Source organism: Artemia sp. Qi Xiang Cuo, chromosome 4 (genome assembly GCF_049724085.1).
Source record: "Artemia sp. Qi Xiang Cuo chromosome 4, ASM4972408v1, whole genome shotgun sequence".
NCBI lineage: Eukaryota > Metazoa > Arthropoda > Branchiopoda > Anostraca > Artemiidae > Artemia > Artemia sp. Qi Xiang Cuo.
Genome location: NC_142797.1, coordinates 74,959,364 through 75,031,452, shown reverse-complemented (window position 1 = coordinate 75,031,452; position 72,089 = coordinate 74,959,364). Strand labels below are relative to the sequence as shown.

The 72,089-nt window shown below is 35.4% G+C and overlaps 3 protein-coding genes across 4 annotated transcripts in view; all 3 read right to left on the bottom strand.

Moving 5' to 3' along the window:
• Positions 1 to 1,631, bottom strand: part of Hex-A (Hexokinase A) — an 83,186-nt gene extending 81,555 nt beyond the window's left edge. Inside the window, exon 1 of the mRNA XM_089088537.1 lies at positions 1,499 to 1,631. Within this exon, the coding sequence (XP_088944663.1) occupies positions 1,499 to 1,510 (12 nt within the window). The 5' untranslated portion in view covers positions 1,511 to 1,631. The remainder of the gene's footprint in view (positions 1 to 1,498) is intronic.
• A 19,454-nt stretch (positions 1,632 to 21,085) lies between these two features.
• LOC148953436 (uncharacterized) lies at positions 21,086 to 50,249 on the bottom strand. 2 transcript variants are annotated; one of them, XM_089088532.1, is made up of 3 exons: positions 50,233 to 50,249; positions 33,216 to 33,330; positions 21,086 to 24,417 (listed from the first exon to the last, which is right to left on the bottom strand). In XM_089088532.1, the coding sequence occupies exon 3, from the start codon at positions 24,296 to 24,298 to the stop codon at positions 22,013 to 22,015; it is 2,286 nt and encodes a 761-aa protein (XP_088944658.1). In that variant the 5' UTR covers positions 24,299 to 24,417; positions 33,216 to 33,330; positions 50,233 to 50,249; the 3' UTR covers positions 21,086 to 22,012. The 2 variants fall into 2 exon arrangements, with proteins under 2 accessions (XP_088944658.1, XP_088944659.1); XM_089088533.1 differs by lacking the exon at positions 50,233 to 50,249 and adding an exon at positions 38,396 to 38,418.
• A 19,736-nt stretch (positions 50,250 to 69,985) lies between these two features.
• Positions 69,986 to 72,089, bottom strand: part of LOC148953435 (uncharacterized) — a 7,401-nt gene continuing 5,297 nt past the window's right edge. Inside the window, exon 2 of the mRNA XM_089087682.1 lies at positions 69,986 to 70,328. Within this exon, the coding sequence (XP_088943808.1) occupies positions 70,080 to 70,328 (249 nt within the window). The 3' untranslated portion in view covers positions 69,986 to 70,079. The remainder of the gene's footprint in view (positions 70,329 to 72,089) is intronic.

The following is a 72,089-nucleotide window of genomic DNA, read 5'->3' as shown; positions in this document are numbered from 1 at the left end:
AAGAAAAATTCTAAATATACAAACAAAAATAAAACTGAGCAACTTATGGAGATAATTTCTAAAATTAAAGTTTCTGAGCCACAGGACCAGGGCCTGCGTACGTAGTGATTTTGCAATCTGTCTCTAACACAAGTGTTCTTAGAGTTATAGTTTAAAATCTTTGGTAGAAATTCGTTTCAAGTGCAAAGCTGTAAAAACTAGCCTTTGTTGCATGGGCACCCATAAGGGGGGGGGGGGGCAGGTGGCCCCCCCTGGCTGAATGATGCTGCCTTATTTTTATATCTTTGTTCTGAGATTTCTATTATATAGCATTAAAAGTCCCAATTAGACGAGGTTTGCCCCCCCTGGAATTCAGCTTATGGGCGCCCATGCTTTGTTGTTCATTTCCCCAAAATTTGTTCATATTTATCTTGTTTATTTGGCATTTCGTCTACCAAAACACCGTTACGCTAGGGTGCACTACTTAGGACGTGTGCCTGACGTTCTCTAAGAAAGATCTAATTAGAAAACATATATTGACCCGTGATGACCCGGCCCTGAGACACAAACAATCGAAATCCGCTAGTAAACACATCCCTTTCTGTATCTAGTAAACACGTCACTTTTCAGTAGTAAACAAAATTCCAGTGGCTCCAAATGAGCAGCTAGAATTCTATTATCCATAACTTCTCAATCTAAGCAAGACTAAGAATGTTCCTTATTCATCATGAGCCCTTCTCCTGGCCTATGCAACCCGTCCTTCACACCCGAGAAAACAAAATTCTGTATTACCTAATCCCATGCTTCATACCCCTGGGATATGGGTTTCTAAAATTCCTAACAATTCTAGTTCAAAAGCAAAAACTGATTTCGTCGGTCAAAATTCTAAAACGATCTTTATTTTTTTAACGTTGTAACTTTCCAAATCGCTCTTTTCATATTATTTAAATTACTGGAATCATCATGGCCTCAGAAAAAGCAATGGGTCCCACCAGTCCAGCTCAGGTACTAATGCATCTTCTTCTAGACGAAACACTTAAGCCGGCTTCAAACCGGACAGCAAAAAGTCTCTGGAATATCTAGTTGAATGGAGGCTTTATATATATATATATATATATATATATATATATATATATATATATATATATATATATATATATATATATATATATATATATATATATATATATATATATATATATATATATATACATATATATGTATATACTCTCACAGTTTTCAAATGGTTTATTTAATAATCACTTATGACACTTCCATTTCTCACCTACAATCGAAGTGGGAAAACAGCGCCGCAGCCATACGCTTGAAATACCACAAGCTTCAGATACCTCAGAGACTCTATTTGGGTGAGGCCCAGGGGTCTCAAGGCACAGTAGGATCTAATATTTAAAGACACCTCAAAAGTACCCCCTATGTAAATGCCAACGATAGTAAAGAGAAGACATAATTAGAAATACAATAAAATATAAACTCAAAAGTAAAAAACAAAAATTCTTGCCTTAATGATCATTACTTTTGGAAATAATTCCAAAATCCTTTAAAATCACAGAAAATATTATTTTAGTTTTACTGCTGGTACAATTTTCTAGGATTCCTTTTCCCGGGAAGAGAAAGTTCCATGCGGATAGAGCATTGAGCAAGAGACGTCATCAAAATCGATTCTGATGTCACAAGACAAAGTCATAGCGTAAAGGTCATTACGGACATTCTGTGGAAACACCAAAAAAATTCTGTTGCTGAAGCTAAGGAAGTTAACAGAAGAAGGTCATGGTTCTTGACCACATGGTAGTAACTATCATCAATTTGTTTGATAGTCAGCTGTGAAACAGCTTAATCGTCACGTGCCACATTGCCACTCACATGAGTAATAACATGTTCGAAAATCTCATTGAAGATAGTACGCGGAAAATTGTTCGTCATTTGGTCAAAACCCTAATACATAGAAAGGAGGTCAGTTCCTACCCTTTAAAAGACCAAAATATAGAAAAAGCAAACAATTTTGTAGTATTTTGGAAAAAATGACTTTGGAAAAAAACTTGCTTAAATCTTAGCCTCACCCTACTTGCATGACAATTTGGTTCAACCTCCTTGAAGAAATTTTTAGAGGCGTCCTTGAGACTACTTATGTCATATATAACATTAGTCAGCGGGTTTGGAAGACCCTATTGTTTTTCCTAGGGGGAGGGAGATTATTCGTAATTAAAAACGGGGTGTTACGGTCTTGGCAAAAAAAGGCCTCGTTTCTAGGAATTGTTTTGTTCCTGTACGAAGGAAAGGCATTTCCATCTTCGTCCTTACTTACGTCACACTTATAGTAATTTCTCGTCCTTAAGAGAAGGATTTATACCCCCTCCCCCACCAAGTCTAAAATATTATTTAACCTCGCTGTATATGAATAAAAATTCAAATCATTACATAAAAAGCAACTAGTTCAATATTGTGGCTACAATGAGAATATTATATCAACAAATATTTTGCACGCGTTGTTTTGTAGTGTCATTGTTTTTGAACGAGGCATTTGAAGTGATTAATTTAAAAGACAAAGTTTTTCTAAGCGAAGTAAAGAGCAAAGTTGAAACTTTAAACGGACAAAAATTATTACTTCACAGTCTAACATATATCGATAAAACTAGTGTGAATAGACCAACTGATAATATTTCCCTATTTTTGTATGATTATAGAAAACTAGCGTTTTACTGAAAACGCCCAAAGACCAGTATAAAAAACAATAATATTGATTTAGGAGTTAAAAGTGAGTACATAGGCACGTCATATGGAAGTGTTGGTCGTATAAACTTCAGAGGGGGCTCATTCAATTGGAAGTTCTAGTGGTCTTTTTAAGAGTCAAAAGGCATCCGAGGACAACTAGCCCCCCCCCCCCCCCAACACGCTTTTTTTTACCAAATACATCCGATAAAAATTTGAAATAGCCATCTTTTTAAAAAATAGTTCAAAGATGACATAACAAAAACTCCCGGGCTCAACATACTCAACATACCAACATCCCCCGGGCTTGGGGGTAGGCGTTGTAAGTTATGCCCTGGGGGTATATATGGTTCTTATGGAAGGGGTGCTCATATAAACTTCAGAGGGAGCTCAATTTATTAGAAATGGGATAAAAAAATATCAGATAAAAAAAAATTCCGAGGACGACACAACCCCCTAGAGCCAGGGGGAAAGTGTTTTAAGTTATGAATCTGGAACATATAAGGTTTTTATGTAAAGAATGGTCGTATAAACTTCAGATGTGGTTCATTTGATCGAAAATTGAAAGTTCTAGTTCCCTTTTTGAGAGTCAAAAGTGATCGGGTGGTAACTAGCCCCCCCCCCCCCAATCCTCTTTTCCTCAAATACGTTCGATCTAATTTTTGAGATATCATTCTTGTCCAAAGTAGACCAAAGACCATATAATAAAAACTCCGGGGTTTAAACAACCCCCCAGAATCCGGGGGCATATAATGTTTTATGGAAGGAATGGCAGTATAAATTTCTGAAGGGGCTCATTCTATTGGAAATTAAAAGTTCTAGTTCCTTTTTAAGAGTCAAAAGGGACCGGGGACAGTTATCCCTTCCCCTGTCCTCTTTACCCCAAATCCATCCGATCGAACTTTTTAGATAGTCATTTTGTTAAAATAAGTCAACAGATCAGATAATAAAACTACAGGGTCAACACAACCCCCCAGAGCACGGAGGTAACTATTGTATGTCATGCTCTGAGGGCATATAAGGTTCCCATGCGAGGGTTTTTGGTTCGGTTAAATTAATTTAGGTACTTAATATAATGCGTTCTGTGCGGTGGCCACCTACCATGATTCTTTTTTGTAGTTTTCATAATTTTCTTGCTAAAGTATTATATTTTCATCTTATTTTTTATATTTCACTAGGATTAACCTAACTTCACTTCTCGAGCGTGTACCATATAATACACAAGTGCCAATACTTCTCAATAACAGCAAAACGAGATATTTTTTAAACTTTTACTCCTCTCCTGTAACATTTATTTTGTAACATTTTACGTTTAAATTACCGAAACTTATGAAGAAAAAAAAATAGATTGAAAAGCAAAATTAACAAATGCGGTAATAAACAAATTTACCGTTTTGAATAGACTCCCAGAATAGGGTTAGTACTAACCTTTACTTGTTTTTCAGCTAAAATCAGATAATCAATAAAATCTGAAGATTATTCATCTAAATTCAAATGCAATGCGAAGATTATCAAATTAAATTAATTAAATCAAATCAAAAAAATTATGAATCAGAATATTATTAAATTAAATTCGTTTAATTAAAATTCTAATATTAACTAAAGTCCCTTTTATTCAGAGATTATCATCCTAAATTTATTTCCTCTTTCATAGTGATTACAATAATTCTTGACCTTTCAAATCTTGTGCATAAAAATGCACTTAGGCATAGATAAATTCAAAGAAGACAGGGGATTTTTGGTAAGTGATATTGCTAGGCAGGATGTTGCTAGGTAAGATGTTGCTAGGCAGGAGCTTGTCACTCCTACAAAAGAGAGCGATTTAATCTAGTTTATAGCATTTAGATTTCAGCTACTCTCGGCACATTCCAGACATTTGCAAAATATAATCCTGTATTTTCCAGACGAATCCAGGAGTTCTTTACTTGGTGCTTTTTGTGGAAAAAGGAGACGATATAATAAATGAACTAAAAATGAAATTTAGACTTTTAACCGTAAAGAAAGTTAACAACAGTGTCTAGCGCTGCAAATTCGGCAAGCATCGCTGAGCCCAATGTACTAAACTTCAAAGAGACCCTCTGACGGCAGTTTTTCTCGCCCTTTCTTCTATTAGTAAAACAGAGGCAAATTCAGTGCCATGTTGTCACACATACCTACATAAGATACAGTGGCGTAGCAAGATATTTGGCTGCCAAGTGCAGATGTTGAATATACTGCCCTATACGAAAAAAGGACACTTCTATTAATTTTTCTATTATTTTGCCATGTTTGGCCCTCTACAAATATATGAAATATATGTAAGATTATACCTAGAAAGGGGGTGGTGGTACTCTCTCCCCCAAAATTAAGAGTAGACACAAAATTTCTAGTTTTTGGGTACTTTTATAAAATGAGGAATATACCAGGACTACCAGCACATTAATGGAGCCGCGATCATTGTAATAAAAAAGAAATTGATGGGGAAAAGAACGTTTTGCATATTTGAATCCAGAAAAATCAATATGTTAACAAAAGACATTAATAAAATGTGTAAGAAAAAAACTTGGCGTGAAGGTTTTATCATCCTTATAAAAGCGTGTGTTGGAATACCGCTTTATAAATCTTGCATGGAAAAAAAAAATGGACAGATTGCATAATTTACATTCCTTGTCTCGAGGGCATGGCATCCGCGGAGGCAATCGTATAGCTATGCCACTGGGGTTGACAATACTCCCCCCATTCTCCCCAGGGTTGTAAGGTATATAAGTTGTACATAGTTAACATATACGGTTTTTTATGAGGAGAAAAGGGCATGTTTGATCCTGGGTCTTCAAAAGGCTTATGGTGTTAAGATGAAACTTTAAGAAAATGTAGAAAGAAAATTCCGATGACAACCAAAACACAATATGTGCTTGATGGTTTTCAAAGAGAATATCAGCTATATCTGAGGAACGGCTGAGGGTATTAAGTTGAAATTTCAAGGTATATGGGGAGAATGTTAGAAAGGGATCGGAGGGAAGCCAGTCTCCCTCCTTGCCCTTTTCAAGTGCCCCTTCTGCTCTCAGGATAGAAATCTTAAAAAAGAGTCATTTTATTCAAACTAGACAAAAGATCTAATAGCTAAGCCTCCAGAGATGTCATGCCTCCACGATCCCAGGCAAGGATTTTAAATTATACAATTTACCCGTTATTTAAATGCAAGATTTATCATTAGGAAAAGAGGAAATGCTTGATTCTGAGTGCATCCGAAAAGGCTAAGACCATTAACTGAAATTTAGGAGAATGTTGAGGGGTAGATTTGCAATGCTGAGGGGGAGGATCTGCAATATCTTAAGAAAGGCTGAGGGTATAAAGTTGAAACTTCCAGGACATATTGAGGAGAATGTTGAAAAGTGGTTAGAGGGCTGCCAGCCCCCTCCCATGCCCTTTTTAGCTACCCTCCCTCCAAAAACATTGATCAGAATTTCGAAATACCCATTTTCTTCGAAACAGTCTAAAGGTAACTATACCTATGGGCAAGGCCGTACCCAGGATTTTTTTTCGGAGGGGGTTTTACTCAATTTATCTTTTTTTTTTTGGGGGGGGGGGGTACACAAAAAACGTACAAAATTTGTTTATGTCCATTTTTTTACGTCTTACGAGTCAGACTAACATTTCGGGGGAGGGAGGGGGGGGGGCTTCAAACCCCCTAGACCCCCCTGGATATAGCCTTGCCTATGGGGATGACATAATACCCCACAGCTTTTGAGAGGGCTCCCGAACATTATCAAAACTCACTGTATGCATGTTGGTTGTGAAAAGGGCGTATCAGCAATATCCTAGGAACAGTCGAGGATATTAAGTTCAAACTTTGGGGATATGTTGAAGAGTGATCGCAGGGCAACCAGTCCCTTGCCCTTTTTATATGCCCCCCCCTCTTAACACTGATCCAAATTCTGAAAAAGCGTTAGTAACTATGCCTCCGGGGATGCAATGCCCCAAACAACCCACAGGGTACGGATTGTAAATATGCAATTTGCCCTATTTTACATCAGGATTTATCATAGGCAGCGCAAAAGCGCTGCCTAAGTAAAGAACGATGTTGGGACAATGTATTATTTATTTATTTATATTTTGGTTTGTTTCTTTTTGACCAAGGCACTTCGTATCGAAGGAGTTATCGTAGAAACTTCGAAAAAGGCTCATTCGATTGGAAATTGGAAGGGCTTGTGCTCTTTTTAATACCCGAAAGAGATTGAAAGGCAACTAACACCTATTCCACGCCCACCATTTCCCCAAAGACAGTCAATCCAAATTTTGAGATAATCATTTTGTTCAACGTAGTTGAAAAATCATGAAACTGTCTTTGAGGAGGACACTCCCCCCCCAACCCACAGGGCAAGGGTTGTAAGTTATTCCCTGGGGGCATATAAGGTTTTTATAGAAAGCGTTGTCGTAGAAACTTCAAAAAGGGCTTATTCGATAGAAAATTGAAAGGGCTAGTGCCCTTTTTAATAGTCAAAAGTGATTGTAGGGCAACTAACCCCCCTCTCACGCCCACCATTTTCCCAAACATATCCAATCAAAATTTTGAGATAGACATTTTGTTTAATGTAGTTAAAAGGTCCGGAAATTATGTCTTTGAGGATGACACCCCCCCCTCCACATTCCTCAGGGCAAAGGTTGTAAGTTATGACCTAGGGGCATATAAAGTTTTTATTAAAAGTATTGTCGTAGAAACTCCAAAAAGAGCTCATTTGATTGGAAATTGGTAGGAATTGAGTCTGAAAGGATGGTCATATAAAATTCGGAGGGGGTTCATTGGATTGGTAATCAGACGCACTAATGCTGTTTTTAAGAGTCAAAGTAATCGAAGGGCAACCCCCCCCCCCCACACACACGTCGTATTGTCCCGAAATGCTTCAAATTGAAATTTTGAGATAACCATTCTATTCAAAATAGCCTAAATATCACATAACAAGGATTTTGGGGTTGAAACAAACCCCAGAGATTAGGAGCAAGGGTTGTAAAATATGCCCAGGGGGTATTTAATGTTTTTATGGAAAAGATGGTTGTTTAGCTTTAGAAGAGGCTTATTTGCTTGAAAAGGGAAAGTTCTGGTTTCTTTTTAAGGGTCAAAAGTGATGGACGGCATTTGCCTCCCCCCTCTCCTGCAACCCTTCCTTACACCAAACGCATTTCATATGAGATATATTTTTTTTTAATAGTCCAAAGAACATATAATAATGTCTCAACGGACGACACAAGCCTCCAGCGCCTTGGGGACAGGTTTTAAGTTATTTTATGAGGGAATTTAAGGTTTTTACTGAATGGGCGGTTGTATAAACATCATATGGGGCTTATTTGATTGGAAATTGGACGTTATAGTGCCCATTTAAAAGTCAAAGTGATTTAGGATCAAACAGCCCCCCCCTACGCTCAGCATTTACCTTAACACCACCAATCAAAATTTGGAGATAACAATTTTATTCATCGTAGCTGAAGGTTTCGGAAATTATGTTTGTGAGGAATACAAACCCCCCTCCCCTCCCCTACAGCTCTCGGGGAAAGCGTTGTAAGTTATGCCCTAAGGGCATTCAAGGTTCTTATAAAAAGGATGGTCGTATATATTTTGGAGGGGACTCATTGGATTAGTAATCATAAGTTCTAGTGCTTTTTAAGAGTCAGAGTGATCAAAGCGTAGCTACCCCCCCCCCCCCACACACACACAAACGAACACGCACAAACACGTCGTGTTTTTCTGAGATGTGTCCAATAGATATTTTGAGACAGTCATTTTATTCAAAATAGTCCAAATATTTTATAACAAGGCTTTTGAGGTTGGCACAAACCACCAGAGCCTGAGGGCGAGGGTTGTAAGTTATGCCCCTGGGATATTTAAGGTACTTATGAAAGGGATGGTTGCATAAGCTTTAGAGGTGGCTTATTTGGTTGAAATTGGAAGTTCTGGTTCCCTTTTAAGATGCAATAGTGATGGAGGTAAAGCAGCACCCACCCACCCCAACTACCCTTATTTTCACCAAATGCATCCGATTATAATTGTGTGATGGTAATTTTCTTTAAAATAGTCCAAAGAACAAATAACAATGCTACCTGGTTTGGCACAACCCCCAGAGCCCTGAAGCAAGGGCTTTAAGTTATGCCCTGGGGGCATATAAGATTTTTATGGAATGGGTGGGGGGATTAAATTCAGATAGGTCTCATTTTATTTTAAAATTGGAAGTTATAGTGTCCTTTTTAAGAGTCAAAATTATTTGAGAAAACCCCTCCCCGCACGCCCATCATTTCTATTAACAAATATCCAAACAAAGTTTTAAAACATCAATTTTTTAAGCATTGTTGAAAGGTTCAGTAATTATGCGTAGCAATGGTTGTAGTAGCAGTAGTAGCATTAGCAGCAGTACGCAAATAGCACCTTTTTTTCAACATCCCCTTCAACACACGATGAAATTTTTAACTTAATACCATCACCGGTCCTGAAGCATTGCTGATATGTCCTCTTGACAACCTATATGGGCATAGTGTGTTTCGATTTATTTCAATACAGTTACAATATTGCCCAAAATTTTCGCCTTATTAATTTCGCCTTGGGTTTAATAGTTGTAGTAGTAGCACCAGTAAATATATTAGTTGCAGCAGGAGTACAGTTAATAGTAGTAATAGTAATAGTAGCAGTAGTTGTAGGAGTAGAAGCATTAGTCTTAGGATGCAAATACTGTCTTTTGGTTAGTTCAACATCCCCCCCAACAGGTGTTGTTAGTTTTAATTTTACACACGGAATATTTCATTTGATATTGCTGGCATGCCATTTTTGCGACCCGAGTACGAATGGCAGGTTGTTATCTATTCGAGATAAATATTCTCTGAAAATATTACCTCCATGCCTTCAGAGGCCGGTGATTTTAAGCTAGCCAGGACTCCGTATATATTCATTTTATACTACTTCTACGGTTACTGTAACTAATGATACTCATGGCATTAAATCGAAAGTTTTAGGGAACGTTTAGGAGGAGTTTCAAGTAAACAAAAAACCTATATGCATGCAGGTATTAAAAGGGAATATAAGCACTATAGAGCATATAAGGACAAAGGCAGTGATGCTCTATCATAGCCAGTAATATCATTGATACTTATAGGAGCCAATTTGATTGAAAATTAAAGTTCTGGTGCCCTCTTAAGAGTCAAAAATGATTGGAGGACAATCAGCCCTCCTCTTTAGCTCATAATTTTCCAAACACCTCCAATCAAAACTTTAATACATCCATTTTGTTCAGCATAGCTGAATGGTCTAGTAAATATATCTCTAGGGTTATTGGGTAGGTCAACCCCCCACAGTTATGTAATTTGCCCATTATGCTTTAAATGTTGCTTTAAAATTAAATCCAAACACACTATTTGTATGCTTGTTGCCAATAAGACATCTCCGCAATATACCAAGAACGACTGAGGGTATTAAGTTTAAATTTTAGGGACTACTTCTATTACTATTTAGGGACTATTACTATTTAGACAATTTAGGGACTATTACTATTACTAATTTTAGGGACTACTTCTACTCTAAAAATTTTACTAAATCAAAACAGAGTAATTGTATCCAGGCTGTAAAAGAGCATAGATATTATTTTTTGGAAATGGGATTAACTTTTACTTATCAGGTCAACTAGACTCCTATTTGTGTCATAATTTTCAAAAGAGTTTATGTTGTTTGAAAATTGCTGAAAAAGTTTCGCTGGCTTATAAATAGCAGGCCAAACTATTAAAGAAAAACCGGAAAGATTCAAACTATTATTTTCGTTTTCCCTGAAAAAGACTATGTCACTATGAAACGAACAGAAATTAATTAAAAAACTTTTTCCATAAAATAAGTTTTTCAAAAAAAAGTAAAGAACTCCATTAAACCAAAAATGAACAAAAAATGAATCAAATAATCTACCAAGTATACAACGGTACTTATGCTTTATATGCTACACACGAAAGAAGTCAAGTTTGGTCAATACTAATGAAAGGAAATAAAATAAAATAAGATGAATATATAATAGTTTAGAAACAAATTTGGGCTATATATTTGCACATTAGGGGGTGGGGGGAGGGGGGGGGTACAGCATAGCGTATATTAAATACGTAACCTAACTAACCTAGGTACCTTCCCCCCCCCTAAACCCCGGAAAACAATCGTTTAAATATTGTAAACTCGATAACAAATTACGCTTTGAAGACAATTTAGATATGAAATACCCAATTCACGGGTCTTCATGCCTGGTTTGCTTTTACAGTCTATACCGCTGTGTAGCATATATAGCATAAGTACCCATACAACTTCCACAAATCAGTATGAATAAATAAATGATACCCAAAACAAAAAGAAATTAAAGTAAATAACAGATTCAAACTCAAAGGGAGCAGAAATTAATATGAGTGGGGTTCAAAACCCCTATGCTTTCTAAAAGCCAGAATGTAATTTGCACTTCACTGAAAAAAAAAATCGAATGAATGTGCATTGTCAGTTTGATATACATATGCTGATATTTATTCCTTAAAATCTTAATCAATTTTTGATTTCTAAATGTTATAAAAGTGAAAAAATTTCAAAGAATTTTTTCACCATAGTGATGCTATGAAATATTAATGTAAAATCAACGAAAACTCTCATTGATTACTATCGTACTCATCTATAAAACATTTAATAGAAATCCAATAGTCTCGATGCGACAAAAAGAATCAGAGCCATCTATAAGGCCGACTCTTCGCTACTGCATTGCCAGCGTTGCAGATTAATTTCTATTCACACTAAACTAACATATAAAAATGTAAAGTTTCCTTTAAACTTGATATCAATAGACAGCTACAGAAAGCTTTATAGAATCGGTAATTCTATAACAGTAATGTTGCACACTGAAAATTCAAAACAGCTAAAATTCAAAGCAGATAAATATAAACCCACGCACCCATTGCAGGGAGCCACTTCTCTCCGCAGATTCGCACTTCAAGAAAAGAAAATTCATTAGCAAATAAAGTAACGAATAAACAAAGATGATGAGAAGCATACAAGAGTTGTGGCTGGATGGTATAAAGTTGGAAAAAAAACAAGTTAGTTTTAGTTCATTAAATCAAACAATAAGATGAATAGTATTACTAATTCCCAACTACGTCATCCCCCCTTCTTTACAGGCCAATGAGCCTATGGGGGGAATGATAACGTGTAATATTGTATGTGTATCCAATGAGGAATAAATCTTATCTTATCTATAAACAATCAAAATACTTAAGAGCCAAAACAGAAGTGTTTAACAGAGAGGGGAGGTGCCTCCAGGCCCATGGTTGCCAAACGTTGAAATTTCTCTTATAATTTCAAAAGTCTTGCACACATTCAACCGAAAATCATTTTATAGAGCATATTCCCATTACTTCATTTTCTTGAAAAAGCTTCCTATCTTTCTGAGCTTAGTTTTATCAATCCTATAAGAGAGCTGAATATATATTTATTAACATATATTTGTTAAAATATAAGTCAAACCTTAAAGCTATTAATAAACTTTAGGACTTAAAAAGAACAATCAGTTTAACTAACAAAATAGATTTTTTTTTTTTAATGAACATTTTTTTTCATGGAAATAAAACTCATCTTGACTTATTGATCATAATTATGAATCTTTTTAATTAAGACCATAACTCCTCAGCATTCCGCATTTCAAAGTTAAAGCTGGCTATAAAAAAAAACAAATAGAAATATATTTTGTGTTTAATCTTTCCGTAAACTTTAAAAGTGCTCGGTATTAAAATAAAGTTAGTAATAAAACAAGATAAATTTCATATAAAATTAATCGGAGGGATGGTTTTACATATATGATTTCATTTGCCGATATTTTATCATCGTCTGTGGTTTAACGTGGGGTCAAGGGTTATTAATCCAATACGGGCTCAAACAATGGCCCATACAGTGGAGGAGGGCGTGGATGTCAAAACGCACAATCTATTCAACATGAGAACAAGAATCCTATTACCCCAGATCAGTCGAAAGGTCGGATAATCGAACAACAAAATGTAATTTTGTATGTTGTAAATATACGCCATCTATCTTATGATGACGCTGATAATCTGAGTTAGTTAAAGATAGAAGGGTTTTAGAGAAAAAAGAAAAGAAAACCTGGTCTTTAGTAAGGTTTTGGTGTGGGCTGAATCTTGGCCTTAGCAAAATCTCATTAATAGTAACTAGTGCGATTTCCACCAGCGCACATTCCTCCCTCTTTATACTCTCCCAATCAGTTCCGATTTCCTTTAAATCCCTTCTTATATCCTCTTCCTAGCCCATTTGGGAACGATCTATTTTACATTTGACCCCAAAATGGCTTGACAAAAAGAACAATCTTTGACAATCTGTCATCCTTCATCCACAAAACATGTCCTAGCCATCTCAACCTTTTTCTCATTATACCCACAGAAAGCGGAATAGATTCACATTTTTCGCACAGCTTACTGTTTAAAATATGGTCAGTCAGGGTACACAAAAGAATCCGTAAATAATTTTTTAGCAAAACATCTAACAAATCCTCCTCCGTCTTTAGTAGCACCCGCATTTCAGAACGATAGTTGACCACTGCCATCACTGTAGCTTCCAATATGCTTATATTGGTTCACAGACTTATCTCCCTATTCTTCCAAAATTTTCAAAGATACCTATCTGTTACAGCGCCGACCACTCAAGAAGTGAAGTTAGGTTAATCCTAATGAAATATACCTAAGTATGATAAAAATATAACGCGTTAGAAACACATTTGGCTATATATATGTACATTAAGAAGGAGAGGGAGGGGGTGCCAATATATAACTCAAATTATATATTTCCCATGTATTCTGTCACTTCTCTTTGTCTCATCTCACGCTAAACTGAGAGAAACTAACGAAAGAGACGTGTTCTACAATGCGTCAATGGATGAGTAACGTGAGTGGTCAGCATTATAACAGACAAGTACCTCTTTAAATTTAAAAAACGACCCTGGGCCTCGGCTTTTCCACTTTTCAAGCATTAGTTTTCGATTTTCCAGTCTAAACGACCTAGTCTTCTTAACATTAATTTTCAAGCCTGTTTTTGCACCGGAACTCTCAAAACCTCCGAAAAATCTTTCATTTTGCAAACATTTTCATCTAGGACACTCAAACCATCAGCATGATCTAAGTCTAGGAGAGTTTTACTTTCCCATTCGATTCTATGCACTCTAATAGCCTTTGCCATGTTTCTTCTTTTGAACCCATTACTTTGCATGGTAGAAATCTGCGGACCATTGAGGATGAATTCAGCTGAGTTCCAAAGGAAAGAAAAGGGTGTATACACAATAATTTAGACAGCATCACTTTTTATGGTATACTTAACTAGCATCTTTATATTTACCATATTTATAATTTATTTCAACATACCATACACAATCGCCTGAACCGTCAGCAACATTTCAATCCTTAGCGAAATAGCTTTTATTCTTGATTTTTTACGTTATCAGTCACGTTTGTAGTACTAGATCGAAAAACCTCTTGTTCCAAAGTTCTTTTTCACCACCCCATTACCTGCTAGTAGACTAAGTTCAACCCGTTATTTACTAGTAACGACGTTTGAATTTATCGTCCGAACCGTATAAAACAGTGAAATCGTTAAATATTAGCATAAATCGTTATTAGTGCAATCCGTTAAATCGTTTGAATTTGTATAACAGTATTAGGACGATTTTAATACTGTATCACAGGTGTAAACAAGAGGTTACAAGGAAAAGGGCAACCAAATTAATTAGAATGTCGTTCCATAAATTAAAAAAAAATTGAGTAATCGTTAACAACGTCTTGGCTTTTTCTTTATCAGTCTAAGTAGAATCCTGGCAATACTCATGCAGCGTTTTGTGAAATCTCTTCTTTGATAGCGTAAATTTCCAGCTTTGGATAGTTCAGCTCTCCCATTAAAAATGCATTCCCTGCAAAATAGTTGCCAGAGATAAACCATTCTCACACAGTTTGGACCATTTCCTGATACGGAATAAATACTCGGGAAACACAGTGAAACGATTAATTCACTGACATGATTACTCTATGTTCTTTCTAGAGGGACATTCGAATAAAGGAAAATCTAGCTGTGCATAATACATTTGAAATTAGGTTAGATCCGAAAAGGGATATATAATAGCTTGAAAGACTTCAGCACGACTCAGCTGGGGCAATAAGAATTCATAGTTTGCTTAACTGAAAAGCTTAAAACAAATTACACAGAATGCCTTATGAAATGGGGTAGCTAATTACAAATCTAGAAGTTTAATGTTGAACCATGTTTGCATGGCGGGATGCCAAGACCTCTTCTTATCCCTAAAGCCTATTCCTCAAGCCCGTTGTACCTCCAACAATTGCCTTGATTTATGCTTACGACTGAAGCAGATTTAAAGTCATTTATCCAGGCAGCGTAACTAAATCTGCAAAAACCTCAAAGCACAAGAAATGCGAATTCGTGCGTCTCATGCCCAAAAAAGGAAAAGGATAAAATTGCATTCCTTGAATTCTTTAAAATTATACTGAAGCAAAAGAAGTGAATTTAATGCCTTCTACACAACACAAAAAATTGTCATTACATTAGTTATAATAACAAGGAACAAACAGTCAACTAACTAACAAGATGGAAAAAACGCAGATCGATCATAAATAGAGGACTCGAATCAAAACAGCTAATTAGATACAACTAAATTTACAATCAAATATACATTAACATTAAGTTAGCATCGTCTGGGGAAGGAACCTCCCATGCTAGCGATTTTTTGCAAAAAAAAAAAAAAACGACCAACAAGGTTGAAGCTCTTCCCTTCAAATAAAGAATATTGAAATTAAAAAAAAAATAAAAATACAGCAGAAGACCGGCCGGGGTACCCGTCACGGCATGAATTTTCACCCTACGGCTCAGAGATTGCTGATGCTTTAGTCCATGTATATTTCATTAAAGGCATCTGTTAATTCCTCAAACCGAAGATTCAACGGATACATAAAACCTGGGGATTGAATTGGATATAGAACTAGCAGCATTTCAGACACTCATGACTGGGCTGATTCCACAAAACAGGTTAAAATATAACTTTAGATGTAGGCCTATAACCTCTTAGAGGGGTAGTGGTATGGGCGTCTATGGAAATGATATCGTATAAGAGTTCCGTTTGTTGTATGTCTGTTCTGTCCCTATTTTTATTTTTTTTATTATTACTGATGATTATTAATTATATATATATATATATATATATATATATATATATATATATATATATATATATATATATATATATATATATATATATATATATATATATATTTATATTGTAGTTTAAGAAACTGCCTAGTTTTTTTATATAAATGCAGGGTTTGTAAATAGCAAAAATCCTTTGTTTATGAATAAAGAAACCTAGACAGAACGTTTACTTGTGGAAAATCCTAGACCTCAGAAACCTTTCGTTGTTTGACAATTATAAAATGTCAAGCTTGACATTTTATATACGAGTACTAATCAGCTGAAATTTGACTTTTCACTCAATTAACTGACTTAAAATTCCACGCAGAAACTAGAAGAATGGGGCTTGATGTTTTAAAGGAGGGGGTTGTCTTTCAATCCAGAAAAAGAAATTGGCTTACAGAAGAGCTTCACAGACGAAAACGAATGAAATTAAACCACTTTTTTTTACCACGAAACAATAGGAAATTAATTTCTCTTTATCCAGATATGATATTATTTTAAAAACCAAAAGTGCACTAATTTCAACTACCCCAGCAATGGCCTTTGTTATAATTGTCGTCTACTGCACGCTACATTTATTTCGTAAGGGCAGGGGGTCATCAAAACCTAGAAAAGAGCAAATCGCAAACCAATTTTTCTAAAATCCAAAAAACCTGAAAACACCATAGACATCATAATATTCACTTTCAACTCTGAACCCATCTAAATCCAATTCATACCTGGAAACCACTATTTTTAGAATCTTCCTTTGGGCTGTTTTCAAAATTATGAAGTTTTTAGGGCAAGATCCCATTTTCGTCAGTGTTGCCACGCTGAACTATGAATATGAATAAGTGTCATGTGTTTTAGCTTATTATTCACCCACATTTTTTTCTTTTAATTTTTAACCACTACCACCAAAGTGCGCGAGAGCACAGGATGGCTGGCCCCCAATTCCCATTGAACTTCCTGGCAGAAGGGTCACGAAACGGAGATCAGCACCGTCGGTTTGGACCTTAAGAGTCTAATGCCGTTATACTTACTTTTACTTACTTACTTACTACCACCAAAGACTGCACAACTGCATATGCCCTAGTCTTTTACATTAAGAATAAAATTCTCGGTTTCTGCTAATTTTTAAGATATATATGGTGTTTAATTTCCCAATTAGGTAATTTAAAGAGTCAGATTCACAGTTTAAATGTCCTTGGGTCGACAACACAAAGACTATACGCAACAGGATATTTTCAAACGCTACAGAATTCTTATCGATCGATATCGGTAAAAAGCCAATAATATCGAACTTAGTCGATCATTGGCAGAAAAATTAGAATTGACTCTGAGAAATATATTTAAGGTCGTTCGATACCTTCAAGGCATTAAGTTTGATACCTTAAATGCATCAAGGGGAGTGAAAATAAAATTGAATTGTTTGAATTGGGTTCAATCTTACATATCTTGATAAACTGGGAAAAAAAGAAAATTCAATATTTAATGAAATTAAATAAAAACAAGTTTTTTCAGCCAAGAGTAAGGAGCAACAAGACTACACAACCGCATATAGTTTTTTCATAAAAAAAAAAAAATTCTCGGTTTCTCCAAAGTTTTTATGACATTTATGGTTGTGCAAGCTCCCAGTTAGCTACTTTAAACAATGGAAATTCAGTTTAAATGTCCTTGGTTCTACAACACAAAGATTATATGCAATAGGATTGTTAAGTGGATTCAAAAGTCTAAAAAACAGCATTATCTACCATCTAACATTATTTTTCCTAAATGGATCAGTGCAACAGTAAACTAGGCAAAATAGAAAGGAACATTAATAAGTTAAAGTAAAGACATTAGTAGATAAGGGCACTTTTACAATCCATTACTTTCTTCCAAAATTATTCTTCCGTAAGTCTTAATCCCCAAGTTTTACGATCAAACCGCGTGTTTGCTGTGGCTGTTTCCAAATATGCCCCATAAAAAATGCATAAATTTTGGGGAAGCTTAAACACTATGTGGCAATATTTCCGATTCGCAGTTACCCTATAGATACTTATTAAATCCATTTGAATATCAGAAAATTGTCATTATGTATCACTAGCAACTTGTTTTCTAACATTAGGACATAGATACTTGGACATCGTGTTGCATGTAATCTTTGACTATATATTTTCGTGAGTGGAAGGGGGCCATCTCCCTAATTGGTCTGAGCAACACTCAATCCGGCCATAAAATTTATCAAGGCCAAAAATAGTTTGCTTTTAATCCACCTTAAAGGCCCGTAAAGTAGTTTGAGAACTGGTAACAATTGAAACTAGGGTCTAACTAAATTAACAGCGTCAATTAACTTTTTATGAAAACATACATATGTTATGACTAAAAAAGTTCATTCTTTTTACTTGCTGAAAATTAAAAAGAAGCAACCCCCTTTTGCGTTTGTTCTACTGGCTCAAAATTTGACACAGCAACAACAAGTAAATACAACAAAGGGTAAAAATATGTGGGACTAGTTGGCCGCTCCCTCTGATATACCCTTATAAAATAATATGATTGGCTAAAATTTAAAAAAAAGTAACGGTTGAGGTCCCAAAAATAAACCAACGGAATCAAAGCACACATTTCAACAGAGAAATATCGGATGGTAATCTTTCTCTTCCTTGTTAGTTCAACTGGGTAGCACTATACTCTTATTTAAAGTAGAAGTTTTTAATTTTTATTCAATCCCAAGATAATATAGGATGCGTTCAATGTAACTTTCCGCTGAATAACAATCGATAGTAAATACTAACAAATTATTCATACGAGGCTTCAACTTTGCTAATGCCAGATCAAAATTTGTCTTAAACAGTTCTGTATAACTGGTTAAATGACCAAAATATAATTTAAAATTATAAAAATATGACTTTTAAGCAGTTTTTTTAACACAAGAAAAGTCAAAAGCATTACCAGTCTATTATTAACATCTTCAAAATGTATGAGAATTGAGTAAAAACAAACACAGTAAAATATGCCAATATGATCAAATAACACAACTGATTCATAACAATATCAATGACACAATCATGACCGAATAACACAAACACACTTTCTTTGTCTAATTTTTATTTGATTGGAATAGATAATAACGGGGAGTAACAACAACCTTGCGTCACAGCAGTCAAGTTGACAGGAATCGAAGTTTGCTTCTACAGCCATCCTATGAAAAAAAAAAAAAAAAAAAAAATGTCTTCATGCGAGCGAAAATTCAAATCTCTCGTAATTCGGATCATAGTTGACAAGTCTATTTCTCTGGCGGCAAAATTGTATTCTTTTAAAATGTGGGCGAAATGCGATTCGATTTCGGATCATAGGTGAAAAACTCGTTTCTCCTGGTGACAAGATTGTGTTTAAAACAAATAAATAAAAAAAAACAATTTTTTTAACTGAAAGTAAGGAGCGGCATTAAAACTTAAAAAGAACGGAAATTATTCCGTATATAAAAAGGGCTGTCCCCTCCTCAACGTCTCGCTCTTTACGCTAAAGTTTGACTCTTTCTCACAATTCTATTTTTTTAAACAATGAAAAAACTTAGCGTAAAGAGCTAGACGTTGAGGAAGGGACAGCCCCTTTCATATACGGAATAACTTCTGTTAGTTTTAAGTTTTAATGTCGCTCCTTACTTCCAGTTAAAAAAAACTTGTTTTTTTAATTTAATTTTTTGAATTAATGCAGGTTTTGATTTTGGCTCACCGTAGATGAATAATTAAAACAAAATTTGCACATTAATTTTACTTCTATTTGGTTAAATGAATTTCTCAAAAATTGTTTAATTTTATTTACGAACGTTTTTATTAGTAATAAATATACGTAACTTACGAATTAGCATACGTAACGAGCTTCTATATTCATAGATTTTTAATACGTATGTTGTTGAAAAACTTTTTTTATTATTTAATTTCTGATCGTTTTTTAAATTATGCTGGGAAATCCGGTACCCCCTTCATAGCAATGTCCCTTCCCCCATGGAAAGATCCTTCCAATAGCCCCCGACCGACACCCGTCCCACTACCAGAAAAAATCCTCCTGAAAACGTCTGCATACTTCCCAATAACCAATACTATATGAAAACATTGGGTAAAGTTCATAACTTTCAGCCCTCCCCCCGGGGACTTTGAGGGATTAAGTTATCCTAAAAAACATAGTTATTATATTTTCGACCATGCCGAACAAAATGGCTATCTCAAAATTTTGATCAGGTGACTTAGAAAAAAAAATGAGCAAGGGAGGGAGCCTAGTTGCCCTCCATTTTTGTGCTCACTTAAAAAGGACACTAGAACATTTAATTTCCGTTCGAATGAGCCCTCCCACGATATTCTAAGACCACAGGGTCATTAAAATTCTATAACTTTTAGGGGGTGTTTCGCTTTTTTTGCGAAAATGAGGAAAATTTTCTCAGATTTTTTCGCGTAACTTTTAATGGGTAGGACTAAACTTCATGAAAATTGTATATTTGAAATCAGCATTAAAATCTGATTCTTTTGATGTATCTATTGGTATCAAAATTCCGTTTTTTAGAATTTCGGTTACTATTGAGTCGGGTCGCTCCTTACTAACTGTTCGTTACCACGAACTGTTTGATAAAGGTTGAAGTTTTATACACTCGTAAATATGTAGAGAAAAAAGTAGGTCAGACCCATTAGATGAATAGTCTCTAAGTATAAAAAATAAAAAGTCAGCTGACAGTAAAATTAGGAAGAAAGCAAGCAAGATATGACCAACAAACAAAATTACAAATAAATAGTATAAAAATAGTATTTTTATAAAAATATGTAAAAAAATAGCATTTATTTAAACAGTGAAAAACGGGTAAAAAAGTCTAGGTATTTCGATCACATATACAGCGATCGTCATCAGTTGAAATATTAAAGCATTAAAATTGAAACTAATTATTTTGTTTTGTATAAATATACAAAATAAATTTAAATATGATTTTGAATTGAAGTTATCAAGTATTTTGCAATAGTTTGCATCAAGACGCTGGGTAATTGTAGACAGAGAAAAGCCAAGACAGATAGTCCAAGTATTTCTAAATATTTCTAAATTATACTTTAGTATTTCTACTGATGACGATCGCTGCATATGTGATTGAAATACCTAGACTTTTTACCCGTTTGAACGGATTTAAAATGGATTTATCCCCATTTGAACGTTTACTTGTTCATAAGTGTGGCATGATGTTGAGTGCAAATTGGGCGAGGATCTTTATCCCCGTCGAATTCCTGCTTTCAGCAAAGTGAAAATCCTGAAAAATGAGCAGACGAAAAAGAAAAAAATAAGCAGAATTCTAACGCCATAAACAGATATGTCAATGGTGAACTTCGAACTGTGCAATGACTGAGACCTGATAATAATAATTTATATTGAAAAACTGTCAAAATGCTACCTTAAAATGTACATTTCAGTAATAATTATTCTTGCTTAACAGCGAGAATAATTCTTGCTTAACAGATTCGTCTGGAAGTCAGAAGCACTACAACCCTTCTGAAAAAGCTAGTTTTATTTTAATAATTTTAGATACACTGATAATGGCTAAAAAAGGGGTTTCAACATTGATCCAAAACAGAAGCAAATCCATATGGGAACTTTTTTTTTATATGGGAACGCCATGAAATCTGGCAGCTACAAATAAAATTCGTCACCTTTCAAAGCTTAGATTTATATTGACCACATTTCTACTGGTAGCAATTTTGAGAGACGCTCCAATTTGTTTTAGGATGAAGTGAAAGTGGTTGTTTTCTTTGGACAAATCTCCTTTATTAAATTAAAACAATGCTCATATATAAATAATTTATAGAGATATAATAGTTTGTATTAAAAAAAAACACAAATTTTCTACTTTAAAGTTATGTAAATTTTGGCTACCGATTCGCATGTAAGTCAGTAGCATCCCCACCCCTTCCAAAAAGTGTTTATTTGTATTTTATTTATATTAAATATAACAGTGTCAACCAGAGAAAATCAGAACGTTCCAACATTGACCGAAAAAAGTAATAAATCCATACGGAAAAATTTTCACTCGTAAGACGACGTGAAATGTGGCTGTAAATGCGAAATTTGTCTCCTGTCAAGAGTCTAGCTTTATATCGACCCCATTTGCAATGGCAGCAATTCAGAGAGGTGCTTCTTTTTGAGAGGATGAAGTGGAAGTGGCTGGCTATATGCTTTGGGGAGATCTGCTATTTTGACTATACAGCTGTGTTGAGATAATATTAGCCAGTCGTCATCAAAATCTAAAACATAACCAATCTTTCCATCAAGATAAATTAAACTTTTTATATTTTGTGGTTCTATAATTTCCCCACCGGTTTCCTGATTGAAAAGATCAAACTTCACTGGCGATTCAAAATTAATAAAAAAAGAAAAGTCCAAGATTTTGCACTTATAGCGCTGATGTGGCCTCAGTTCTTCAATTTGGCAAACTAATTCAAATAAGGTAAATAAATCTTGATTGCGGAGTTTTTTATCAATCGCTAAATGTATGAAATCACATTCGGTTTGGGCATGCCCTGCTTCAAGATACTTTTGATAAATCACAACACCTGTTTCGTTACTGAGGAGTAGCAACGCATTGGAGAGCGCACTGTTCTTATTCTGGAAGGCACATCCATTCGACCAGATGATAATCACTCTTAAACCCTTTTCAATCTCTGCTCTCAGGAATTCGATCAATACACTTGTGCATTCATTAGCGCCAAAATTTCCTTGCGTTTCATTCCACAAAAAGCAGTAAGCATCCTTGGATTTGAGGTCACAAATTGTGAAATTGTGAATATTTAGTTTATTTTTATGAAAAGACATGCCATTTTGAGTTCGGGGCAACTGTAATAATGGCTGCTGTTCAACAGAATAAATACCCATCACATCAGTGGCAGATTCTTCGTCTAATTTTTTTCTTTTTATAGCTTTGTCTTTCAACGACTGATGTCTAAGCCAGTCCTCTTCAGAAATATTTTTCTTTTCATAGGCAGCACATACATCACATACATCTTTCTTTGGCTTGTAAATCGCAATATTCAACGTATCAAGATATTGATCAAACAACCTCATTGATAAGCACTTTCTTTCTTTTTCCTCACATGATATCTTGTACAGAGAGTAGACATCCACTTTGGTTTTGAACTGAGGTTCAAGATAGAGCTTATTTACGAGTGGCATACTGTAGAAACCGGGTAGTTTGGGCAAGTCTTTTAAGAATTTGTATAAATGATCTCTGTCTTTGTCTGTGACTCTGCCTTTACCTCCATTTTTCCCTCTCGGTTTCGCCTTTTTCAAAGAAAATGCTCCATGATTATCACGCATTTCTCTCAACCAAGAAAGGACACGTCCTTCGCGAAGTCCTAAGGTACTCAAAAACATCTTTTTGCATACTCGTTTTTCAGTTCCACTATCGTCTTTTAAGTGATAAAAAAGAGTAATCATTCTTCGTGATTTGACATCATCAGTTATCAAAGTTTCAGTTTGTTTAGTTGTATCTGATTCAGTTTCGTTTACTTCTGTTTTATTAGTTGAGTTTAGTTGTGTCTGATTCGCTGTGTTTAGCTGGATCACATTAGTTGTGTTAAGTACTGTCTGATAATTAGTTGTGTTTAATTGTATCTGATTATTTGTGTTCACCTGTGACTGATTAATTGTGTTGATGTGTTTGTGATTAGTTGTGTTTTGTTGTGCATGATTAATTGTGTTAACTTGTGTCTGATTAGCTGTGTTTAGTTGTGTCTTATTAATTGTGTTTCGTTGTGTCTTATTAGCTGTGTTTCGTTGCGTTTTATTAGTTGTACGCTTACGCTTGGTCTGACGCCTGGTCTCAGTGCACCTAACCAATTCACAAACATAAATAGACTTTTGGCGGCCATCCATTTTCCAGAATGACTCAAATATTGCCATTCGATCCTGCTGAGTGAAATTTTTGCAAGAAAACAAGGCACTTTTCTCACACTTGCTCGAATTACATGGAGCACTCATTACAACAGCAGGTCGCTCAACTAGCTCCCATTTGCCATTAACTTTTTTATAGGCCATATAAGCTTTGCCTTGATCTTTCAACAGTTTATTTTTCTTTTTGATCCAGCTTTGAGTGACTTTGCCACTTTGGTCAAAGTCTGCTTCTACTCCTGTAAACGCACTCGAACTATTTTCAAAACTAGTCTCATTTTTAACCTCTTTATAAGCTTCAGTGACTGAATAATTCTCCAAATCCATGCTTATAGCAGTATCTAGCACACACTCGATTAAATCCTCAGGAATCGGTCCCATACTATTTGATAGTTCCTTAGCACAAGTTCTAACAGCACTTTTTACAGTTTCACTTTCCAGTTCAATCTCGTCGTCAGATATAGATCCATTGCTTTCAGAGTCACTACTCATGTCTGGGTATTTTAAGAACGTTAGACTTGATACCTCGTCTTCTTCTCTTTAAAGGGTTTGATTTACAACGTCAACTGCAGAAGAAAGATCGCTTCGTGCCGATTGCCTCGTCGATTCTTCTAAAAGAGACAGTATTATGCTTCATCAGCAACAATAATTCTTACTAAGGGCTCATTTACAAAACCCACTTTATCTTCATCGTTTCACTTCGAAACTAAGATTTCTTCAAAGCAATGTTATTCATTTCACCAAGGATTTAAGTTTATTAGCACCGACGGATCCCTCCTCGTGTATGTGACAGAGCTGAAGTACACCAACTATTCATAGCAAATAGAGCATTACAGCGAGTGCAAGTAAGTTGGGGAATATAAAGCATCTGCCTCCCAAATTAAGATCTTTGGGGCTCTTTACTGTGTTGGCGTAGCTTCGTTCTCAGGAAACATTGATATGTCAGTTATGTTTATTTATCCGATTTTTTTTGTACTTGGCAACACTAGTGTATTTCATTAGTATACTTTAGACAAAGAACTGTCACAACATAGGTAGTTAGTGGGTTAAGTAAATGAACCCTAAGAAAGGTAGGCCAATTATTTTAGATAGGTAAGATACCATCTTCATTATCTAAAAATTAAAAGATACTGAAACCTGGGATAGCCGAAACCATATTAAAATCTCCTACTAAGGTCTTTCATTGTATTTAATTCCTCAGAGAGAGGGTGCAAAACCAAAGAGGAGGGGGGAGAGGTGAAGAAAGAAAGGGGAAGATCAAGAAAGAGAGAAAAGAGAGTAAGCGAGAGAGAGAGAAAGAGACAGGAAGTAAGAGAAAGCTGGAGAGAGAGCAGAACCAGAGGCTGAGAAAGAATAGACGAACACACAAACAATTACTTGCATCAATGTTATGTGTTATCAGCAGTGCGACAGGGGGATTGCCCAATTTTCAGCCCCATCCTAAGGCAAAACACACTTAGAGCGCTAAAAACATATGAAAAATTTACATTCGATTTATTGATTAGTACATGAATGATGCATTAATGGTAAACATTAAAACCTCCGAGACATAAAATAATACAAAAATTCATTTAAATGACAACACAGTTTTACAGAGTAAAAAAAGATCGAAAACTACAAGTAAAAAAATACCCAACAAAATTGGGAGAGCCAAATATGCTTTATTTATTTTTTCTTTTATCATCAAAAATCACTACAATCCCCCAAAAATCAGAATATTCCCCACGAATTACGGACCTAATTCCTCGCTACGTCTTAACTATTGCCCCTTCCTCCCTCAAAGACAACCAAATTTCTAGTTAAATAGTATACTCATTTTTGTTTTCTTTTTGTAACATATTTCAGCACGCCAGGTTTATCATGAGTGTCCGATGTACCACTACTCGATTTAACCACTAGATTTTTTTTATATCAGTTGAACCTTCGCTTGAAAGAATTAGTAAAAAGCTATGATGGGATACGCCCCCATCCCCCAGGGAAACAGTTCCGGATGGATGACCAATGCCGACCGAGGCTGTTTTCCCAAAACTCGTTCCTCCACATCTTCTCCACCGGGTAATAAGAACAGAATTTCTTCCTGCTTCTTGTCATCTTCACAGCTGCTGGCAGGAGAGAAGATCCTCAGAAGGAGGTGAGTATGTGCAATTATAAAGTCATTGACGTCCCACCAAATTTTACCTTGTTTAAAAGTAATCTGGGTTTGCAAAATATAGATACGCTGAACCAAACTCGATATTTATTCTTGTTTCGTTTTTTTTTACTAAAAAATCTGTTTCGCAACAACTGTATGACACACCAAAATTTATTTGAGAGGCATCATTTCTATGGTTTTTAAGCGAAATTCTGCAAAAAAAATCTTTATCGCGCGGAAGTCCCCCATGGACACCAGTAGGGGGAGCAAGGGGGCAATGTCCCCCACGCCACAAAAGAAGAAGACATTAAAAATGTATCAATTCAGGGCAGCTATTGCCCTGCAGTGAAGTTAGAAATTTGGGGCTACAAGCACCCTTTTTGAAGTTTTAGGCACCCCTCTCACCTCAACCACAAAAAAAAATCCCCTTACCTTCCTCAGTAATAGCTGATGCGCAATTATACACCAGGGTACATAATTCTATTAGGTCTAGAAAATTCAACTTAATTACATGAAGCTATAAAATACTTTTTATTTAAACCGTTTATTTTATATGAATTAACTGCATCTTTAGGAACGAATGCACTGCCACGTGGCATAATGGCCTCGGAAACTGGGAAGCTCTACATATATTTTTTTTCTTTTTTTTTGATAATTTTAAACCAATTTTCTATGTCAGAATTTTCACCCGGTAGCATTTTGCCCGTCTCTGGGTCGAAATTATTGCTCAGTGCCACAAAATAGATACCACCAATTAGCTGGCGGTTCAATCTCTTTCGCTATAAAAATAGGGCACTAGAACTTCCAATTTCCGTTCGATGGAGCCTTCTTTCGATATTTTAGGATCATTAGTTCAATACGATCACCCCTAGAAAAAAGAACAAACACCCACATATCCGTATAGAGCTCGATCAGAATCCGCAAATCGTCGCTTGTTTTTCCGCTGCGGCAGGCCTTCACAGGACCCTGGCACCGTATGTCTATTTTTTCAAAACCATTGTTCATATCTAATTTTTTTTTATCTCTAATTCAGGTGCATAACCTTAATTTGATTAGTTTCACGATTGAAAGGGCTTGGTACACACGAAGCTAATAAGTTTAAGGTTATAGACCTGACCTGGAAATGGAAAATGAATATTGTCATTTATGTTTTGCCAACTGTAAAAAAAGAAAGAAAAAAAAACTCTTGAAAAACAGCCTTAATATCATTATTTTATGTAACTGAGGTGGGGGGGGGGTTACAGGATGCACCTGGATTAGTACATATCTTCAGGGCCGTTCCTAGGGTTGGTGGTGCCCGGCTGACAATTAATTACACCCCCCATCCCAACTCAAATATAAGCAAATAAAGCTGAATCAAAGTGAAAAATTGGTCAAAGCAAAGTGGGGTAACCCCCAGCCGCAGTACCCCCAGCTGCAGCGGCCAGGGCAGCTGACCCGGTCCCCCCCCCCCAGGAACGGCTCTGCCTACTTTCAACTGGAAATTGAAAGACGGCTTTTAATATGTCAATGATCGTTAAGCGGGATGAAAACTAGAAATTATTTTTTGTCACACCACGAAATAATTTTTTAACCAAACTTGACAAACTACAGAAATATACTTAAACTTATTCTTCATATCAAAACACATAGGTAATGTGGGATGATTATCTGGCCCAATATAATAGATACGCCTTGGCTTCGTGTTGAGATTCTTAATTTGCACTAAGAAATATCACTGAAGCACCACCCAAGATCTTGATGGGGGTAAAGGAAGCCCATTTCGTAACCCCATGGAAGATCCAAAGAAGCTGATAAAAAAAATCCAAAAATGAGAAATTGAAAAGGTATTATTATTTTTTTTTTTCTATCGCACTTCTTTCGAAAATATATTAACACCCCCTGGCAGGATCAAACCATCATAACCTACATCTATATGATACCCCTTATGGGTTCAAGCTTCATTTATCCATCTATGAATACACCAAGGCTATTTAAAATCAGGGAGATCTTTGGAAGTTTTATTAGGGGGACAGTAGAAGAATGCAACTGTGAACAGGCTTCTGTTGATGTTTCTGGTAACAAAGAGAGTTAAACTGGGTTTCTGTATGTGTACAAAGATTTCTAAACACAGAACAGGGGGCACCCCCTCCTTTTCGTTTTGTATGACTCTCTTTTGATACTAATGTTAGAAACGAATTCAATAATACATCATATCCACGGTTCAAACCTTGTAAAATCGTATTAAAAGTATACAAACCTCATAGACAAAAAGAATTCTGTTTGCCCTCATAGAACAGTTATCATATGGAAAATAGGAAAAATAAAAGAATAATAGTTGAAAAAAAACAAGCTGAAAGAAAGCGAGAACATTTCAATCGCATTTTATTTTTATTGCAGTTTTAAACATTGGAAATTATTAAGAATCAAAGGTCCGAAAAGCAACAATAAATAATTAGTAGAACCTTGGTAATTATTATGCTAATAAAAATCAGTTTTAAATATTTGGGGATCACTTGACGTGTGACCAAACAAGAATCTTTGAATAGGATGGGACGGAGGAGTTCTAACCTGTGTGTAACCTCCGGTGGCTTTACGTTGTAGCGAGTTTGTAGTGGTAGTAGCCATGCCAACAAATGGCCATAAAATGGCCATGCCATTTTTAACAGCCATGCCACCAAAAATAAATAATTTTTTTTAAACATTCAATTTAGCCCTCTATGGGAATATTGTACAATGTGACAAAAGTAAAAACTGAGGAATATGCAAGGAAAGTACTTTTGGCACCCTCAGTCAAGGCCTTCATGTTTCAATTTCTTGTGATATAGTCTAATTAGGAATGGAAAATGTGGAAGGACAGCGTATTTGAATTCTAAAAGTTATATCGCATTATTCTAGAATTTGCAAAAATTAATAGTAGATACTGTTGTGGTTTATCTAAAAGTTATAACTGACAAACACAGGAAATAAATTTTTAGATTTTGCACATATGTTATGGCATAAGGCCCCTAAAAACTTAGGACACAATATACAACTAGTAAACCTTTAACCTAGCTTTTTTCTCTTAAGTAGTGACAACTGAATTTCCTTTTTAAAGGAAACAACAAAGGCGTTTCCACAGATACCTCCCTCGGAAGACCACTCCTAATGGAGGTTGCAGCATCTTACAAAGCTGTTTTTCAAGTAGTTTGTGGGGGGGAGGGGGGGGGGTCCTCTTATACATAATTAGACCATTCCGTATTTCTATATTTTTTCCATGTTAGCTTGGCGAAGAGTGGTACAAGTCGAAACGGCTCGTCGACGGTCATGTGGTGAACATAATGGTAGAAAATAGTCTTTGGTGCAAGATTAATACCACCCAATTAAAGGTTGTCATGGTGCCCGAATAGTGCTAAAACCCACCCTGGATGCTCAATTTTGGGGCCTCTAGAAAAAAGAAAAAACATTCCAGAGAAACTTGAGAAAATTTGCCTATAGGAACTGTAGATAACACAAGTACTTTCGTCACAAGCCTTCTTGGGTCGATTATACGAGAAAATGATATTTTACATAAATGTATATAGAAAAATATAAATGTATATAGAAAATATAGTAAAATGACTATAGGCAAATAGTACTGTGAAACTACTCACAGTAAAATGATATTTTACTGTTTTTAGGTAAAACGACTAATATTTGGCAATATGTACTATTTGGCATATACTGTGTATAATAAAATATTGCAAAACGTGCAAAAAAATCTCTACTTGCCATAAATCCACTCTCAGAGCGTATTATTACCGCCCGCTCTAAGGGTTCCATTGCTAATATTTCCATCATCGAAGTTTATGCCCCCGACTCTTCCCGGAGTGACCAAGATGCAGAAGACTTTTACGCCCAGCTCCAACACACCATAGACCAGGTGCCCAAGAACGATTTTCCTTTCGTCCTTGGGGACTTTAACGCTATCGTCGGACAATCAAATGCAGGATTCGAAGATGCAATGGACAAGTTCGGACATGGGCGACAAAACCTTAGGGGGGAAATGCTCATACATTTCTGTGGTGATAACGAGCTTTTCATTAGCAACACAATGTTTCGACACAGAGAATGCAGAAAGGTAACATGGTGATCTCCAGATGGCCTAACCTCAAATATTATTGACCTCATACTGGTCCTCAAGCGTTGGAAGTCGTCAGTGCTGAATACAGTATCTTTGGCTGGTGGTGGTTTTGACGCAGACCATGTTCTAGTCATGTCAGAACTCCTTATGCGCCCCCAAAAACCCTAACCACCCAAGAAAAGCAACCCAAAATACCGTGCCGATTTCCTAAAAAACATTGAAACAAGAAACAAATATAAAACCTCTCTCTCGAATAAGCTGTCAATCCCAACCACTGAGGAAGTCGACCGTCTGGTTGATGAAAGCACCTCAATCATCAGAGAAACGGCTAATGAAATCTTAGGAGTACAGTCCCGCTCTGATAAACCTTGGATCACACACGAAATCATCGATATATGTGCTGAAAAACGTAATCACGCCAACAAACAAGACCAACAAAGACAGGATGCGTGAATACAAGAGGTTAAAACGTCTAGTGCAACCCTGTTAGATAAACATGGACAACTTATCACAGATTCTGAGGAGAGGCGGGAACGCTATAAGGAACACTTTTGCCAGAAACTGAACCCCACAATAACCCCTAACCCTTTTAACTACCGGAGTACCCAGTAGATCCAAGTCCACCACCATTACGAGAAGAGGTAGTTGCTGCTATAGAATCCCTGGAAACAAATAAAGCTCCCGGCCCAGATGGCATACAGTAAGAGCTACTTAAGTCGAGCCCAGAAGAATTGGTAGACATCTATCATAAAGTCACGGTAGGCATCTGGGAAACAGGCCACTTCCTCAGATCTTGGGCAAAAGCCATGATTGTCCCCCTTTACAAAAAGGGTGAAAAAGGCGACTCTAATGACTGCAGACCAAATAGCATGACAAGCCAACCGGCAAAGATTCTCATGAAAATCCTACTTGACTGACTAAAATCCCTGACATACCTAACTTTAGAGGAATATCAGGCCGGCTTCCAAAGTGATCGATCTACTATAGATCATGTTTTTCCACCTGGCAACTGATAGAGAATAATATAGAAATTGCGAAAGAACTGCTCTTACTTTTTGTTGACTTTAAACTGGCCTTCGATTTAATATGGCACAACGGGCTTTGGCACATACTTCTGCATTGTCGAATCCCCAAAAACATGGTAACGTTGATTGAAGATATGTATTTGAACTTCTGTAGCCAGGTTCAGACGCCTGAGGAATTGACAGAAGAGTTCCAGACGTCAGCAGGTGTTCTTCAGGGTTGTCTCCTATCCCCTCATCTATTTAATCTGTCTTTAAATGCAGCTTTATCACTTGCTAAAACCACAGACGGTGCATCCATTGGAGGGAAACTTGTCGACAAATTAGCATACGCTGACGACGTCGTGAAAATTAACAGGCATGAACATCTCTAAACAGACACAAACGAGATAGTGTCAGCAACCGAAGCCCTTTGGATGGTTGTCAACACAACAAAAACAAAAGTCATGCAGGTATTCAGAGACTCTGCATCCAGAGCCATACAGCTAACCATAAAAGGAGAGCAAGTTGAAAATGCAGAATCTTTTATCTACTCCGACAGTCTTTTAACCTCTAACAACGATTGCTCAAAATCAATTAAGTAGACTGGGCCTTGCAACCAGCAGCTTCAAGAGTCTATCATCAATTTGGAAAAGTAAATTACTATCAAAATCATTGAAGGCCTGGCTCTTCAACTCTCTCATTATCCCCATTACTATGTTTGTAAGTGAAACGCGGTCAATTAAAGCTGATGACAAAGGTGAATCTCTGTATTTGAAACAAAATGTCTCCATCGCATAGCAGGGACCACCTACATCGACCGAGTATCCAATGAAGACCTCCGTAAACTCCTCCACTGCTCATACACTATCATGGACCGAATTAGAAGTCACCAACTCCGCTGGCTTGGTCATATCCAACGAATGTCGTCAAATCAACTCCCCAAAATCACGTTTGAAGGATGGGTACATGGCACATGACCTCGGGGCCGACCTCAGAAGATATGGTACGACAACTTCAATTGCAAGAGCGTCCCCCAACTCCTGCTTTTTGCACCAGATAGAACCGAATAACGTCGACATATTCAACAACTAGTGAGAAGAGAAGAAGCCCCAATACAGCCACAAAGGCTGGATGGGATATATGTCAAGTAAGTCAAGATTATAAAATAACTTCATATTTCCTACCAGCCTGCATTCCTGAAATGAAATCTTATGATGCTATATAACTTAAGAATGGGTAAAAGGGTATTGGAGGAGGAGATTAACGTCGCCCATATACCAATATGTATGGAGTCCTGGTGAATTAAATGTTTCCAGCACAAAACTCCTGAAACTACTCTCAAATAAGTTTCAATATGACATCCCAAGGGTTATCTCTGCCAAAGGTTATGTAACAAAATAATATGTTTTTATCATCAAAAAACAATAATTGTATTCCTAAAAATAATTAACCTTGCCTGTCTTTAGCTGTTTTGCAGATATTTTATGGGTTTTCCCCTGATATTAGGCAATTGTGCTGAGGTATGCCCTTATTCAAGTACATGTTTATAGTGGTATCAACAAAGAAGCCCTGTTTGTATTCTCCTCTTGCTAAAACATTTTTTGTCTATTTAACAATCTGATTTTTTCTTTTCTTGCTTTCCTTTCATTGTCAAACCTTGACAATCACTTTCTTGAAAGGTCACAAAACTCAGAAGGTAAATATCACAAACATAACTAGCAACTCACCTCAGCCTGCGAAATGCTGTACTGGCTGTATTCAGGACCACCAAGAACAAGAATTAGTAACAATATTAAAGATTTGAATTCAAAATGGTAGCACTTGTAGAATCACGTTTACCTTTAAGGAAGGGGAAACTGGCCATGACTGGGACATAAAATGCTCTAGTACCTTAGCTCAGACACACAGTTCTCAATAGGAAGGGCTTTCAAGTATATTCCCCTCCATTATCCAAATCTTGACAATACAATCCATGATTCTTTTGTTTTTTCATATAATTTGACTTTTTTAAACATTTTTTTTAATGTGTCCCCAAATGTTGTAAGTATATTATAGAAAATTAAAGTTATATACCTGTCTGCCCAGAGGTGAGATTACCCCAAGCCCCTCCCCCAACCCATCTCTTTCAAAATTTGAAAACCGCAAACTCTTTTTTGCATTTAATGACGTTTCCTAAATGTAATTAGAACTTACCTCAGCATACGAAATAATGCACTGGCTATTTTCAGGATTGGCAGGGGCAACCATTGGTCACAAACTGGACAGTTATAGCTCGATCTTAGTAACAAAAACTACCCTTTTTGAGACCCTGAAATTAATTATAAATGTGATTCAGCATGAAAAGCATTTCAAAGATCAATTAAGACTCAAGTTTTTGCATACCTCCTAACAGAGAAACCCTAGCCTCCAAAACAATCTGACAATCCTATACTAAGGAAAATTCAGAAAGAGAAAGTAAAATGCATAAAAATCTAGATTATTGCTATAAAAACAAAAAACTTAAAGCAGCTGTTGGATCATGGACACACAGGGCACGTAAGGCATGCATGACAGGGAGCACATACAACATATGGAGTGATGAGGCCCATACCTTCAGACTGGTTCAAACGACTTTCCATTCTCTCTCTAAAAAACACAGCTCTTAGGTTTTCAACACCTCACTCTTAATTTCCTAACCCTATCGCTAACCTGACCAAGACTTTCAGACCAAGGTCACAAAATAATATTATTATAATCAATTGTTCATAAAACAATCTTCCAAATTGAAAATTTGGTACTTGTATGATTTACCCCCTTCAGCTCAAGTTGTTCATGCATTGAAACACTGTAAACCAGTTTCTTTCCCTAGTTTCTTTCAATTTAGCGTGAGAAAAGACAAAGAGACGTGACAGAATAGATGGGAAATGTATAATCTGGGCTATATATTTGCAAATTCGGGGGGGTGGGGCTAAAGTATTTACACAGTGTGAAGTCAAAAACAATTCTTACTTCATAATATCAGAATTATTGTAGCTCACCCATTTTGTATGTAAACCCGCTGTACTTTAACCCCCACCCCCTCCTTATGTGCATAATATATAGCCCAAATGTGTTTCCAAAGTATTATATGTTCATCATACTTAGGTATATTTTATTAGGATTAACCTAACTTCACTTCTTGAGTGGAAGGGGGTATACCATACAAGTACCAATCTTTATGAAAATGCATGATTTTTTCTATAGGGAGTAACCAAACTTTGAACTCTAGTTACCATATCATTGGACATATGTCTACTATATATGCACAAATAGGGTGATACAAATGGAACGACTCACCCCCTCCAAGATTTGTCTAAAGCACTCCTCTCCCCTTAGGGGGGGGGAGGGGGGGCAGTTAATGTTTTACCCACATTTCTATATGTAGGATATCCCTTATAGGGTGAACCAGGGTAATTCCGGACACTTTGACCTTTTTTTTCTATTCAAAAATTCCTCCTGCCAGCAGACTTAAAATCTCGTCGTAAAATCGGATTCGTATGAAAGTTCAGACTGTTAGCTTTCATACAAGAGCTAGAAACTTCCGAAATGAGAACTATAAAGGGGGTTGGTGACCTGATTTGAAATTTTCCCACGGTGTCTGGAATTAGCCACCAATAAATGGGTAATTCCGGACGAGGTCAATATCTTTGTACCTGAAGGAGTAAAAAATCTTAGCTTTGGTTGGTGATATAAGCACCCGAGAATCTATATTTCTTCCAAATTTCATGCACGTACCTTCCGAACTAGCTATTCAGCTTTGCAGTCGTGATTTTGTTTTTCTGATAATCAAATCTCATTTTTCCAATGTGTCAAACCATGGATTCTCACGATAATTTGATAATAAAGTGATTATACCACCACGAGCCAGCATTTAAATAGTCTTCTGAAGGCTGGGGGACCTGAAGGCCTGGGCCTTCATCTCCTGTAACTACAGAATCCATCTGCTAACTTCCTTGAAATTCGTATATTAAAAATAAGGTAAAAATAATAAACAAGACGACTTCAAATACTGATAAAAGCAAGTTTAAAAGCAAAACACAGAAGAACTAGGTGATCGCTACTTTTTTCCATAGCTTTTCTTCCTTTCCTTGTGGCGTTTCACCATTTCGCGATGCTCGCTTATACTGAAGGGTCCAGTACCCTTCAGAATGAGGGGCCCTCCCAAGATAACCTCTTCTGCGACGTCTGTGATGTCATCGTTCTTCGGCCAATTAAACTCGTACGTCGCTGCTGATTCAAGCTTTGAGAGCTTTATCCTAACGACCCCTTCATCAACAAATTCAACAATTTTGCCAAAATAAGGTGAGTCGTCGTAATACACAGCATAATAATGGTTAGGATTCGTTTCGATCTTTTTCTTGCTAGGGCCAGGCTGATCGAGGTAATCAAGAACACACGTCTCTTCAAGAGAAATGTCATCATCGGTGTAAGCGTACGGTATCTCGGACTCGCTTTCGGTGTCAGAAAAGGGAACTGGGGAGGTCGCTTCTCGTGAGAGATTCATCTTTTGCTTTTGGTACCAGAAGTCTGGGTATCACCGGTTTCTTTCCTACACCCTTTTTCCTGTCTGCCTTTTCCTTTTCCTCCTGCTGCTTCTTAAGTTGCTCTAAATACACCTTAGAAGTGATCACTTCAGCAGCTTTCTGAGTGATCTTTTTCCTCTGCCCTGGTTCACTTCTCGGCTCTCTTCTGACACTCTCTAACAGGAGCTCTTCAAAGGTCTTCTTCATTGGAGTTGGTGGTTTCTTCTCAGGGGAAGAAATGTTAACGTTGACGGTCAGATTGTCACTTTCTCTCTGGACTCTAACACTAATCCTATCCGCTGTTGACTTCTCTGCTTGTTTCTTTGCTTGTTCTCTTTCCTTTTCTTCAAGAAAGTCATCGTAAGCCCTGAGTTTCTGCGGGTCAAACTGCTCTCTGTTGATTTTCGCATGGTTGGCTCTCTCTGGTACACTAGGATCATAAACTCCAGTTGATGCAAGGGCTTTCTGAATTAGAACTGGATCTGCTTGTTTCCAAATTTCACTTATCACCTTGACAAAATCTGCTTTCTGTAGCTTCTCTCCAACATTTTTCCTTGCCCATTTGGTTAGCCTTTGGTCATACGTGGTTTTGAAATCCTTGAAAACGCCAACGTCTAAAGCTTGAAGCATGTGTGTTGTATGGGGTGGCAGCTTCAAAATCGTGATGTTTTCGTTCATTGCAAGCTGCACAACTTACAGCGACAAATGAGAGCCATGACCGTCAACAAGAAGCAGAACTGGACGTTCTTGCCCAACGCTAGGAATGAACTGGCCTTTGAACCAGTTGTAGAACACGCCCAACGCTTGTAGAACACGTCAGCCATCATCCAACCCCTTTCTGTGGCAGCATATGAAGTGTCATGCAAAGCGTCATCGGATCTCAAAGTGGACCAAACAAATTTGCCTTTGAATGTGATCAGGGGGGGGGGGGAAGAATTGCCCCAGCAGTATTGATGCAACCAAGAACTGTTGTGTTTTCTCTCCCTGTTCCAGCAGTTTGCTGAAACCTTGGAAAGTTCTTCTGTCCCACAACTTTGGTTCTCGAAGGATCAGTACAGAAGCTCGTCTCGTCCAGGTTGTACACAAAGTGGGGCTTATCGAGGAGTTCAAGTTCATTCAACGTCTCTGAGAGAAAATAAAAAAATCCGTAGATCAAGAACAGATTTTCGGCTTTGTATCTTAAATTCTCTTTGGTTTCAGGCTTCTTGTTTGAAGTATTTCTACCAGTCCCAACAAAGAAAACCATCTTTGAAAGTGGTTTTCATATTATTCACCTTCACATAGTCACCTACAAGAGTGACTATATTGGTTTGGGATATTCCAACAACCCATTTGTCCGTGGTTTTGATGCACTTTGAAAGAGTCACTTTTTCATCTAAATCCAGTTGTGTAGGTCTACTTGCTCCCACTTTCGACCACGTCGCAGTCAAATGGTCCGAAATCGTCGACTTTGGAATCCCATACTTTGCTGCTGCAAGTTTGATTGTCAGCCAACCCATTTTCACCTCTGCTAACACCTTGTCCAGATCTTCTGGGCTGTACTGTGTCCTCGGCATCTGAAAATTAAAGCAAGGGTAAGTAAAAGGTATAAGAAGAAAAGTTGTTTGCACTGAAAGAAACAAAAACTAATTAAAGTTGCAGATAATCAGCCCTAAAAAAACTATTTTTCCTGAAAATAGTTCAGTAAACTCATGCTACATTGTTAGAAACTCGAGAATCTCTGATAGAACACAGCTCAAGGAGGCAGAGGTCAAAATTCAATGAAAAGGAATTGATTGCATCACATTTTCCCGTGTCCGGAAATACCCCTCTGTGTCCGGAATCATGCCTCACCATCTGTCCGGAATTACCCTGTTTGGGGTCAGAAAATGGGTAATTCCGGACACCTAACCTACGGCTAAACCGTTAGAGATAAAAATCTGGAAAAAATCACACTAATGCCCTAATTAAAACCCTTTTGAATGGTAAAACAACAAAATCCGTAAGTTACACCGTTCACCAGCACATACAAAAAAACTGACACCATACGTACTTTTTCATCAAAGTTTCTCCGACCGACTCCGGTTCAAGACTGACTGTCTCCCCCACGCGCTGGCTGTTGTCAATCCGTTATAGTGAGTCATAAACCAGAGCCTTGGCACTACCTCAGTTACTTTTTCAAAACAAATCTAACAAGGGGTTGGCAAGATAAAAGGGGGTGTCTGGAATTACCCACTGTCCGGAATTACCCTGGTTCACCCTATTAGATTTTTTTTTTTTTTTTGGCTAATCAATTGGCCAAGATCTTCTGTCTCTTGGCACAAAGCAATTTTTGAAGAAAACATGAAAATCAAAGTTCATTGTGCTCTGATCACTGGTCTAAGGAATTTCACAATAATATTATCAAGGTCCTCTCTTCAATGTTCTATTGGGTATAAAACGTGAATTTAAGCACTTTTGACTGAGATCAACCAGCTCTTTCACATTATGCTGTAGAACCTGTCACACAAGCATAACTTGAGACTATATGCTATGTTATACAACCTTACCTCAGCAATATTTCAAACAAGGAACAAAGGATTCTCTTTCAGTCATCTAACCACTGCTGTTAGGCAAATGTATCTATCCTTATTTAAAGCTAGCCAAATAGTTAACTAGACTACTGAGTAAAGAGTGACAGTTGAGAATTAGGAATAATTTTAGCACATATCCTACTCTATCTTTTTCCTAAAATTGTAGACTAGGCCTATTGAAAAGTACTTGAGTGGGCCTATTTGAGAAACATGAGATGAGCTAGGTTAGGCCCTGACCTAACTAATTGTTATTAACAATTTTTTATGATAAAATTCATACTTAGATTAAATAAGAGATACACAGGAAGAAATCTTTAGATTGCTCCAAGTTGCAATTCAAGGTAAGAGATGGAAAAACCTTCTAAATAAATTCTAAAACAGAAATATTTTCTTCTTTATTGACTACTTGACTAGAGCAATAGAAATGACATCTTATATTCGGCCAGTTTTTAGCTTTTCAATGTGCTCTCTGATATGCTGAATGTGTTAAAAGGATTATTGTTAAGATCACCCGTTTTGCAAAGAAAGAAGATCACCTTTTTTGCAAAGCAATTATAGAAGATCTTCAATCTCTTGCAAAAAAACTATAGGAGATGCAAAAAGATCGCTTACTGTGATTCAAATTTATACCTTGTCTTCAAGGAAGGACAGTGTTGGTTTTCTCTAGACATTAAATAAAAAAAAAAACAAGTTTTTTTTTTAACTGAAAGTAAGGAGAGACATTAAAACATAAAACGAACAGAAATTATTCTGTATATGAAAGGGGCTGTCCCCTCCTCAATGCCTCACTCTTTAGGCTAAAGTGTTTTATTGTTTTAAGAAACAGAGTTGTGAGAAAGAGTCAAACTTTAGCATAAAGAGCAAGGCGTTGAGGAGGGAACAGTCCCTTTCATATATGGAATAATTTCTCTTCATTTTAAGTTTTAATATTGCTCCTTACTTTCAGTTGAAAAAACTTGTTTTTTTTTTCATTTAATTTCTGAATGTTTTTGAATTAATGCAAGTATTCCTAAGGTTTGGCTGTAGGCTATGGGCTTGTAAGAATCCTCCAAACTCATGATCCATTTATGCCGTAGGACTAGGCCTAGGCTAGACCTATATATTATAGCCTATATTAACAGAGTATATATCCCTATTTCCCTAATGTGCAAATATATACCCAGAATTGCATCCTGAATCCAAGTGTAACATTTGACAGGTAAAAGAAGGTTAAAGGAACACACTCAGAGCCTAAAATAGCCCATTGGAAGGTGATTTCAAATTCTTATCTCTATTTGCTCTGTAATCTATTTTAAGGCTTCGGAAACTGCATAAAGACAAGTCAAAATCTGTTTTAAGCCAGGGAAAAAATTAACTTTTCCATTATTTTAGGTCACTAGTCATTTTCTTTAACTCTAGGTTTTGAATATAACAGATTAAGATTAAAGAACATAATATTACACAATAAATTCATACAACTAATCTCTTTCCAAGAAATCCTTACCATTTAAAATTTTGTTTCATTTTGTATGCAAAAATTAAGTAGCCTACTTTTTTAGAAGGTTTTTTCTCTTGCTGATTTTTGGAATAGGAAAGCAGGGAAGTTGCTGTTGAAATATCAATCAGAAAAAATCAGTCAAGTCTAAGAAATTCATTTTACACCTACTTGCCATTTCTTTTCCTAGAAAAAGTTTTTAATAGAGATCCAAAAAGAAAAATTTGGACAGGTTTGAGGAAAATTTGAGAAATTTTTGCACTATGAATTAGGTCTGTGAGGCATTTGTACCCTTGCTGTGAAAAGCTTTTAAATTTTAAAAGTCAGATAAATGTGCATCTATAGCTAGATAACAGGAAAATGTATATACTGTTGAAGAATGTAGACTTCATTACTTTAAATTGTAGCTTAGAGCAAATTTAAGAATTTTCATTCTTGTAGTGCTCCATTATGACTTCTGTGGGTTGTTTGCTAAATTTGGGTTGAGGACTCAGCAGCTTCCCAGTTGTACAGGAACTCTTGCTGTAGCCATTCTTTGTCAAGATTTTGCTTGAATGCACCTGTTGAATTGGCAGCCACAGTATCTTCAGAGAGTTGATTCCACAAGTTTGTTACTCATTGACTGAAAAAGTGGCTTCTTTCTTGGATTAGGGAGCATTTCTTGAAGATTTTCTTGGAATGCCCTCTAGTCACAGAATGCTCTGGGGGGGGGATGGATAAGAAGACTAGGGAGAACATTTTTGGAAATAATTTTGTGTGTCATTATCATGTCACTAGTTTTCCTCCAGCATGCAAGTGTAGGAAGCTTCAAGTTACATAAACACTCATTGTTTGGCATTTGTTTGAGGCCTTTGACCATTTTGGTTGCTTTTTGTTGGACTCTTTCTAGTATTTCTTTGTCCTTCTTGAAATAGGGTGATGCCAGGGACATTATAAACTCTAGGCACAGGCAAACTAGTGCCTTGTAGAGCTTTATAAACACACTTGGGTGTCTGCTAGAGATATGCCTTTTGATCATTCCAAGAGATTGGAGGGGAGACGACAATACAGATTTTGCATGGGTGCTGAACTTATGTTGATGATCAATAATGACTCCAAGATCTCTTTTTTCAGAGACTGCAAACAGGGGGTTACCTTGGAGATGGTACTTCTGATGTGTGTTATGATTGCCAACAAATATTGAATTTTCAGCATAAAGAATGAGGAGGTTAGAGAGAAGATTGGGTGCATCATTTATATATAAGTTGGCAAATAAAGTTGAGGGCCCAAGAATGGTCCCCTGGGGAATGCTGCTTAAAACAGTTGTAGACAAGGAGAAATGAGGGACACCTTGAGAGTCATGAACTATTACAACTTTTGTTCTTTCTTAAAGGAAACTATATCCACTACAGAAATCAACTATGCTGAACAAAAGGGCTATCTCAAAATTTTGATGTAATGTGTTGGGGTTAAGGATGGACGTGGGGGGGGGGGCTAGTGGCCCACCAATCACTTTCGATAATTAAAAAGGGAACTTGCCCTTATCATTTACAATCAAATGAGCCCCTTTTGAAGTTTCAATGAAAATACCTTCTATAAAAAACATATAAACCCCAGGATATAACTCAAAACCCTTGCCCTGAGGGTTGTTGGGGAGTGTCCTAATCAAAAAAGCGTATTTTCTATCTGGAAATCAACTATGCTGAACAAAATGGTTATATCAAAATTTTAATTGGATGTATTTGGGGGAATGATGGGCAGGGGGGGGGGGGCTAGTTGTCCTCCAATCACTTTCAACTAGTAAAAAGGGTACTAGCCCTTTGAATTACAACTCGAATGAGCCTTTTTTGAAGTTTCTATGACAACTCCTTATATGAAAACCTTGTATGCCCCGAGGGCATAACTTAAAACACTTGCCCTGAGGGTTTTGGGGGAGTATCCTCCTCAAAAATATATTTTCTATCTTGAAATCAACTACGCTGAACAAAATAGTTATCTCGAAATTTTGATTGGATGTATTTGGGGGAATGATGGGCATGGGGGGGGGACTTGTTAACCTCCAATCACTTTCAACTATTAAAAAGGGCACTAGCCACTCCAATTTCCAATCAAATAAGCCCTTTTCGAAGTTTATATGACAACTCCTTTGATACGAAGTGCCTGGGTATGGAGAAAAAAAACCCAAAAAACAACACATTGTGCCCAAATTGTTCTTTACTAAGGCAGTGCTAGCACACTGCCTATGAAAAGGTGGGCGTGAGAGGGGAGTAAGTTACCATCCAATCTCTTTCAACTATTAAAAAGGGCACTATCCCTTTGAATTTCCAATCAAATGAGCCTTTTTTGAAGTTTCTATGACAACGCCTTCTATAAAAACATTATATGCCCCCAGGGCATAACTTAAAACCCTTGCCCTGAGGGTTGTGGGGGATGTTGTCCTCAAAAACATATTTTCTATCTGGAAAACAAATATGCTGAACAAAATGGCTATCTCAAAATTCTGATTGGATGTGTTTGGGAGAATGATGGGCATGAGGGGGGAGGCTAGTTGCCCTCCAATCACTTTTGACTATTAAAAAGGGCACTAGCCCTTTGAATTTCCAATCAAATGAGCATTTTTTGACGTTTCTATGACAACACCTTATATAATAGGGCATAACTTAAAACCCTTGCCCTGAGGGTTGTGGGAGAGTGTCCTCCTCAAAAAGATATTTTCTATCTGGAAATCAACTATGCTGAACAATATGGCTATCTCAAAATTTTGATTGGAAATGTTTGGGGGAATGATGGACGTAGGGGGGGGGGGGGGTAGTTGCCCTCCAATCACTTTCAACTATTAAAAAGGGCGCTAGCCACTCAAATTTGCAATTCAATGAGCCCTTTTCAAACTTTCTAGGACAACTCCTTCAATATGAAGTGCCCAGGTATGGAGAAAAAAAACGAAAAACAACACATTGTGCCCACATCATTATTTACTTATAGGTATAATAGGCAGCGCACTAGCGCTGCCTATTATACTGTCAGCCAAAGGGGCACCCAAAACAATCCATACACTTCTTCTGGAAAATGTTGAACAAGTCCTCTTCCATTTTCCAAACAACCCATGCTTTGGAACCATTCTCAACCCCCATCATCACTCTAGCTTCCAATATCCTAATCTTGGTTTGCTGATTCTTCCAATTTTTTTCAACTGTGAAAAAAACCTGGGTCTTGATTATTTGAGTCTACCTTTCAAATTTTAACTGCTTCTAAAAAGTCCATCAAAATGACCCATATGAATAGGGATAAAATGCAACCCAGCCTATTTCCTGATTTAATACAAAACCCCTTACTAGCCTAATTTCCTAACTTAAATGCAACAATTTTATTCTCCTATATAGCAATAAAACTTGAATGTATTTGTCTGATATACTATACAAGGATACAACCTTTTTTGAAGCTCTATTATCAGCTGAATTAAATGCTTTTTCATAACCTTAAACTTTAAAACTGAGGACTAAATGGGTCTGATGACTCAGGTGCTTTTCATTTATTGATCTAGGAGTGAAAACTTGTTTAATACATCCTCTCCTTCCTAAAACAATACTATTTTTCCTTTAAAACTATATCTAGAGTATCTCTAAGTCTAAAATGTATCACCATACTAAGTAATTTGTTTCCTACAGAAACCAAGCTTACAGCCCTATAATTACCATACTCACACTTAAACCTTTCTGATAAAGGGGTTTAATTAAAGTTTTCTTAAAATTGCTAGGTACTTCCCCTTTTAAAAAATCATATTCCCAATCTTCAGTAATCTATCTCTAACTTCACAACCACTATATTTCCAAATGTCATTTATCACACTAACTCCTAAGGGTTTATAGTTCTTATCCTTTTAGCACTGTCTCTAAGTCTTCCTTGCAAAATAAATCTTCCTGCACTTTTAAGTTGTTACACTTTTCATTCTTTTCTATTTCATTTCCTGTAAATTTATCACAGTATAGTATATTCCCAGAATGTTATGGACATCTTCTTTTAAAACTTTTCTTGTGACTAATTGAGGTCTTAGTCATATCTTTAACTGGGCCAGGTCCAGATTGACTACTCCCTTTCAATTTTTTTCCATGTTAATCCAATACTTTCGGGTGAAAATATTGATTGAGTCCTTAAAGATTAAACTGTCGTAAATTGGGCTTAATGAAATATCTCCAGTATCTCTATTTATTGCTAAATTTTGGTTCATATATGTTTTTATCTCAATTACCTCTTTAAAAGTTTGTGGTATGCCATTTACAGTTGATCTTGAAGGACTCAATCAATATTTTCACCCAAAAAAACTTAAAAGAACCTATTTGCATATCTAATGAAAACCGAAATTGTAGACCAGCTAAAACTATTGCAAGACAAAAGATCCTTGTCCAATCATCTTGGTAAATTCATTTTCATTGATTCCTGCCTGGTTTTTATTCAGTGTCTGTTCTGTCTTTGTATAGTAAACTTTGAAAGGTTAGATTTTCGTTTTTTTTTTCTGTTTAGCACTGAGGACGACTTAGCAGAGGTCCTTGTCGAAATATTTGCTTATATTTTGTCATCTTCATGGTTCGCTGGCTGACAAAATCCTCGTTTTTTCACCCTTTTTGATTTTATTTTTCATTTTGTTAGTTTCTCTCCTCTCTCAGTTTCGTTTGTCATGTATAGTCAGTGTGGTCCAGAAATATATCTGCATCAAGCATACGGGTAGCATTGAACCAATATTGGTTTATATTTTGTAAATTGTGTTAAGAAACATTCAAATCAAATTTGTTAGTTTAATTTATTAGAAAATAGTAAAAAACATTGGATTCTTCCACCTTCTGTACGTTTCAACCTATATATAGTCACACTATACGTAGGCCATTTTTTCAGAAATTGTTTTTCGCTTCTTTAACCCATAACTTAAAAGAATAGCGATAAGAAAGATTCGTCCTACGCCACAAATCCACAAATTGCAGATACTGATGGTAATAATAATCTGTACCCTCATTGTGCTCGTCTGCTTTTAAAACTTTCGCGTAATGCTTGAGTACATGTTTTTCATTCAGCAAAAACTCGTTTATCGGAAAAATTCTCAAAACTGGAATTTCAACAGTTTCAACAAACACGGATTTTCCTTCTTAGATTTTGTCCTGGTTCTCCCTTGAGAAATTCATCCTCTAAGGTTTTTACATCCAAGGAACTAAGTAGTCTATCAAAACGATCTAAATTTGAAATGGCTCAGACACACGTAAATACTTTAGAAATTATTACTGGTGTGGATTCTGCTCTTTCGAGCTCCCATGGTGAGGTTGAAAATCCAGACCTACTCAGAGGAGAAACTGTAAAGAGTATTCTTAATTATAAGCCCTCTTCGTCACTTTTAACTCAATCAAAGGAAGAAATTAAAATCCTCCAAAATTTAAAAAAAGACAAAAACACAGTGATTACGAAAGAGGACAAGGGAAACACAGTTGTAATTATGAATTCTGCAGATTATGAATTAAAAGTAAACACTCTTTTAATGGATAAAAATATTTACAAAGAAAATAAAATTTGATCCCACGGATAAATACACACAGAAGTTGAGAAATGAACTAGGAATTTTAAAAGATACTAGACTAATTACCCCTCAAATGTACAGAAAATTTTATCCCAAAGGTTGTTCAGCCCCTAAGTTTTATGGTCTGCCTAAAATCCATAAGAAAGATATTCCGTTACGTCCAATTGTAGCATGTTATAGGTCTCCAGCTACGGGTATAGGAAGCTTCTTAGCCACCACAAAAAAAAAAAAAATAGAAAAATATCTAAAAAAAAAAAAAACAAACGAGACTGTGTCCAGTGGAGAGAAAAGGAAACAACAGAAACAAAAAACGCGGATATTTTGCCTGTATACAAACGAGGTATATTCAGCACGAAAGAAAGACAGCAAGAACAAGATAAAAAAAAAACGAGATAAAACAAAACAACAATAAAACCACCACCAAAAATAACCAAACCACAAAAAAAAAAAAACAAAAAATGTAAAAAAGGCGAAAAATGAACCACGTAGGGAAAAGATGCAAATAAATATTTACTTCAGTTAGGACACCAGAGTAACAGAGGAAAAATAAAAAAACTGTAAATTACTTTAATTATTCAGTTGCAAAATAATCCTTTTGTTAGCTATTACTGAAGCAAATCGTTTTGGTCTAGCAGGTAAAATAGTCCCCTGGTGATTATTTAAAATCTTTACTCCCTTATTGACTGTTGATTCACTCTTTAGAAGGTTATCATAAATTGGGTCAATATTTAAATTACCCGTGTCCCTATTTATGGAAAGGTTAGCAAACATATGTTTTTTAATTTCTATGGCTTCCCTGGCCATGGCCACCATAGCATCATTCTTAGCCACCATTTTTAAGCCTCTTTTAAGCACACAGAAATCCTATATTAAAAACTCCATAGATCTTGTTGAGAAGTTAAAAAATCAAAGTACAACAGAAAATACCGTCTTATCTAGTTTTGATGCAGTTTCTATGTACACTTCATGCGATGTCCATAAATGTGAGCAGGCTTTACAAAGAAATTTAGAGGATAATTCAGCTTGGTTGGATTACAAAACTTTGGAAATTGATACAATAATGACCCTTGTTTGCCTTTGCAACAAGTTCTTGTCTTATTTTAAATTCCAAAACAAATTTTTTCTTCCAATGATGGGCTTATCCATGGGCACTGTCTTGTCTCCTTATTTGGTAAATTTTTACATGGATTTCACAGAACAGTATGCTTTGAATAGGTTCCACTTAAAACACCCTATCTGGTTTCGTTTCGTTGATGATATCCTTTCTGTTTGGGAACATGGACAAGACTCTCTAAGAGATTTTTTGGCACATTTGAACTCTTTTGATTCAAATCTCCAGTTCACAATGGAACTCGAAGATTCAGGTAACCTGCCTTTCTTGGATGTTTTAATTATAAAAACAACTCCTAGCCATTAATTCTCTAAACATAAAAAGCTAAATCATAATTATTATTATCTACATTCCTCTTCTAATCACCCTCCTTCTTAGAAAAGAGGGGTAATACTCTTTTTCGTTAACAGAGTTTAAAAAATTTGTTCCCATAGTCAAATACATTCTGAATTAATTTATGTAAAGGTTATTCTTTCCTACAACGGCTACCCAATCAATCTCATTGAAAATATAATAGATAGACGATTAAAAAAGATAAAAGAACAAAATAGGGAGCTTGTCCCCCTTGATTCAGTTATACCGACAATTGAAAAAAAACTTTCATCGTTTTACCATACATCCCAAAACTTTGCGATAAACTTGGAAAAATTTTAAAAAAACATAATCTCTCTGTTTCTTTCAAAACCGAACAAAAAGCTGAACACTTTTTCCACTCAGGTAAGGATAAAACGGACCCGGTACTGGGTAGTGGTGTCTACAGAATCCCGTGTTCTTGTGGAAAATTTTACATTGGTAGGACCCATCAACAACTAGGTGAACGTTTGCATGAGCACAAAATTTCAATAGATAAGTCCCTGAGATTAAAGAATAGCAATGAAAACTTTGATTCAGCATTGGCTTCGCATATTTTTGTAAATCCAACCCATCTAGTTCTGTTTGATGAGGCAACCTTAATATCAACTGTAAATGGCCTATCACAAACTTTTAAAGAGGTAATTGCGATAAAAAAGTACATAAACCAAAATTTAGCAATAAAGAGAGATACTGGAGATATTTCATTAAGCCCAATTTACAACAGTTTAATTTTGAAGGACTCAATCAATATTTTCACCCGAAAAAACTTAAAAGAACCTATTTGCATATCTAATGAAAACCAAAATTGTAGACCAGCTAAAATTATTGCAAGACGAAAGATCCTTGCACAATCATCTTGGTAAATTCATTTTCATTGATTCCTGCCTGGTTTTTATTCAGTGTCTGTTCTGTCTTTGTATAGTAAACTTCAAAAGGTTAGATTTTCGTTTTTTTTTCTTATTTGTTTAGCACTGAGGACCACTTGGCGGAGGTCCTTGTCAAAATATTTTCTTATATTTTGTCATCTTCATGGTTTGCTGGCTGACAAAATCCTCGTTTTTTCACCCTTTTTTGATTTTATTTTTCATTTTGTTACTTTCTCTCCTCTCTGAGTTTCATTTGTTAAATTAACTCTACATACAGCTAGGTGACAAATCCTTATTTTTAACATTAATAACACTGCTCCTACACACCCTAGTATCCTGAATGTCAGTAATGTCCTGAGGAAGCTTATGATATTGTTGCAAACAAAAGGAAATTAAACTTAGAAGCACTGAGTAGGCTACATGACAAATAGTTTTAAACTCAGCTGTTCACCTCACAAATAGAAACTATAAACTTTTTGTGAAAGTACTGGATATGAATGAATTTGGATACTGAAGTTCAGAACTTCAGCTGCAACAGGGAAATTTGTTATCCCTAATAACTAAATGCATAATATAGACCATTCACATTAAGAGGAAAGGCATTGGAGATAGAACAACTACCTGAAGAATTTAATAGAAGTAAATACATATTCTATAGGCAGGTTGCATCAACATTCAGAACATTGATTTATGGAACATTTCTTCCAATTTTGAGAAGTGAAAGGTACCATTCAGCACTACTTTTCCAAAACAAGAACATCATCAGAGTGATAGTTCTACTCAGTTTTTTTTTCACATTTTAAAAAGGAAGCTTCCCCCAATCTCTCCCCTGGTAAGGCTATTAACACCATTCAATCTTGTTCAACTATCCCTGCAGCACCATCAAACTTAATATGTCATCCAATGCAAAAATTATCAATTACCAAAGATATGGTCTTAAATAGCCTAGAAAAACTTGATGTTAATAAATCCAAAGGATCAGATGGGATACACCCAAGGCTTCTCAAGGAATGCTGAATTGTTCTCAGTTCTCCCTTGTGTAGACTCTTCCAGTTGTCCCTACAAAATGGAGAACTATGTTAGATTTGAAAACATCCTATATAACATCAATCCACAAAAAAAGGCCCCAAAGATCATGCAGAAAATTACCATCCTATAAGCATCACTTCTGCAGTTGTAAAGGTGCTTGAGAGATTTGTCATTAAAGCTCAAATTCAGCACTTGGAAATTAACAACATTCTCACTTCCACTCAACATAGCTTCAGATCTTTAAGATTTGTTGATACTATATACAAGTATGTTACATCATTGTTAGATAATGAATTGCTTGTTGATATGGTGCTCTTGGACCTCTCAAATGCATTTAACAGAGTTTGCCATGAATTCCTCATCACTAAACTAAAAGCAGCAGCTGTTGATGATGTTATTTTCCAGTGGATATAGTTTCCTTTAAGAAAGAACAAAAGTTGTAATAGTTCATGACTCTCAAGGTGTCCCTCATTTCTCCTTATCTACAACTGTTTTAAGCAGCATTCCCCAGGGGACCATTCTTGGGCCCTCAACTTTATTTGCCAACTTATATATAAATGATGCAGCCAATCTTCTCTCTAACCTCCTCATTCTTTATGCTGAAAATTCAATATTTGTTGGTAAAGCAGCCACAACCTCTGACCTGCAATCTATCCAAAAGGACCTTGATATTCTTGGGACTTTGGCTGATACATAGCTCCTCTCTTTCGATGCTGACAAATACCATGTAATCCACTTTGGCAATCATAACACACATCAGAAGTACCATCTCCAAGGTAACCCCCTGTTTGCAGTCTCTGAAGAAAGAGATCTTGGAGTCATTATTGATCATCAACTTAAGTTCAGCACCCTTGCAAAATCTGTATTATTGTCTACCCTCCAATCTCTTAGAATGATCAAAAGGCATATCTCTAGCAGACACCCAAGTGTGTTTATGAAGCTCTACAAGGCACTAGTTTGCCTGTGCCTAGAGTTTATAATGTCCCTGGCATCACCCTATTTCAAGAAGGACAAAGAAATACTAGAAAGAGTTCAACAAAAAGCAACCAAAATGGTCAAAGGCCTCAAACAATGAGTGTTTATGTCACTTGAAGCTTCCTACACTTGCATACTGGAGGAAACCTAGTGACATGATAATAGCCCACAAAATTATTTCCAAAAATGTTCTCCCTAGTCTCCTTATCCATCTCCCCCCCCCAGAACATTCTGTGACTAGAGGGCATTCCAAGAAAATCTTCAAGAAATGCTCCCTAATCCACATGTTACACTTGGATTCAGGACGCAAATTCTGGGTATACACTTGCACATTAGGGGAATAGCAATATATACTCTGTTAAAATAGGCTATAATATATCTAGGCCTAGTCCTACAGCATAAATGGATCATGAGTTAGGAGGATTTTTAGAAGCCCATAACCTATAGCCAAACCTTAGGAATACTTACTTCAGCAATATTTCAGACAAGGAACAAAGGATTCTCTTTCAGTCATCTAACCACTGCTGTTAGGCAAATGTATCTATCCTTATTTAAAGCTAGCCAAATAGTTAACTAGACTACTGAGTAAAGAGTGACAGTTGAGAATTAGGAATAATTTTAGCACATATCCTACTCTGTCTTTTTCCTAAAATTGTAGCCTAGGCCTATTGAAAAGTGCTTGAGTGGGCCTATTTGAGAAACATGAGATGAGCTAGGTTAGGCCCTGACCTAACTAATTGTTATTAACATTTCTTTATAATAAAATTCATACTTAGATTAAATAAGAGATACACAGGCAGAAATCTTTAGATTGCTCCAAGTTGCAATTCAAGGTAGGAGATGGAAAAACCTTCTAAATAAATTCTAAAACAAAAATCTTTTCTTCTCTATTGACTACTTGACTAGAGCGATAGAAATGACATCTTATATTCGGCCAGTTTTTAGCTTTTCAATGTGCTCTCTGATATGCTGAATGTGTTAAAAGGATTATCGTTAAGATCGCCCGTTTTGCAAAGAAAGAAGATCACCTTTTTTGCAAAGCAATTATAGAAGATCTTCAGTCTCTTGCAAAAGACTAAAGGAGATGCAAAAAGATCGCTTACTATGATTCAAATTTATACCTTGTCTTCAAGGAAGGACAGCGTTGGTTTTCTCTAGAGATTAAATAAAAAAAACAAGTTTTTTTTTTTAACTGAAAGCAAGGAGCGACATTAAAACAAAACGAACAGAAATTATTCCGTATATGAAAGGGGTGTCCCCTCCTCGACGCCTCGCTTTTTAGGCTAAAGTGTTTTATTGTTTTAAGAAATAGAGTTGTGAGAAAGAGTCAAACTTTAGCGTAAAGAGCAAGGCGTTGAGGCGGGGACAATCTTTTTCATATACGAAATAATTTCTGTTCGTTTTAAGTTTTAATATCGCTCCTTACTTTCAGTTGAAAAAACTTTGTTTTTTCTCATTTAATTTCTGAATGTTTTTGAATTAATGCAGGTTTTTGATTTTGGTTCACCGTACATGAGTAATTAAAACGAAATTTGCATATTAATTTTACTTTTTTTTGCTAAATGACTTTCTCGAAAGTTGTTTAATTTTATTTACTAACGTTTTTATTAGTATAAATATACTTAAATTACGAATTAACTTATGTAACGAACTTCTTCTATATTCGTATATTTTTATTACGTATATTAGGGGGCTCGTCCCCTAGTCAATACCTCGCTCTTTATGCTAAAGTTCAAATTTTTTCGAATTTTTTACCTATACCCCTTAATCACAAAGACCGTTAATCAGAATAAATAGCTCTTACGAAAGTACTAAAAAAAACTTTAGCGTAAAGAGCGAGGTATTGACTAAGGGGTGAGCCCAATCATATGCGTAACAGTTTTTGTTCGTCTTAAGTTTTGATGTTGAAAAGTTTTCAGTTGAAAAGTTTTTCAGTTGTTTTTTTTATTTTAATTCTAGTTTTTTTTAATAACGCTGGGAAATCCGGCGCCCATTCAAAGCTATGTCCCTTCCCCCATGAAAACTTCCTCCATGGAAAGATGCTCCCACGTAACCTCCAACCCATCCCCAACCCACTACCAGAGAAAAATTCCCCCTGAAAACGTCTGTATACTTCCCAATAACCACTACTATATGGTATGTAAACATTGGGTAAAGTTCATAACTTGCAATCCTTCCCCTGGGGACTGTGGGAGATTAAGTCATCCTCAAGACATAGTTATTATAATTTTCGACCATGCTGAACAAAATGGCTATCTCAAAATTTTGATTGGGTGACTTTGGGATAAAAGGAGTGTGGGAGGGGGCCTAGTTGCCCTCCATTTTTTGGTAACTTAGAAAGGACACTAGAACTTTTAATTTCCGTTTGAATGAGCCCTCCCGCGATATTTTAGGACCACTGGGTCGATACGATTACCCAGAAAATTAGCTTACAATTGAACTTTTTTTGTAATATTCAATTTTTGGAAAAAAAAATATGGAAGATAAAAAATGAATTTCTTTAATTTGAATATATACCATTGATTCAGGGAACAACAGCTCTGGTTTTCTGTACAGATTTCACTGCTTAGAAAAGGACTTTTTTTTACAAAAAGTTCGTAAAACCAGCTTCTAGGTGAATATTTCTTTGTAATCTCCGATTTTTTTGCAAAGAAATTACAGAAGATCTCTATTTTTTTTTGCGAAGAAACTATAGAAAATGCGAAAAAATGGATTCCTATTATTCAAATTCATACCATTTGTAGAGGTAAGGACAATGCTGATTTTCTATATAGATTTTGTTGCTAAAAAAAGACCTATTTCAATGAAAACTTCAGAAAACTAGCTTCTAATTGAACACTTCATTGTAATCTCCATTTTGTTTTGCCAAAAAAAAGTATAGAAGAAGTGAAAAATGGATTTCTAAGATACAAATTTATACTGTTCAATGAGGAATTGGACGGCTTTGGTTTTCTCTATAACTTTTGTTACTAAGAAAAAACCTATTTCCATGAAAATTCAGAAAACTAGCTTGTTGCTTGCTAGCTAGCTTGTTGGATTTCATTATTTTGATTTTACACCATGGATTCAGGGAAGGACATATGTGGTTGTCTCTATAGACTTCAGTGTTAAGAAAAGACCTATTATCCAACAAAAGGTTCATAAAACCAGCTTCTAAGTGAACATTTCATTATAATCTTCTATTTTTTGCAAATAAATTATAGAAGTTGAGATTTTTTTCACATGTCGTTACTAAATTTTACACTTTGTACCGACACAAAACCTAAAATATTTATATTTCACAATAAATACAAAATGCTTATCATAATAGTTTTGTGAAGGGGCATATTTTTTCAGGGACGATAATTTCTCGCAGAATTGTTTTACGAATAGTAAATTTATACTATTCATTCAGGGAAGGTCAGCTTTGGTTTTGTCTATAGATTTTATTGCTAAGAAAAGACATATTTTCATGAAAATTCAGGAAAATAGCTTCTAATTGAATATTTCATAGTAATCTATATTTTTACTAAAGATACTATACAATATGCAAAAAAATGGACTTCTATGATTCCAGATTATACCATTCAATCGGGAAAGTACAGTATCTCCATAACAAATTCAGAAAACTAGCATCAAATTGAACTTTTCATTTAATCTCCATTTTATTCAAAGAAACTATAAAAGATGCAAAAAAATGGTTTTCTATAATTGAAATTTATACCATCTATTCTAAGAAGGGCAGCTGTGGTTTTCGCTATAGTTTTTGTTGCTAAGAAAAGACTTATTCCTGTGAAAAATTCAGAATACTAGCTTCTAATTGAACACTTTATTATTATCTCCAATTTTTGCAAGGAAACTATAGAAAATGCAAAAAATGAATTTCTATGACTTGAATTTTAAACATTTATTCGGGGAAGAACAGATCTGGTTTTTTCTATACATTTTGTTTATAACAAATGTCTTATTTCTACGAAAAAATCATAAGACCAGCTTCTAAGAGAACCTCCTATTGTAATCTCCAACTTTCTGCAAACAAATTATAGAACATGGAAAAAAAAGAATTTCTATGATTCAACATTATGCCATTGAATCAGGGAAGTATTTTTCTGGATTTCTCTATAGATTTGGTCGCCAAGAAAAGACCTGTTTTCTTGAAGAATTTAATAAACTAGCTTCTAATTGAACATTTCATTGTAATCTCCAATTTTTTCGGAAAGAAACTATAGAAGATGCGAAAAAATGGACTTCTTTGATTGGAACTATCCCATCAGGGAAGGACAGCTCTGATTTACTCTACAGATTTTATTGCTAAGAAAAGACCTAATTCTAGAAGAGGTTCATAAAACCAGCTTCTAAGTGAGCATTTCATTATAATCTCCTATTTTCACAAAGAAGATGGGATTATTTTCACATGTCGTTGCTAAATTTCAGACTTTGTACCAACAAAAAACCTAAAATATTTGTAATTTACAATAAAGGCAAAATGTTTATCATTATAAACGGGTGAAGGGGCATATTTTTCAGGGATGACAATTGTTCTCAAAATTGTTTTACGAATGATAAAACACATCATTTTTACCCTACCCGCTCCTTTTTTTGGAAATGGCCAAAATTATGTATTTTTAAGTGTTTTTCTGTTTCTTGATTTCGTCACCTTTGATTCAATTTATGAGTGGGTACACGATGAATGCAAGCATGACACATGGCAAAATACGCGGGACATTAGGGGGCTGGCAGTGAAGTACTTCGGAAGTTAAAGTTTTTCCTAAAAAATTGTTTAGTTAGTCTAAAGCTTAAAGCTTTTCCCCAAAAAATTATTTAGTTGGTCTAACTTCGACCAATTTCCATAGTCGAAAGATCAAATAACCGTGTCTTTCATGATGACTAGACCCGCCACAGCCCCCAGAAGAAGAGATAGAAGCTAACAACTTTGCCAATTGTTTAGATGGTTCTAGGTATCTATGTCCCGGAAAATATCCCTTCCCCGTGGAAAATTCCACCCCGGAAACATCCCCCTGGAATTACTCCCCCACGGAAATACTCCATCAAAAAATACTCCCCATGGAAAATACATCCCTGCTGAAAGAAAATTATTCCCAAATGTTTTATCCCAACTAAAAATTCCCCCAGACAAGTCCACCCCCCTGCTGAAAACTCCCCCGCGAAAAATATTCATTTGTTTCCCAGTAACAAATGCTATCTGTAAGCAATGGACACATTGACAATATTAAAAAGGCACTTCAACTTCTGAAATAGGGTTTTTTGAGTATTTTGAGGTTAGGGGGAGGGAAGGAGATATCTTAAAGGATGCATTTTAATGTCAAAACATCCCAGTTCTCATTGAGCCTTCAGGTAAATACAGAATTAGTTCTAAGGGAGAGAACGAGGGAAGGATGGAGGTGGAAATTAACGTATAGTACCCAAGGCCATAGCCAGAATTTATTTTTGGGGAGGGGGTGGGAGTTTGGGTGGGGGGGGGACAAAAGCTTTAAAAAAGCATCAGAAATATGAAATTATATCTTCTCCCTTATGATTTTTTGGAACATTTCTGGTTTGCGCTGTTATTATGTAAGTAAAGAGTAATATTGAACCCCAAAATGAGCAAAATTTATTCGGTATAGGAGGTGGAATGCCCCTTCCTCATCAACACTTCCACCTCATGGTCACAGAAACTTCGGGGGGTACTCATTAGATCAGAAATTGTGAGTTCTAGTCCTTTTTATAAGTCAACAGTGAATAGAGACCAACTAGGTGAGGGGGGGTTATTTTCTGGGAAGTATTTTCCTGGGGGTATTTTCGGGGGGGGGGGGGCTTTTCCAGGTAACGTGTTTTCTGGAGGACTATTGTCTTGGTTACTTGAAAGCATAAATATATTTTTAAGCGGGATATTCCGTGGGGGAGAGGTATTTTATAGAGGTATTATATAGTATTGGTTACTTGAAAACATATAGATATTTTTAGGCGGGGTATTCCGTGGGGGAGAGGTATTTTCTACAGGGAGAATTTTAAGCTGAGAGGGAAATTTTTTTGGGGGAAAAATTCCCCACGGAAATTTTACAAGCAGGAAATTTGCCTGAAATCACATATAAAAATTTACGTATTTGAGTCATAAGAAATTATGGTAGGCGTTTAGAATCCGGTAAGGACGCGAGAATTGAATTTTGGTTAATGCCAATGAAAAAAAACAAAGTGTAATAAAGATATAATAGCTCAGAAACAAATTTGGCCAATGTTTAGGCACATTAGGGGGGGGGGGGGGTAAACCATAGCATATATTAAATACGTAACCAAATCTAACCTAACCTAGGTACCTTTTAGTCCCCCTAAACCCCAAAAAACTAAAGTTTTAATATAGTTCTAAGAGTGAGAAACCCTTTGTTTATACATCGTCTCATACGAAATACCGGGTATCTTCGCACTACAATTCACGCATACTTACCAGATTCTAAACAAATAATGGAATTATCCATGAAACCTGGTCACCAGAAATAAATCTCTAGAAACTTTCCACGTGAGACAATTCCCATTGGAGAGGTGGGAGGCGTGGGAAAAATTTTCAACATAGGGGTGATATTTGGTATGAATTAAAATACGGCCGGAAATTAAGTAAAAACAAGTAATTTTTCCAATAAGATTTTGCTAAGAAGAATTTTTCATACGGAATCTTGAACAAAAAATTTTATGGGGGGGGGGAATTTGCAGCGAGAAAGGAATTTTACAGGGGAAAATACAAAGGGGAAGTCTTTTACAACAGTTTGGAACTTTCCGTGGAGGAGTTTTTCTTTGGGGGAATTTCCATTGGCCATGAGGTTTGTAGTCCCGGCATTATTTGAAAACGATCAGAAATAAAATTTTTAGGAAAACAAGGTTTTTTCAACTGAAAGTAAGGAACAACATTGAAACTTAAAACAAAGAGAAATTATTCCATATATGGGCTTCCCCCTCCTCAATACCCAGCTCTTTGTGCTGAAGTTAGAGCTTTCTTCGAAATTATTAAAGAGCGACTCCGGAAACACAAGGACCGAGTAATTAGAATAATTAACATTTTTAAAAGTGCCTTAAAGTTTAGCGTGAAGGCAGCCCATGTTCGAAAAAATCTCTGTGTGTTTTGAGTTTTAATGTTACCCCTTACTTTCAGTTGACAAAAAAGGTTTCTTTTTAAGTTTAATTATAATAGTTTAATATAACTATAATATAAGTTTAATTATAAGTTTAATATAAGTTTAATTATATTAAGTTTTATATAACTTCTTGAAAAAACATTTCTATGCTCCTTTCGAAATACCAAGGGTATAATACCAAGGGAAATACCAAGGGTATAAACCAAGGGTATCAAATATCTGAAAAAAAGTGTATGACCAGTGCAAGTACCATAAAAATTCCTGATTTTCAGGGTAAGTTTATTTAAATTTTGAAATAAAAACTACTTTTTTGGCCCATCCTCTAGTTTTAGAAAAAATATTTTTTTATAGAAACTAAACTTTTTGGTATTTTCATTGGAAAAAAGAGACAGCGAAAAATATCCCCCGCTCGAATTTCTATAAATTAGTGCTACTGGTCATTAGTTTTCACTACAAAGAAGATATATCAAAACCTGGTTTATTGGATAATCTGCAGTATCTGCAAAATATGTATTTAGACTTGCGAATGTTTGACGCATCAAAATTAGACTTCTATCACTCAAACATCAGAGATTCACCTGTCATATGTCATCTTCTATTCGGAGAACTTACTGCATATCTTGTAATCAGTAGACCCATATATTTGAGGGATAAGTCTTTATATCCTTGCCAATAGGCAAAACTAGAAATATTCAGGGTTACACCTTCATTCTCATAAAACCAAAGCAAGTTTTGTGAAGTATGCTCAAATCATGTTAAATCATGCCAATCTTCATATTAGCTGATGAAACAAAACAAGTTTTGTGATGTACGCCGTAAGTGCCCTTTTTGTAAGAATTTCATATGGCCAAAATAAACCTATTTCTAACATACCACAAACTGCTTGCTCCCGTTTTTGATTCCAATTAAATAAAAAAAACAAGTTTTTTTTAACTGAAAGTAAGGAGCGACATTAAAACTTAAAACGAACCGAAATTATTCCGTATATGAAAGGGCGTGTGCCCGCCGCAACGCCACGCTAGTTACGCTAAAGTTTTTTATTGTTTAAAAAAAATAGAGTTGTGAGAAAGTAAAAATTTAGCGTGAAGAGCAAGGTGTTGAGGAGAGGACAGCCCCTTTCATATGCGGAATAATTTCTTTTCGTTTTAAGTTTTAATGTCACTCCTTACTTTCAGTTAAAAAAAAACTTGTTTTTTAATTTAATTTTTGAAAATTTTTGAATAAATGCAGGTTTTGATCCTGGCTCGCAGTACATGAATAATTAAAACAAAATTTTCATATTAATTTACTTTTATTTAGTTAAATGGCTTTCTCGAAACTTGTTTCATTTTATTTACGAACGTTTTTTATTAGTAATAAATATACGTAATTCACGAATTAACTTACGTAACGAACTTCTATATTCATATATTTTTAATACGTATATTAGGGGGTTCGCCCCCTTGTCAATACCTTGCTCTTTAAGCGAAAGTTCGAATTTTGTTCCAATTCTTTAAAAATGAACGCTTAATCACAAAGGCCGTTAATTAGAATAAATAGCTTTTATGAAAGCACTAAAAAATCTCTGGCTTAATGAGTGAGGTATTGACTAGGGGGTGAACCCAATCATATATGTAATATTTTATGTTCGTTTAAAGTTTTGATGTTGCTGCTGTTGCAATTGAAAAACTTGTTTTTTTTATATTGAATTTCCGACCTTTTTTTAAATAATGTTGGGAAATCCGGCGTCTCCTTCATAGCAATGTCCCTTCCCCCATGAAAACTTACTTCATGGAAAGATCCTCCCACATAACCCCCGACCCCCCCCCCCGACTACCAGGTAAAATCTCCCCTGAAAACGTCTGTATACTTCCAAATAACCAATACTATATGTTAACATTGGGTAAAGTTCATAACTTTCAGCCCTCCCCCCGGGAACTTCGGGGGATTAAGTCATCCTAAAAGACATACTTATAATATTTTCGAACATGCTGAACAAAATGGCTATCTCAAAATTTTGATCAAGTGACGTTGGGAAAAAAATGAGCGTGGGAGGGGGCCTAGTTGCCCTCCATTTTTTGGTCACTAAAAAATGGCACTAGAACTTTCAATTTCCATTCCAATGAGCCCTCCCATGATATTCTAGGACAACTGGGTCGATACGATCACCCCTGGGAAAAAAGAGCAAATAAACACGCACCCGTGATCATTCTTCTGGTAAAAAATTCAAAATCCCCCATTTTTGTATATAGGAACTTGAAACCTCTACAGTAGGATTCTTTAATACGCTGAATATGACGGTGTCATTTCCATTAAGATTCTATGACTTTTAGGCGGTCTTTACCCCCTTTTTTCGAAAATCAGCCAAATTTTCTCAGGCGCGTAACTTTTGATGGGTAGAATTAAACTTGATGAAAATTATATATTTGAAATCATCATTAAAATCTAATTCTTTTGATGTATCTATTTGTATCAAAATACCGTTTTCTAGTGTTTCGGTTACCATTGAGCCGGGTCGCTCCTTACTTACAGTTCGTTACCACGAACTGTTTGACATTGGGTAAAGTTCATAACTTTCAGCCCTCCTCCCGGGAGGTTCGGGGGATTAAGTCATCCTAAAAGACATACTTATAATATTTTCGAACATGCTGAACAAAATGGCTATCTCAAAATTTTGATCAGATGGCTTTGGGAAAAAAATGAGCGTGGGAGGGGGCCTAGTTGCCCTCCATTTTTTTGGTCACTTAAAAATGGCACTAGAACTTTCAATTTACATTCCAATGAGCCCTCCCACGATATTCTAGGATCACTGGGTCGATACGATCACTCCTAGGGAAAAAAAAACAAATAAACACGCACCCGTGATCTTTCTTCTGGTAAAAACTGCAAAATTCCAAATTTTTGTAGATAGGAGCTTGAAACCCGTACAGTAGGGTTCTCTGATACGCGGAATATGATGGTGTGATTTTCATTAAGATTCTATAATTTTTAGGGGGTCTTTCCCCCTTTTTTCGAAAATCAGCCAAATTTTCTCAGGTACGTAGCTTGTGATAAGAAAGATTAAACTTAATGAAATTTACATAATTGAAATCAGCGTTCAAATCAGATCCCTTTGATCCATGTATTTATACCAACATCCTAATTTTTAGAGTTTCGGTTACCACTGAGCCGGGTCCTAATAACCATGGTGTATTTTAGCATTGGGTAAAGTTCACAAATTTCAGCCCTTCTCTTGGGGGCTTCGAGTTTTTAAGTTATTCCAAAAGACATATTTGTAACATTTTCGATCATGCTGAACAAAATGGCTATCTCGAAATTTTGATCGGGTGACTTTGGGAAAAAAATGAGCGTGGGAGGGGGCCTAGTTGCACTCCATTTTTTTTGCTCACTTAAAAAGGGCACTAGAAATTTTAATTTACATTCCAATGAGCCCTTCCACGATATTCTAGGACCACTGGGTCGATACGATCACCCCTGGGGAAAAGAAAAAAAAACAAACAAATAAACACGCATCCGTGATCTTTCTTCTGGCAAAAAATGGAAAATTCCACATTTTTGTAGATAGGAGCTTGAAACCTCTACAGTAGGGTTCTCTGATACGCTAAATATGATGGTGTGATTTTCATTAAGGTTCAATAGTGTTTAGGGGGTCTTTCCCCCTTTTTTTGAAAATCAGCCAAATTTTCTCAGGCGCGTAACTTTTGATGGGTAAGACTAAACTTGATAAAACTTATATATTTGAAATCAGAATTAAAATCTGATTTTTTTTGATGTATCTGTTGGTATTAAAATTCCTATTTTTAGAGTTTCGGTTACCATTGAGCCGGGTCGCTACTTACTTACAGGTCGTTACCACGAACTGTTTGATTTGAGTTCGACATTTTGGGGATTATAATGGTATACCTCGAATCCGTATCAAAACTGCCAATTCTTGTATTTGGTTTAATCGAAACTTGCTTTACCTTAGAAACGAAATTGGCGGAAATTTTAATCTAGGATTTTTGAGCCTGAATTAGTTTGCGAAATACAACTGATAAGAATTTCCCTATTTGTGCTGTAGGAAAATTAAATGAGGAACCAATTGGTCATAGGGGATTACCTGGCTTGTGAATTTTAGGGAGGCCACCAAAACAAGGAGACATGCACCCGAGAGGATAAAACCTTTTGTACAATTGATTTGTAATCTCACGTTTTCCTTTTAGATAATAACTCTGTTTTTGGACTTCTTAGAAAAGTTTTTGCATAGGATGGTAGCTAATTGTTCATATGTGTTAGAATCATTTAAAATCTCGTTGACTTTTTGTCATAATCATCTGAATCTTATAAAACAACAACTTTGCCTTTTTCTGCTTTAGTAATAATCTTGGAATGATTATAAAGATTACGAATTAAATATGATATTTTTATTTGTGTTTGTGTTTTTATTTATTTTATGATATTTTTTATTTGTGTTTGAGTTTGGGGTCTATAGAAAATCTATACACGGCGACCCAAACTTGAATTATTCTTCTAATAATGCTCTTGAAGTGAAATGAGGGGTGGTCACTTGTCTAGTTGATAGAGTATTGCAGGTTTGTTCTCCATGTTTCCTGGATTTCCTGGATTCATGTTTCCTGTTCAACCATATTAGAAATGTTTTGTCTGGGAATGGTTATCCCATTTGTTAATAAATTTTGTGATTGGAAAACGTATTAAAAAATTATTAATAGTGACACAGAAAACACAGATCAAAAGGAAAATTCAGTTTATCTTGGTCTCCCTTACGTAAAAGGGGTTTCAGACCACATATCCAAAGATCTAAGGAAAAATATTATTTTTACATAATATAGACCCGGTAAAATCATCGGTTTTGAAATTTACCAAGGTAAAGACCCTATCCCAAAGCGTGAAAAATCCGGTGTTTACAGAATTCCAGGCTCTTGTTATCTTTTGCACGCCGAAAGAACGGATCAACGGCTTACATATAGAATAAATCAACACTTTACTTCAATTGATAACATCCTTAAAAACGAAAAAAGGACATTTTGACTCTGCCTTTTCAGAACACATTTAGGATCACCCAGACAATTCTATTTTATTTAACAAAACTAGCTTAATTTCCCACGACCAAGGTATAGCCCAGCCCTATTGGCTAATTTTTTTTTTTTAATTGACTCTCCGCGTTTTTTTTTTTTATCTTTGTCCTTTTTCTGTTTTTTCCTTGAATAGTTTTTGCTTGCGCTGAAGAAGAGAGAGGGTTATCCCTTCAAAATATTCGTATTGTTTATTCAGTATGTTTGTTTGGCCTTAAAAAAATACCATTTTTGATTATTTCATCTTTATATTATGGCAGGCCTATGTGGTTCAAGAAATGATCCTTTTTTACCACAATTATTGCTATTATGCAAGCTAAGAGCGTTAAGGTAAAGCTTTCAAGGAATATTCACGTGGATGTTGAACTAAATGAAAAAGTTATATTGCCCTTTTTAAGAGTCAAAAGCAAATATCTTGAGATAGGCATTTTGTTCAGCATAGTACGACAGTCCAGTAGCAATGTCTCTATGGATATTGGGTAAGTCAACCCCCTACAGTTATGTAAGTGACTCCGCATGCTTTAAAACTAAATGTTGCTTTAAAACTAAATCAAAGGCACTGTGTGCACGGTTTCCATAAAGATACCTCAGTAGTATATCGCGAACGATTTGGGTATTAAGTTGAAACTTTCGGTGCAACTGCTATTACTACTTCTGCTCTTAAAATTTTAATAAATCTAAAGAGTGTAAGTGTTTCCAAGTTTTCAAAGAGCATAGACAGATTTTTTGGGAATGATAACATACTTTATTTTTCAAGTCAGATTAACGAGGTATGAAATTAAATTAAACCATACTTTTTATGTTAGGATTAAATTTTGGTGAAGAAGTTTCACCAACATACAAATAGTAAGCCAAAATATATATTCCCATAGAAAAACTGTAAAAATATAAATTGTTTTTCCACAAAAAATACTATATAAAAAAAACATGTTTTTCAAGAAAAAGTATAGACTAGAGAGTTCCATTAAATCAAAAATGAGCAGAGATAAGGACAAATAATCTTCCAAGTGTAAAACCACCAAAAATTACCATCAACAAGCAAGTAAAACTTAAAAAAACAGGAATTACAATAAATGACCGAGTTAAACTTAAAACGAGCAAAAATTAGTATAAGTGAGGCTGACAACCCCATTCATTCTCAAGACCAGAACATAATTTGCGCTTTACTAAAATAACAAACAAATGACCATTGATAGTCATTTTAATATACACATACTGATATTTATTTCTTAAAGTTTTAACAATCTTTTAACCATTTTGTTATTTATTTAAGTCAAAAAAGTGAAAACATTTAAAATGCATTTTGTTTTCAGTATAATACAAATCTTGTTGTTTATCAGCCCAACTCATGCCAATTTTTGCTCATTTTGAGTTTTAATCAGTTATTTATTGCAATTTCTTTTTGTTTTGGGTTTTGTTTATTTATTGATAGTGATTTGTGGTAGGTTTATGCTTGGAAAAATTATTTGACTTCATTTCTGCTCATTTTTAGTTTAGTGGAAGTCTTTCATTTTCTTTGAAACAATTGATTTTTTTAATTGAGACGTTTAAGGGAATTTGCTTCCTAGCCAGAAAGTAAATATGTAATCATGACCTGTTACAGCATAGCTGTGTTTAATGTGTAAAACTGGCTAGATAACTGTTAAAGCAAGCAAAGATTTTGGGTGAACGGGGTCTCGAAGTTTCAGAGAGAAAGAGAGGAATAAGAAAAAGCAAGCAGTAGGCAAATTACATGACAAATGCATAAACTGCTCCCTCTCTATCCGTCTGGAGGATGTATGAAGAGGGAACAGTCATCCGTTATTTTTAAGTCAAAAAAGTGAATTTTGTGAATTCCCTTGACTCATCATCCGTTAGTCTTTTAATATCGTATTATAATGTAAGTATCTCTTTTATATTTTCATTTTTGTTATGGTGAGAACGGTCCTTGGATATAGGGTACAAATACTCATTTAAAGTTTGGAATTCCACTGTCTTACGAAAGAAATCCGTCGTCATCCGTCTTCATCCGTCATCCGGAGAATCTAGACAATAATTCTTAATTAAATATCTGACTAGTGTTTAAAAAATAGAAAAGAAAAAGATTATTAGTGATCTAACATTAGATATAGGAAGACTTACCCCACTTTATCTGTCAGTCCTAGTTGAACTTCGTTGAAGTAAGGATACTGGAACTGTTTTATTTATTTATTTTTGCTTTTAATGTTATTAGTCTTTTAATATAATATTATAATGTAAGTGTCTCTTTTATATTTTAATTTTTGTTATGATGAGAACTGCCCTTGGATGTAGGGTAGAAATAGTCATTTAAAGTTTGAAATGCCACTGTCTTACGAAAAAAATCCGTTATCATCCGTCCTCATCCGTCATCCGGAGAATATATACAATAATTCTCAATTAGATGTGTAACTAGTGTTTAAGAAAATATAAAAGAAAAACATTATTAGTGATCTAACATTCGATGTAGGAAGACTCACCTCACTTTATCTGTCAGTCCTAGTTGAACTTCGTTGAAGTAAGGATACTGGGACTGTTTTAGTGATTTATTTTTGGTTTTTAATGTTATTAGTCTTTTAATATCATATTATAATGCAAGTATCTCTTTTATATTTTAATTTTTGTTATGGTGAGAACGGCCCTTGTATATAGGGTAGAAATACTCATTTAAAGTTTGGAATTCCACTGTCTTACGAAAAAAATCCGTTGTCATCCGTCTTCATCCGTCATCCGGAGAATAACTAGTGTTTAAGAAAATATAAAAGAAAAATATTATTAGTGATCTAACATTAGATATAGGAAGACTCACCTCACTTTATCTGTCAGTCCTAGTTGAACTTCGTCGAAGTAAGGATACTCGGACTGTTTTATTTATTTATTTTTGGTTTTTAATGTTATTAGTCTTTTAATATCATATTATAATGTAAGTATCTCTTTTATATTTTAATTTTTGTTATGGTGAGAACTACCCTTGGATATAGGGTAGAAATACTCATTTAAAGTTTGGAATGCCACTGTCTTACGAAAAAAAATCCGTTGTCATCCGTCTTCATCCGTCATCCGGAGAATAAATGCAATAATTCTTACTTAGATATGTAACTAGTGTTTAAGAAAATATAAAAGAAAAACATTATTAGTGATCTAACATTAGATGTAGGAAGACTCACCTCACTTTATCTGTCAGTCCTAGTTGAACTTCGTTGAAGTAAGGATACTGGGACTGTTTTATTTATTTATTTTTGGTTTTTAATGTTATTAGTCTTTTAATATCATATTATAATGTAAGTGTCTCTTTTAAATTTTAATTTTTGTTATGGTGAGAACGGCCCTTGTATGTAGGGTAGAAATACTCATTTAAAGTTTGGAATGCCACTGTCTTACGAAAAAAAATCCGTTGTCATCCGTCTTCATCCGTCATCCGGAGAATATATGCAATAATTCGTAATTAGTTATGTAACTAGTGTTTAAAAAAATATAAAAGAAAAACATTATTAGTGATCTAACATTAGATGTAGGAAGACTCACCTCACTTTATCTGTCAGTCCTAGTTGAACTTCGTCGAAGTAAGGATACTGGAACTGTTTTATTTATTTATTTTTGGTTTTTAATGTTATTAGTCTTTTAATATCATATTATAATGCAAGTATCTCTTTTATATTTTAATTTTTGTTATGGTGAGAACGGCCCTTGGATGTAGGGTAGAAATACTCATTTAAAGTTTGAAATGCCACTGTCTTACGAAAAATATCCGTTATCATCCGTCCTCATCCGTCATCCGGAGAATAAATGCAATAATTCGCAATTAGTTGTGTAACTAGTGTTTCAAAAAATATAAAAGAAAAACATTATTAATGATCTAACATTCGATGTAGGAAGAATCACCTCAATTTATCAGTCAATCCTAGTTGAACTTCGTCGAAGTAAGGATACTCGGACTGTTTTATTTGCTTATTTTAGGTTTTAATGTTATTAGTCTTTTAATATCATATTATAATGTAAGTATCTCTTTTATATTTTAATTTTTGTTATGGTGAGAACGGCCCTTGAATATAGGGTAGAAATACTCATTTAAAGTTTGGAATTCCACTTTTTTACGAAACAAATCCGTCGTCATCCGTGTTTATCCGTCATATCTAACTAGTGTTTAAAAAAATAGAAAAGAAAAATATTGTTAGTGATCTAACATTAGATGTAGGAAGACCCACCTCACCTTTATCTGTCAGTCCTAGTTGAACTTCGTCGAAGTAAGGATACTGGGACTGTTTTATTTATTTATTTTTGGTTTTTAATGTTATTAGTCTTTTAATATCATATTATAATGCAAGTATCTCTTTTATATTTTAATTTTTGTCATGGTGAGAACGGCCCTTGGATATAGGGTAGAAATACTCATTTAAAGTTTGGAATTCCACTGTTTTACGAAACAAATCCGTCGTCATCCGTGTTTATACGTCATATCTAACTAGTGTTTAAAAAAATAGAAAAGAAAAATATCGTTAGTGATCTAACATTAGATGTAGGGAGACCCACCTCACCTTTATCTGTCAGTCCTAGTTGAACTTCGTCGAAGTAAGGGTACTGGGACTGTTTTATTTAATTATTTTAGGTTTTTAATGTTACTAGTCTTTTAATATCGTATTATAATGTAAGTATCTCTTATATATTTCTATAACATATATTTATATATATATGTATATATATATTTTATATATTTTTATATTATTTTGCCTGAAATGGACTTGGGGAAAAGGTAAACTGTCTGGGTAAAGAGATATACAGATTAATGCTCACTTTTCCTTTTCCATTGTTGTGCTTTTTCTAGTTCAGGCAGAGTGCTTAAACAGCTTGGCAAGATGCTCGAACAAAGAAGAGTTTGTTTAGAGCTTACCCTAGTCAAAGAATCTAAACTTAATCTTATTTAAGCTACTTCGTCTATTTCCCTGCATGAACTAAGTCGTTAGCTCTGTTAGCTCTGTAGTCACAAACGCGAAAAAAATTAAATAATTCCCTGGATCTGCGAAACTTCAGAAACTTCAGGGTATATTTTTTGAACGTTAAACAAAATCAAAAGACAATGTATGTATTGAATTTTATTCAAAGGACATGTCTGTAGCATCTCAGGAACGGCCAAGGATATTAAGTTAAAATTAACGGGGCGGTGTTGAGTGGAAACCTGAGCTAACCTAAAATGCACATTGTCCAATCAGAGTTGTCGAAATGGCTCATCTGCGATTTCTTAGGAAAGGCTAAAGGAATTAAGTTGAAACTTTCAATGTGTTTTGAGGGGGGTAGGTTGGTTGATATTTGTCTATATTTGAGATTTGTAACATGATGGGGGCCATTGAACTAAATCAAAAGAGTTTAAGTGCATCCAGTTTGTCAAAATGACATGTATACAATATCCCAGAATGTAATAGGGCATTGAGTCAAAACTTTCAGGGAAAGTTGAGGGATACAAGAGATCATGATACAGGAAAAGGTTCAAGACATTATTTTAAATATCTTCTGTGTCTATTATTAAGTCTTCTTTGTCAAGTACACAAATATCACGCTTCTATATTATTTGTTAACTTGGTGTACTTGTTGACTCAAATTTAAGTTAGAAGCTATATATTAGTAGTGCGAGATTGAAACTTGGAAGGAACATGGGTATTATGCACTGTAGGAAATTAAATAAAAAAACAAGTTTTTTAAACTGAAAGTAAGGAGTGACATTAAAACTTAAAACGAACAGAAATTATTCCGTATATGAAAGGGGCTGTCTCCTCCTCAACGCCTTTCTCTTTCGGCCAAAGTTTTTTATTGTTTTAAAAAACAAAGTTGTGAGACAGAGTCAAACTTTAGCATAAAAAGCAAGGCGTTGAGGAGGGGACAGCCCCTTTCATATACGGAAAAATTTTTGTTTGTTTTAAGTTTTGATGTTGCTCCTTACTTTCAGTTGAAAAAACTTGTTTTTTTTATTTAATTTCTGATCTTTTTTTAGTTAATGCAGCTTTTATTTTGGTTCACCGTCATTGAATAAGTAAACAAGATTTTGTTCCAATTCTTTAAAAATGACCCCTTAATCACAAAGGCCGTTAATTAGAATAAATAGCTCTTATGAAAGTACTAAAAAATCTTTGGCTTAAAGAGAGAGTCATTGACTAGAATGTTAACACAATCATATATATAATATTTTTTTGTTCGTTTTAAGTTTTGATGTTGCTCCTTACTTTCAGTTGAAAAACTTTTTTTTTTATATTTAATTTCTGATTTTTTTAAAATAATTATGGAATATAAGGCGCCCCCTTCATAGCAATGCCTCTTCCCTCATGAAAACTTCTTTCATGAAAAGATCCTCCCATATAACCCCCGACCCACCCCCACCCCCCACTACCAGAAAAAATTACCTCTGAAAACGTCTGTATACTTCCCAATCACCAATACTATATGTTAACATTGGGTAAAGTTCATAACTTTCAGCCCCCCCCCTGGGGGCATCGAGGGATTAAGTCATCCTAAAAGACATAGTTATAATATTTTCGACCATGTTGAACAAAATGGCTCTCAAAATTTCGATCGGGTGACTTTGGGGAAAAAATAAGCGTGGGAGGGGGCCTAGTTGCCCTCCATTTTTTTCGGTCACTTAAAAAGGGCACTAGAACTTTTAATTTCCGTTCCAATGAGCCCTTCCACGATATTCTAGGACCACTGGGTCTATACGATCACCCCTGGGGAAATTAAATAAAAAAAAAAAAAAAAAAAAAAAAAAAACAAATAAACACGCGTCCCTGATCTTTCTTCTGGCAAAAAATACAAAATTCCACATTTTTGTAGATAGGAGCTTGAAAACTCTACAGTAGGGTTCTCTGATACGCTAAATATGATAGTTTGATTTTCATTAAGGTTCTATAACTTTTAGGGGGTCTTTCCCCCTTTTATTCGAAAATCAGCCAAATTTTCTCAGGCGCGTAACTTTTTATAGGTAAGATTAAACTTGATGAAGCTTATATATTTGAAATCAGAATTAAAATATGATTCTTTTGATGCATCTATTGGTATCAAAATTCCGTTTTTTAGAGTTTCGGTTACCATTGAGCCGGGTCGCTCCTTACTTACAGTTCGTTCCCACGAACTGTTTGATTCATTTTGCCTCTGATAGCTATGCGCTCTTTTTGTTTTACTCTTGTTAATTCTTACCTCAATTACTGTCCACTTATTTACTTGAATACTTTTGGATCCCATTTTATTCCGCTCTAAAGATAAAAAAGAAGGTATTTCGTGTTTTAAAAAGTTTTCTTCCTTCTCCAGTGTCATTTCCAAGTAAGTCATCTACAAAGAGATTATAATGTTAATTGAATATTCTTCCTGTTGAACTGGCAGTTACTTTTAATTTTTTATTATTCAAATTTAAATATACTTTCCTGAAACTGCCTAGCTATTTCTTTTCTTTTGATTTGTTTCATGTTGCTGTGCCATCTTCACAATTAACTCGCAATATTCAATAGGCCTGTTTTTTCACTCATCAATGTGCTAAGATCTTACATCTTTAGTCAGAAAACGCTTAAAAGTGAAATCTTTGAACTAAGATCTTACATCTTTGGTCGTTTTTATGCAAACGTCTTTCATAATTCTGGTCTGATCAGCGATCTGAGAACAATGATGAGTAGATCATCAAAGTTCTCTCATCATTGTTCTATATGGCATAAAGATGGCGTCTTTCACGCTTTTTGCTAACATCAGTGAGCTGTAAGATCTTAGAACAAAGATGAGTTGAAAAAACGATAATCTTTGCAGAAAGATGCAAGATCTTAGATGTAAGATCTTAGTGCTAAAAAACGGGCCTAATAAACTACACCATTGATAGTTCAGATAGGTTCCGCTTTTCTCTAACAAATAGTGTGGTTACTGCATCGAACCAATATGAGTCTGCTTTCTATTTTAATTTGTCGGTTGGAATTTCAAAAAATAAGTTAAAATCCTTCCTTTTGGATAGTTAGTGATTTTTTAAATTATATATCTATTTTTTTTAGTTTTGTTTGTTTTTGGGTCTTTTTCTCGGGTCTTGATTTCTCTCTTGTTGCCCAATTCCTGGTTGAGATTTTTTTTGTATATCGTCGGTTGTGATGCCTGCTGCGGCGTGATGAACAGTTCATATTATATCTATTATTGTTTTTTCTTTCTTCTTTGTCATGACTTTCTTTGATTGATTATCCATTTATTTACACATTTATTTCTTTAGTTGTTTTTATCTCTGAAAAACGAGCTTGGCTCTCTGTCAGATATTTTTTCTATTTAGTATTTTACAAATATATGACTGAAAAATAAATGAACCTGAACGTATATTCATCTGTAGGTGAGCCACAAACATTCGGTATGGATAACTGCTTAGAAACATTGTATGATAAATACTGTATTAAAAAAAAATTGTCATTTAAGTTGAAAATGCATAGTTTTTTATAGTCAGAATATCCATAAGTCAGCATTAATCATCTTCCAAATCCAGGTCTGTAGCCACCTCCAAATCCAGGTCTATATCCACCTCCAAATCCAGGTCTATATCCACCTCCAAAACCAGGTCTGTATCCACCCCCGAATCCAGGTCTGTAGCCACCTCCAAATCCAGGTCTGTAGCCACCTCCAAACCCTGGTCTATAGCCTCCTCCAAGGCCACCAAGCAGACCTCCTAAGCCAAACTGAGCTGTAGTAACACTTATAATAGCGGCAAAAAAAAGTACCTGTAAAACAGATAAGGTTACTCGTTTGTTCAACTGTTCCCTCTCTAAAAAAAAAATAATAAAAAAAAATGGGATTTTCATGATATATTTTTTTTCAAGTATGGCTAATACTTGCAGGCAAAGGGAACATCTTTGGAAGGCTGTGTCTATGAACTGCTGTAATAAGAGATTATTAAGCAAAAGGTGTTTAGTAATAACTTACAATTATAAATATTTAAAATAAATTTATAAGCATATTAATAACTAATACAGTTATTTGTTACTATATATATATATATATATATATATATATATATATATATATATATATATATACACTTATAGACCCCAGCGTCACGCCGATGAGGTATCTTACCGGCGGCGCGCCGCCGGCGCGATCAATATTGACCGCAAACATTAATGTTTTCATCAGTATTTCTCAAATCACAGCTTAAATTTACAACAGATTCGAGCCTATTCATGAGTTCAAAAAATCACAAGTCGCTGGCTGGAAACTGGTCTTCTTCGTTATTCATCAAGAGAGGTAGAAATCTGGTAGAAACGAAATGTCTGTGGAGTTACAGAACCCTTGAACAATACGAGTAGTTGAATTATCTATTAGAAATGTATTCTTAACATAAATAATTATCAAAATGTAGTTTTTTTTTCATCGAAAATTACTGCATAGAAAACTTCAAATACCGTATTACAAAATTCGGCAGTTATCTGGGTAAAAACTTTGAACATAACTTTGAACTTAGAAACTTAATTTTTTCATAATGCCCTTTGCCTATATCTGTTTTGTCACCTTTAAAACAGTTGAAATGGGCGACTTTGATATTGACTGTTTTTTTTTGCTCTTCTGGATTCCTAAAAAGCCTTCTTGTATTAAAAACTGGTTTTTGATAACAATTTAAAAAAAATACATTTCAAAGTTTTTTTTGGCTTCTTTAAAAATATATATGTCATGTGGGCTAAGGCTGAACTGCTGCTTTTTAAACGTTTTTGGCTGCACTTTTGTATATTATTCACTTTTTTCTTTTGGGGATTCATTCCAAATTATAAACTGATAAATACCTAATATCAGTCAAATTATAAACTGCATATAAAAGGAGTAAATTTATCAAATTGAAACATAATGAACACTTCACATGAGAATACTTCAATTGCAATGACACAAAAAAACACTTAATGGTTTATTCGGTATGAAGAAAAATGAAGTGCCAGCTATTTCCTTAAGTAAAAAACGAAAAGCTCATCCGTTATAAATGTAATTAAATGAAATAATATTCAAACTGAAGTAGCTCCATGAAGAGGTTGAGATTTTCATCCTAGTTCGTCACTTTTAATCCAAGCAAAATGTTAGGACACTTAGTATCAGTTATTGAGTTTAAGCTTTGATTTCCAAATGCTCACAAAAATTACCAAATTCAAGAAAGTCGCAACAAGAAGTCACCTGTGGTTAAAATACTCTAAAGACTGCTCTTTGATCACCACCCAGGGTGGTGATCAAAGAGTTGTCAAAGGCTCCTCCTTGAACCTCCCAAATTGAAAGCTTTTATTATGACCTGGCCTTTCTATGAAACTTGGGCACTGGACCAAGGGAGCCATTATCACTCTAGCGCAACGTTTGGCGGGGATGTTGATATTACTTTTATCACACCAATTCGTTTTAGTTCGAATCTGGTACTTATGAATGAGTGTTTTCAAAGTAAACCCGTTTCACCAATAAGAAAAAAAAAACGGGTTGGACGCATATGTCCCTTTCCCTTTGTACCATAA

Bases quoted from the DNA above. Each gene is read 5' to 3' on its own strand.
- LOC148953436 (XM_089088532.1), bottom strand. From the start codon at position 24,298: ATGAGTAGTGACTCTGAAAGCAATGGATCTATATCTGACGACGAGATT.